The sequence below is a fragment of the Oncorhynchus masou genome, chromosome 5 (genome assembly GCF_036934945.1).
Source record: "Oncorhynchus masou masou isolate Uvic2021 chromosome 5, UVic_Omas_1.1, whole genome shotgun sequence".
Lineage (NCBI taxonomy): Eukaryota > Metazoa > Chordata > Actinopteri > Salmoniformes > Salmonidae > Oncorhynchus > Oncorhynchus masou.
In genome coordinates this window covers 828,657-882,059 of record NC_088216.1, presented here as the reverse complement: position 1 = coordinate 882,059, position 53,403 = coordinate 828,657, and the positions used below count along the sequence as shown (strand labels likewise).

The 53,403-nt window shown below is 44.5% G+C and overlaps 2 protein-coding genes across 2 annotated transcripts in view; both read right to left on the bottom strand.

Annotated features, from left to right (window-relative positions):
- Positions 1–6,867: 6,867 nt before the first annotated feature.
- On the bottom strand, positions 6,868–20,082 carry LOC135530517 (zinc finger protein OZF-like). Its single transcript, XM_064958827.1, has 2 exons — positions 19,434–20,082; positions 6,868–10,883 (listed from the first exon to the last, which is right to left on the bottom strand). The coding sequence occupies exons 1-2, from the start codon at positions 19,849–19,851 to the stop codon at positions 9,754–9,756; spliced, it is 1,548 nt and encodes a 515-aa protein (XP_064814899.1). The 5' UTR covers positions 19,852–20,082; the 3' UTR covers positions 6,868–9,753.
- A 24,948-nt stretch (positions 20,083–45,030) lies between these two features.
- The window catches only part of LOC135525607 (zinc finger protein 271-like), a 10,590-nt gene continuing 2,217 nt past the window's right edge, over positions 45,031–53,403 (bottom strand). The window contains exons 2-6 of the mRNA XM_064953329.1: positions 53,215–53,247; positions 53,087–53,125; positions 51,178–51,223; positions 48,999–49,973; positions 45,031–46,084 (exon numbers count right to left, since the gene is read on the bottom strand). Of these exons, the coding sequence (XP_064809401.1) occupies positions 45,111–46,084; positions 48,999–49,973; positions 51,178–51,223; positions 53,087–53,125; positions 53,215–53,247 (2,067 nt within the window). The 3' untranslated portion in view covers positions 45,031–45,110. The remainder of the gene's footprint in view (positions 46,085–48,998; positions 49,974–51,177; positions 51,224–53,086; positions 53,126–53,214; positions 53,248–53,403) is intronic.

Sequence of the window (53,403 nt, the reverse complement as noted above, 5' to 3'; positions counted from 1 at the left end):
AAGGCTGGTGGGAGAGAGAGGAGTGAGGGACTGGGACAGAGGGTATAAGGCTGGTGGGAGAGAGAGGAGCGAGGGACAGGGACAGAGGCTATAAGGCTGGTGGGAGAGAGAGAGAGGAGCGAGGGACTGGGACAGAGGGTATAAGGCTGGTGGGAGAGAGAGAGGAGCGAGGGACTGGGACAGAGGGTATAAGGCTGGTGGGAGAGAGAGGAGCGAGGGACTGGGACAGAGGGTATAAGGCTGGTGGGAGAGAGAGGAGTGAGGGACAGAGGGTATAAGGCTGGTGGGAGAGAGAGGAGTGAGGGACAGAGGGTATAAGGCTGGTGGGAGAGAGAGGAGTGAGGGACAGAGGGTATAAGGCTGGTGGGAGAGAGAGGAGTGAGGGACAGAGGGTATAAGGCTGGTGGGAGAGAGAGGAGCGAGGGACAGGGACAGAGGGTATAAGGCTGGTGGGAGAGAGAGGAGTGAGGGACGGGGACAGAGGGTATAAGGCTGGTGGGAGAGAGAGGAGTGAGGGACAGAGGGTATAAGGCTGGTGGGAGAGAGAGGAGTGAGGGACAGAGGCTATAAGGCTGGTGGGAGAGAGAGGAGTGAGGGACAGAGGGTATAAGGCTGGTGGGAGAGAGAGGTGCGAGGGACAGAGGGTATAAGGCTGTTGGGAGAGAAAGGAGCGAGGGACAGGGACAGAGGCTATAAGGCTGGTGGGAGAGAGAGAGAGGAGCGAGGGACAGGGACAGAGGCTATAAGGCTGGTGGGAGAGAGAGGAGCGAGGGACAGGGACAGAGGGTATAAGGCTGGTGGGAGAGAGAGGAGCGAGGGACAGGGACAGAGGCTATAAGGCTGGTGGGAGAGAGAGGAGCGAGGGACAGGGACAGAGGCTATAAGGCTGGTGGGAGAGAGAGGAGCGAGGGACAGGGACAGAGGCTATAAGGCTGGTGGGAGAGAGAGGAGCGAGGGACAGAGGGTATAAGGCTGGTGGGAGAGAGAGGAGCGAGGGATAGCGGGTATAAGGCTGGTGGGAGAGAAAGGAGCGAGGGACAGGGACAGAGGCTATAAGGCTGGTGGGAGAGAGAGGAGCGAGGGACAGGGACAGAGGCTATAAGGCTGGTGGGAGAGAGAGGAGCGAGGGACAGGGACAGAGGCTATAAGGCTGCTGGGAGAGAGAGGAGCGATGGATAGCGGGTATAAGGCTGGTGGGAGAGAAAGGAGCGAGGGACAGGGACAGAGGCTATAAGGCTGGTGGGAGAGAGAGGAGCGAGGGACAGGGACAGAGGCTATAAGGCTGGTGGGAGAGAGAGGAGCGAGGGACAGGGACAGAGGCTATAAGGCTGGTGGGAGAGAGAGAGGAGCGAGGGACTGGGACAGAGGGTATAAGGCTGGTGGGAGAGAGAGGAGCGAGGGACAGGGACAGAGGCTATAAGGCTGGTGGGAGAGAGAGGAGCGAGGGACAGCGGGTATAAGGCTGGTGGGAGAGAGAGGAGCGAGGGACAGAGGCTATAAGGCTGGTGGGAGAGAGAGGAGCGAGGGACAGGGACAGATGGTATAATGGTGCTCCTAGAAATAGAACTTGAGGTTTGCTCACAGCGTTTGATGACTCACCAGGTTCATGGTTTCTCTAGGCTGTGACTCACTCTGTCTCAGTCCCAACCTATGCGACTGCAGACGGGAAGAGGCTGCTTCTAACTGTCAGATGGAAGCCACTCCTCACTAAAAGGCACATGAAAGCCTCACTTAGAGTTTGCCAGACGGCACCGAAAAGACTCTCAGACCATGATAAAAAAGATTTGCTGGCATGATGAAACCAAGATTGAACTCTTTGCCCTGAATGCCAAGCGTCACATCTGGAGGAAACCTGGCACCATCCCTACGGTGAAGCATGGTGGTGGCAGCATCATGCTATGGGGATGTTTTTCAGCGGCAGGGACTGGGAGACTAGTCAGTATCGAGGGTAAGATGAATGGAGAAAAGTCCAGAGAGATCCTTGATGAAATCCTTCTCCAGAGCACTCCGGACATCAGACTTGTGCAAATGTTCACTTTTCATCAGAACAACGGCCCTAAGGACACAGCCAAGACAACGCAGTAGTGGCATCGGGACAAGTCTCTGAATATCCTTGAGTAGCCCAGCCAGAGCCCGGACTTGAACAGCAAATAGCTGTGCAGTGACACTCCCCATCCAACCTGACAGAGGTTGAGAGGATCTGCAGAGTAGAATGGGAGAAACTCCCCAAATACAGATGTGCCAAACTTGTAGTGTCATACCAAAGAAGGCTGTAATCTCTGCCAAAGTTGCTTCAACAAAGTACTGAGTAAAGGGTCTGAATAATTATGTAAATGTCATATTTCATTTATTTTTATAAATGAGCAAAAAAAAATTAAAAATCAGTTTTTGCTTTGTCATTATGGTGTATTGTGATGTCATTATGGGGTATTGTGATGTCATTATGGGGTATTGTGATGTCATTATGGTGTATTGTGATGTCATTATGGTGTATTGTGATGTCATTATGGGGTATTGTGATGTCATTACGGGGTATTTTGTGTAGATTGATGAGGATTATTCATATTTTTTAATCCAGATTAGATTTTAGAATGATTAGTTGATTAATAAGACCCATTTAGAATAATAACATAATAATATTTATGTATATATATATATATATTTATTATATTTATGATATTTCAAGAGGTCTGAATACTTTCCAAACGCACTGGACAAATGCTCAGTCTCTAACGGTGAATCTCTGAACTAGGGTTAACTCAATCATTTAATGCTAAGACATCAATATTAGCTCCTTGTTCCTCAGCCTCAATAATAGTTGCATAATGGTAAACCTAGACACTTCCATCTTATATCAAATCAAATAAATGTTTATTTGTCACATGAGCCGAATACAACAGGTGTAGACCTTACAGTGAAATGCTGAATACAACAGTGAAATGCTTACTTACAAGCCCTTAACCAACAATGTTAACGTGTTAAGAAGAGAAAAATAAATAAACAACAGCAGTAAAATAACAGTAGCGAGGCTATATACAGGGGGTACCGGTACAGAGTCAATGTGGAGGCTATATACAGGGGGTACCCGTACAGAGTCAATGTGGAGGCTATATACAGGGGGTACCGGTACAGAGTCAATGTGGAGGCTATATACAGGGGTACCGGTACAGAGTCAATGTGGAGGCTATATACAGGGGTACCGGTACAGAGTCAATGTGGAGGCTATATACAGGGGGTACCGGTACAGAGTCAATGTGGAGGCTATATACAGGGGGTACCGGTACAGAGTCAATGTGGAGGCTATATACAGGGGGTACCGGTACAGAGTCAATGTGGAGGCTATATACAGGGGTACCGGTACAGAGTCAATGTGGAGGCTATATACAGGGGGTGAACCATCACTGTGAACCATCAGATCCTCCTCTCCACCCTCTCCGAGTTGGGCAGCTCCGGCGCTGCCCACGCTTGGATTGCGTCCTACCTGACAGGTCGCTCCTACCAGGTGGCGTGGCGAGAATCTGTCGAGAATCTGTCTCCTCGCCACGCGCTCTCACCACTGGTGTCCCCCAGGGCTCTGTTCTAGGCCCTCTCCTATTCTCGCTATACACCAAGTCACTTGGCTCTGTCATAACCTCACATGGTCTCTCCTATCATTGCTATGCAGACGACACACAATTAATCTTCTCCTTTCCCCCTTCTGATGACCAGGTGGCGAATCGCATCTCTGCATGTCTGGCAGACATATCAGTGTGGATGACGGATCACCACCTCAAGCTGAACCTCGGCAAGACGGAGCTGCTCTTCCTCCCGGGGAAGGACTGCCCGTTCCATGACCTCGCCATCACGGTTGACAACTCCATTGTGTCCTCCTCCCAGAGCGCTAAGAACCTTGGCGTGATCCTGGACAACACCCTGTCGTTCTCAACTAACATCAAGGCGGTGGCCCGTTCCTGTAGGTTCATGCTCTACAACATCCGCAGAGTACGACCCTGCCTCACACAGGAAGCGGCGCAGGTCCTAATCCAGGCATTTGTCATCTCCCGTCTGGATTACTGCAACTCGCTGTTGGCTGGGCTCCCTGCCTGTGCCATTAAACCCCTACAACTCATCCAGAACGCCGCAGCCCGTCTGGTGTTCAACCTTCCCAAGTTCTCTCACGTCACCCCGCTCCTCCGCTCTCTCCACTGGCTTCCAGTTGAAGCTCGCATCCGCTACAAGACCATGGTGCTTGCCTACGGAGCTGTGAGGGGAACGGCACCGCAGTACCTCCAGGCTCTGATCAGGCCCTACACCCAAACAAGGGCACTGCGTTCATCCACCTCTGGCCTGCTCGCCTCCCTACCACTGAGGAAGTACAGTTCCCGCTCAGCCCAGTCAAAACTGTTCGCTGCTCTGGCCCCCCAATGGTGGAACAAACTCCCTCACGACGCCAGGACAGCGGAGTCAATCACCACCTTCCGGAGACACCTGAAACCCCACCTCTTCAAGGAATACCTAGGATAGGATAAAGTAATCCTTCTCACCCCCCTTAAATGATTTAGATGCACTATTGTAAAGTGGCTGTTCCACTGGATGTCAGAAGGTGAATTCACCAATTTGTAAGTCGCTCTGGATAAGAGCGTCTGCTAAATGACTTAAATGTAAATGTAATGTAAATGGTACCGGTACAGAGTCAATGTGGAGGTTATATACAGGGGGTACCGGTACAGAGTCAATGTGGAGGCTATATACAGGGGGTACCGGTACAGAGTCAATGTGGAGGCTATATACAGGGGGTACCGGTACAGAGTCAATGTGGAGGCTATATACAGGGGGTACCGGTACAGAGTCAATGTGGAGGCTATATACAGGGGGTACCGGTACAGAGTCAATGTGGAGGCTATATACAGTGGGTACCAGTACAGAGTCAATGTGGAGGCTATATACAGGGGGTACCAGTACAGAGTCAATGTGGAGGCTATATACAGGGGGTACCGGTACATAGTCAATGTGGAGGATATATGCAGGGAGTACCGGTACAGAGTCAATGTGTGGGGGCACCGGTTAGTTTAGGTAATTGAGGTAATATGTACATATAGGTAGAGTTATTAAAGTGACTATGCATAGACGATAACAACAGAGAGTAGCAGCAGCGTAAAGAGGGGTCTGGGTAGCCCTTGATTAGCTGTTCAGGAGTCTTATGGCTTGGGGGTAGAAGCTGTTTAGAAGCCTCTTGGACCTAGACTTGGTGCTCTGATACCGCTTGCCGTGAGGTAGCAGAGAGAACAGTCTATGACTGGGGTGGCTGGAGTCTTTAACAATTTTTGGGGTTTTCCTCTGACACCACCTGGTATAGAGGTTTTGGATGGCAGGAAGCTTGGCCCCAGTGATGTACTGGGCTGTACGTACTACCCTCTGTAGTGCCTTGCGTTCGGAGGCCGAGCAGTTGCCATACCAGGCAGTGATGCAACCAGTGAGGTTGCTCGCGATGGTGCAGCTGTAGAACCTTTTGAGGATCTGAGAACCCATGCCAAATCTTTTCAGTCTCCTGAGGGGGAATAGGTTTTGTTGTGCCCTCTACACGACTGTCTTGGTGTGCTTGGACCATGATAGTCTCTTGGTGATGTGGACACCAAGGAACTTGAAGCTCTGGTTGTGTGCTCGGCCCTCTTTTTCCTGTAGTCCACAATCATCTATTTTGTCTTGATCATGTTGAGGGAGAGGTTGTTGTCCTGGCACCACACGACCAGGTCTCTGATTTCCTCCCTCTAGTCTGTCTCCTCATTGTCGGTGATCAGGCCGACCACCGTTGTGTCATCTGCAAACTTGATGATGGTGTTGGGGTCTTGCCTGGCCGTGCAGTCCTGAGTGAACAGGGAGTACAGGAGGGGACTGAGCATGCACCCCTGAGGAGGTGTGGATGAGATGAGGATCAGCGTGGCGGATGTGTTGTTCACCACCTTTACCACCAGGGGGCGAGCCGTCAGGAAGTGCAATATCCAGTTGCAGAGGGAGGTGTTTAGTCCCAGGGTCCTTAGCTTAGTAAGAGCTTTGAGGGCACAATGGTGTTGAACACTGAGCTGTAGTCAATGAATAGCATTCTCACATAGGTGTTCCTTTTGTCCAGGTAGGAAAGGGCAGTGTTGAGTGCAATAGAGATTGCATCATCTGTGGATCTGTATGTAAATTGGGGAGTGGGTCTGGGGCAGTGGTTCCCTAACTTTTTTCTTTTTATAGTCCCGTACCCCTTCAAACATTTAACATTTAAGTAGACGCTTCTAGCCCCTTCTTATTAATGGTATCTGTTGCTGTTATGCATGTCTTACTACTTGAAAGTCGTCTTAATTCTCGCTCCAAAACAAAAGCTGCTTTGCCTGTTTGATGGTTCGTCAGTAATTCTCCCGTGGGGGTTGTTGGGGTTCCTTGTTCTGTAACGCCGGTTGAGTGATGGGTGTGGAGTCAGACGCAGAGAGCAAAAGTAAACGGGGGAAAAAACGCTTTAATGTCCTCTTTCAAAGTAACAGGTCCAAACATGGGTGAAGCCCAAAACAGGTGCAAACAAACCCAAAACCACTGTTACAAAAACCCGGACAGCGAAAACCCAAACGACAACGATACACCACTAACGTAACAAGAACAACAAGCACAAACACCAGCGGGCTAAACAAACTTAAATAACACCCATCCCAAAACCCCAACAAGGAACAGGTGAAAACAATTAGACAAAAACAAACGAAAAGGAAAAAGGGATCGGTGGCAGCTAGTAGACCGGCGACGACGAGCGCCGAGCTCCACCCAAACAGTAAGGGGAGCCACCTTCGGTGGTATTTGTGACATGTTCCTTGTCAATCATTGGCTTATTGGTGAAATCAGCAATCAGACAATATCTTCTTTAAGTAAAATGAATCAAACCTTTATTAATGCAAATGCAGACAGAAGTTGACAACGGAAACATAGCACATTTGTTTCAGAGTAAGTTCTGCAAAATAAAAACGGTTCAAGTTGTTTTTAATATGCTTGCAGTCAACCCCAAGTGATGTAACTGCCTACATCAACACCTTCTACTCATGAGACCAAGCCCATGCATATACAGTTATACAAACGTGCAGGATAGAACAATAGTTCCTGTGTTTTCTAAGGACTCAGCAGTAATTTTCCATTCCCGTGTGGCTTACAGTGGTATGTCTCACTAGTCTCTTATCTCTTTCACTCCCCAGTAGGGTTCTGTGTCTTTGAATCTCTTTTAGTCTTGAGGCGCTTTCTCAGACACCCTGTTTTGACTGGATCTCTCAGACCGTTTCTTATAAGAGGCAGATACTAGAAAAGAAACGTGGAACAGTATTTAAACCTTATAATTTGATCATTTCTAACAACCTACATAATGGTTGGATCTTTCCCACCATCTTTCCACCAACCTACATAATGGTTGGATCATTTCCACTAACCTACATAATGGTTGGATCATTTCCACCAACCTACATAATGGTTGGATCATTTCTACCAACCTACATAATTGTTGGATCATTTCCACTAACCTACATAATGGTTGGATCATTTCTACCAACCTACATAATGGTTGGATCATTTCCACAAACCTATATAATCGTTGGATCATTTCCACCAACCTAAACAATGGTTGGATAATTTCTACCACCTCCATAATGGTTGGATCTTTCCCACCAACCTACATAATGGTTGGATAATTTCCAAACTAAATGGTGACTCATCCGGTCGATGGGGATTTCGATATTAGACAACAATCTCAACATTTTCAACAAAAAATGTACTGGATTGGTTGAAAAGTGACAAACTTACAATGTACTATTTTTACACAATAATTTAATTAATACACAATAATTTAACCTTTATTTAACTAGGCATTTCAGTTGAGAAGAAATTCTTATTTACAATGACGGCCTATGAACCTGGGAACAGATTTTTATCTTGTCTGGGATTTGAACCAACCGTTCGGTTACTGGCCCAACGCTCTAACCACTAGGCTACCTGCTCGATCCAACCGTTCGGTTACTGGCCCAACGCGCTAACCACTAGGCTACCTGCTCGATCCAACCGTTCGGTTACTGGCCCAACGCTCTAACCACTAGGCTACCTGCTCGATCCAACCGTTTGGTTACTGGCCCAACGCTCTAACCACTAGGCTAGCTGCTCGATCCAACCGTTCGGTTACTGGCCCAACGCTCTAACCACTAGGCTACCTGCTCGATCCAACCGTTCGGTTACTGGCCCAACGCTCTAACCACTAGGCTACCTGCTCGATCCAACCGTTCGGTTACTGGCCCAACGCTCTAACCACTAGGCTACCTGCTCGATCCAACCGTTCGGTTACTGGCCCAACGCTCTAACCACTAGGCTACCTGCTCGATCCAACCGTTCGGTTACTGGCCCAACGCTCTAACCACTAGGCAACCTGCTCGATCCAACCGTTCGGTTACTGGCCCAACGCTCTAACCACTAGGCTACCTGCTCGATCCAACCGTTCGGTTACTGGCCCAACGCTCTAACCACTAGGCTACCTGCTCGATCCAACCGTTCGGTTACTGGCCCAACGCTCTAACCACTAGGCTACCTGCTCGATCCAACCGTTCGGTTACTGGCCCAACGCTCTAACCACTAGGCTACCTGCTCGATCCAAACTTTCGGTTACTGGCCCAACGCTCTATGATATGTGTCGCTCTTACACATATTTGTTAATTTGTTTTGATTGGTCGGTCATTGAGTTTATTTCTTTTGCAATATGTTCTAATCAAATCAAGCTTTATTTATATAGAACATTTCAGACATGGTTTCACAGTAAATAACTAATGGAAAACAATGAAAATAAAAACTAATATGAGGATTAAAAATTAAAGAATAACAATAAAAACTGAAAGACTAATGAGTATTCTAAGGAAAATACATTAAAATAGTAAGAACAGGATGTAATACCCAACCAGCAATATAAGCTAGTTTTACTACATTGTTTTATAAACATTTATACAAACTGTAAGTTGGTTGCAAACATTACATGAATTGAAAATGTTATGAAATATTCAATATCAAAACCAATTATACACCCCTTTGTTAATATGTATTGGCAAAACTTCACTTAATGGCGAGGCATGGAATAATAAAACATGTATATTTTGTCAGGCTGAATGTTTGAAATATGAGGTGATTTGAGTCATGCTTCTTCAGTAGTGGAAAAAAAGACAATTAGCAGAAGACAGTCATCTACATACAGTGATGCATTTAAATGTAGGAGTCCCCAAAACGAAGAGAAATGCAACACTTATTTGTCATCACTCATATCGACATGGAAATAAATTGCGCGAAGGGGGGGGGGGGGGTGACGTCCTGTTAAAACTAACAGATCAAAAACCACAAGGAATCTGGGAATAATGTGTACATCACCGGATACACAAAAATTAGTAGCAAACAACTACATTTTGATGTGTTGCATTTTTATTCAAGTGGATCACCAATAAGGTAAGTGTAAACGCAACACTATTTTTGTTAAATAGTAATCTTTCAATTCAGAACCTGGTTTTTTCCCCTGATGAGGCTATCAGGCTATATAATATCCATGTTCCACTGAAATCAATAGAACATCATTAAAATACTCATTATTATTTCATTGATATCATGTATGTCATATCTACATTATGACATCATTAGAATACTCCTACTACACTGTTAAAACAATCTACTGTAATCCTGTAATTTGATTTGATTTACATTGTGACATCATTTCATTGATATCATGGAACAACTCCTTCATGTATGAATTTTCTGATGTTTAATCAGAGATCTTTTATCAGAGTATCTCTTGTCACATTGTTCACAGCTATGAGATTTCTCGCCTGTGTGTGTTCTCCGGTGTCTTTTTAGAGAATCTGATCTGGAGAAACTCTTCCCGCAGTCAGAACAGTGGTACGGCTTCTCCCCTGTATGTGTTCTCTGGTGTGATATCAGGTTGTTTGACTGAGTAAAACTCTTCCCACATTGGTCACAGCTATAACATTTCGCTCCTGTATGGATTCTCTCATGTATTTTGAGGGTTACTAAAGAGGTACATCTCTTCCCACAATCAGAGCAGCTGTGATATTTCTCTCTTGTGTGTGTTCTCCGGTGTGCTATCAGGTTGCTCGACTGAGTAAAAGTCTTCCCACATTGATCACAGCTATAAGGCTTCTCTCCAGTGTGTCTTCGCTGGTGTGATTTTAAATGTCCTGACCAAAAAAATCTCCTCCCACAGTCAGAGCAGCAATAGCGTTTCTCTCCTGTATGGATTCTCTGGTGTACTTTTAGTGTATCTATTCTTGAGAAACTCTTACCGCAGTCAGAGCAGTGGTAAGGCTTCTCGCCTGTGTGTGTTCTCTGGTGTGATATCAGGTTGTTTGACTGAGTAAAACTCTTCCCACATTGGTCACAGCTATAAGGTTTTTCTCCCGTGTGTATTCTCTGGTGTGATTTTAAATGTCCTGACCAAGAAAAACTCTTCCCACAGTCAGAGCAGCAAAAAGGTTTCTCTCCTGTATGGATTCTTTGATGTATTTTAAGGGTTACTAAAGAGGTGCATCTCTTCCCACAATCAGAGCAGCTGTGACATTTCTCCCCAGTGTGTATTCTCAGGTGTAATACCAGTGTTTTTAAGTGAGCAAACCTCTTTCCACATTGATTACAGCGATATGTTCTCTCTCCTGTGTGAATTCTCTGGTGTACTTTTAGTGAATATGATCTTGAGTAACTCTTTCTAAAGTCAGAGCAGTGGTGAGATTTCTTCCCTGTGGGTCTCAGCTGGTGTTTCTTGAGGTGTTCTGATGTGGAGAGACTCTTCTCTGCCTCGTCAGCTTCATGGTGTTGTTGAGGCTCCCCAGAGGATCCACAATAGTCATGTCTCTCTCCTGTGTAAACAACAAAGTCAGACAGATGGTTAAAGGCCCACAACAGTAGAAATCCACTGTTTATTTTAGCTGAAAGCTGATGCCCAGGATGTTATACAACAATTGTCTGTAATGAATGTTTAAATGCTTTTAGAAACTTATTTGACAATTAATTTATCTTAAAAAGAAAGACATGTTTTGTATTATTGTTTCCACAGTAGTATTGTGGATGATTCCAGGCTATAAATAAATTATTGTTATTTATTTACCAAGAGAATGTATCTGTATTTGTAATTGTAAGCCTATGAGAACCCCAAAAGTGTTTTTATTTACAAGTAATAACCTGGTAAATCTAGACTGTTGAATGGTCCCAGATGGTGAACAGTTTATTTAGTAATAACCTGGTAAATCTAGACTGTTGAATGGTCCCAGATGGTGATCAGTTTATTTAGTAATAACCTGGTAAATCTAGACTGTTGAATGGTCCCAGATGGTGAACAGTTTATTTAGCAATAACCTGGTAAATCTAGACTGTTGAATGGTCCCAGATGGTGAACAGTTTATTTAGTAATAACCTGGTAAATCTAGACTGTTGAATGGTCCCAGATGGTGAACAGTTTATTTAGAAGTAATAACCTGGTAAATCTAGACTGTTGAATGGTCCCAGATGGTGAACAATTTATTTAGTAATAACCTGGTAAATCCAGACTGTTGAATGGTCCCAGATGGTGAACAGTTTATTTAGAAGTAATAACCTGGTAAATCTAGACTGTTGAATGGTCCCAGATGGTGAACAGTTTATTTAGAAGTAATAACCTGGTAAATCTAGACTGTTGAATGGTCCCAGATGGTGAACAATTTATTTAGTAATAACCTGGTAAATCCAGACTGTTGAATGGTCCCAGATGAACAGTTTATTTAGAAGTAATAACCTGGTAAATCTAGACTGTTGAATGGTCCCAGATGGTGAACAGTTTATTTAGAAGTAATAACCTGGTAAATCTAGACTGTTGAATGGTCCCAGATGGTGAACAATTTATTTAGTAATAACCTGGTAAATCCAGACTGTTGAATGGTCCCAGATGGTGAACAGTTTATTTAGAAGTAATAACCTGGTAAATCTAGACTGCTCAATGGTCCCTGATGGTATACAGTTTATTTAGTAATAACCTGGTAAATCTAGACTGTTGAATGGTCCCAGATGGTGAACAGTGTATTTAGTAATAACCTGGTAAATCTAGACTGCTGAACGGTCCCAGATGGTGAACAGTTTATTTAGTAATAACCTGGTAAATCTAGACTGTTGAATGGTTCCAGATGGTGAACAGTTTATTTAGTAATAACCTGGTAAATCTAGACTGTTGAATGGTTCCAGATGGTGAACAATTTATTTAGTAATAACCTGGTAAATCCAGACTGTTGAATGGTCCCAGATGGTGAACAGTTTATTTAGAAGTAATAACCTGGTAAATCTAGACTGCTCAATGGTCCCTGATGGTATACAGTTTATTTAGTAATAACCTGGTAAATCTAGACTGTTGAATGGTCCCAGATGGTGAACAGTGTATTTAGTAATAACCTGGTAAATCTAGACTGCTGAACGGTCCCAGATGGTGAACAGTTTATTTAGTAATAACCTGGTAAATCTAGACTGTTGAATGGTTCCAGATGGTGAACAGTTTATTTAGTAATAACCTGGTAAATCTAGACTGTTGAATGGTCCCAGATGGTGAACAGTTTATTTAGTAATAACCTGGTAAATCTAGACTGTTGAATGGTCCCAGATGGTGAACAGTTTATTTAGTAATAACCTGGTAAATCTAGACTGTTGAATGGTCCCAGATGGTGAATATCAGTCGTTTCTCCCAAGGTGGTCATTCTACTTGTTTATGACGTGACTCTGAGTCATCAGGTTTCCATGGGCTACATGGGGTGTTATGGTTGAGCAGACAAACAGAGAGGGGACAAAGTCTCTCCTATTTCAGTGGTTGATAATACAGGGGGCGATCCAGGATTGGTCCATTTTGGTTTTAAACTAATACTATACTGTATATGAGTCTTCATGTTAATAAAGAGGACAATGTGGGACATTGGGATCACATTTTTAAATGACTGGAAACTAAAGTAAAAACACATTTTCATGCAGTTCCACATGTGAACTTACAGGGACAGAAGACTTTATATACTGAATGCACAAAACATTATGAACACCTGCCCTTTCCATGACAGACTGACCAGGTGAATCCAGGTTAAAGATATGATCCTTATTGATGTCACTTGTTTAATCCAATGCAATCAGTGTAGATGAGGGGGAGACAGGTTAACCCCCTAGAATTGATGTCTGCACCCCCCTGAAAATGAATGAGCATAATACAACCCCCCCATAAAAATGTGTCTGTTTAAGCTGGGGTGAAAGAGCTGCAGCAATGTTTGTCAAACAGTGAGACATCTAACAATTGAAAGGCAAACAATTCACACATTGAAATGAGGAAACAATGAATGCGCACTAATTGGGGAAGAGAAAGCGATTGTGTCTCTGACCAGCTCACATTAAACGACCGCCAGTGTTGGCCGTCTGGATAGAGACATGCCTTGAACATCTTATACCGGATGGACACTACAAAACATCCAGTGCGTCTGGATATCAGGACAGAGATCACTCACCTCGGATTAGACAAAGAGCTTCTGGATATCAGGACAGAGATCACTCACCTCGGATTAGACAAAGAGCTTCTGGATATCAGGACAGCGATCACTCACCACGGATTAGACAAAGAGCTTCTGGATATCAGGACAGTGATCACTCACCTCAGATTAGACAAAGAGCTTCTGGATATCAGGACAGTGATCACTCACCTCAGATTAGACAAAGAGCTTCTGGATATCAGGACAGTGATCACTCACCTTGGATTAGACAAAGAGCTTCTGCGATCGCTCACCTCGGATTAGACAAAGAGCTTCTGGATATCAGGACAGAGATCACTCACCTCGGATTAGACAAAGAGCTTCTGGATATCAGGACAGCGATCACTCACCACGGATTAGACAAAGAGCTTCTGGATATCAGGACAGTGATCACTCACCTCAGATTAGACAAAGAGCTTCTGGATATCAGGACAGTGATCACTCACCTTGGATTAGACAAAGAGCTTCTGCGATCGCTCACCTCGGATTAGACAAAGAGCTTCTGGATATCAGGACAGTGATCGCTCACCTCGGATTAGACAAAGAGCTTCTGGATATCAGGACAGTGATCACTCACCTCGGATTAGACAAAGAGCTTCTGGATATCAGGATCTGCGATCTCTCACCACGGATTAGACAAAGAGCTTCTGGATATCAGGACAGCGATCACTCACCTCGGATTAGACAAAGAGCTTCTGGATATCAGGACAGAGATCACTCACCTCGGATTAAACAAAGAGCTTCTGGATATCAGGACAGCGATCACTCACCTCGGATTAGACAAAGAGCTTCTGGATATCAGGATCAGCGATCGCTCACCTCGGATTAGACAAAGAGCTTCTGGATATCAGGACAGTGATTGCTCACCTCAGATTTTTTTTTCAACGGGCAGGAAGCACAGGATGTACTTTAGACACCGGACAAGGCCAACATCCCCGTCATGGGCAAGAGAAAGAGACGCAGGTGTAGAGGGAGGATCCGCCGACAGGGAAACCTGCCCTTACCATCAACATCACTTGCCAACATTGGACAATCAATTAGACTACGATCACGAATATCCTCCCAACGGGACATCAAAAACTGTAATATCTTCTGTTTCACCGAATCTGCACACTCCGGTAAGATGAGGGGGGAGCGGTCTGTGAATATTTGTAAAAAACTGTTGGTACACGAAATATTAAGGAAGTCTCAAGATTTTTCTCGCCTGAAGTAGAGTATCTCATGATAAGCTGTAGACCACACGATTTGCCAAGAGAGTTTTCATAAACATTGTGTCTCTTTATTTACCACCACAGACAGACGCTGGCAGTAAGACCGCACTGAGTCAGCTGTATAAGGAAATAAGCAAACAGGAAACTGCTCACCGAGAGGTGGCGCTCATAGTGGCCGGGGACTATAATGCAGGGAAACTGAAATCAGCTTTACCTCATTTCTATCAGCATGTTCAATGCACAACCAGAGGGAGAAAATAAATTCTAGATCACATTTACTCCACACACAGAGACGCAAACATTTGGTAAATCTGACTATAATTCTATCAAGCAAAAATTAAAGCAGGAAGCACCAGTGACTCGGTCTATAAGTGGTCAAATGAAGCAGATGCTAAGTACAGGACTGTTATGCTAACGTAATCAAGACAAAGGAGATTGTGGACTACAGGAAAAGGAGTACCGAGGACGCCCCCATTCTCATCGACGGGGCTGTAGTAGTGTAGTACTGTAGTGGAGCAGGTTGAGAGCTTCAAGTTCCTTGGTGTCCACATCACCAACAAACTAGAATGGTCAAAACACATCAAGACAGTCGTGAGGATGGCACAACAAAACCTATTCCCCCTCAGGAAACTGATAATATTTGTCATGGGTCCCCAGATCCTCAAAAGGTTCTGCAGCTGCACCATCAAGAGCATCCTGACTGGTTGCATCACTGCCTGGTACGGCAACTGCTCGTCATCTGACCGTAAGGCACTGCAGAGGGTAGTGCGTTCGGCCCAGTACATCACTGGGGCTAAGCTGCCTGCCATCCACGACCTCTATACCAGGCGGTGTCAGAGGAAGACACTAAAAATGGTCAAAGACCCCAGCCACTCCAGTGATAGACTGTTCTCTCTACCACCGCATGGCAAGCGGTACTAGAGAACCAAGTCTAGGCTCTCAACAGATTTTACCCCCATGCCATAAGACTCCTGAACAGGTAATCAAATGGCTACCCGGACTATTTGCATTGTGACCCGCCACCCCCTCCCCCAACCCCTCTTTTACGGCGCTGCTACTCTCTGTTTATCGTCTATGCATAGTCACTTTAACTATACATTCATGTACATATTACCTCAATTAGCATGACTAGACGGTGCCCCCCGCACATTGACTCTGTACCAGTACCACCCTCGCTACTGTTATTTTCACTGTCATTTAACTGTTTTTTAAAATGTATTTCTTTACTTGTCTATTTTTTTAACTTAAGAATTGGTAAATATTTCTTCTTGAACTGCACTGTTGGTTAGGGCCTGTAAGTAGGCATTTCATTGTGGTGAATGTGACAAATAAACTGATTTGATTTACAACCACGCTCTCTAAAACAATGATGTGAAGATGCAATTACACAATGGTGTGAAGATGCAATTACACAATGGTGTGAAGATGCAATTACACAATGGTGTGAAGATGCAATTACACAATGGTGTGAAGATGCAATTACACAATGGTGTGAAGATGCAATTACACAATGGTGTGAAGATGCAATTACACAATGGTGGGATGATGCAATTACACAATGGTGTGAAGATGTAATTACACAATGATGTGATTAAACAATGGCGTGATGATGTAATTACACAATGGCGTGATGATGTAATTACACAATGGCGTGATGATGTAATTACACAATGGTGTAATGATGTAATTACACAATGGTGTAATGATGTAATTACACAATGGTGTGATGATGTAATTACACAATGGTGTGATGATGTAATTACACAATGGTGTGATGATGTAATTACACCATGGTGTGATGATGTAATTACACCATGGTGTGATGATGTAATTACACCATGGTGTGATGATGTAATTACACAATGGTGTGATGATGTAATTACACAATGGTGTGATGATGTAATTACACAATGGTGTGATGATGTAATTACACACTGGTGTGATGTTGTAATTACACACTGGTGTGATGTTGTAATTACACACTGATGTGATGTTGTAATTACACACTGATGTGATGTTGTAATTACACACTGATGTGATGTTGTAATTACACACTGATGTGATGATGTAATTACACACTGATGTGATGATGTAATTACACAATGATGTAATTACACAATGATGTAATTACACAATGATGTAATTACACAATGATGTGATTACACAATGATGTAATTACACAATGATGTGATGTTGTAATTACACACTGGTGTGATGTTGTAATTACACACTGGTGTGATGTTGTAATTACACACTGATGTGATGTTGTAATTACACACTGATGTGATGTTGTAATTACACACTGATGTGATGTTGTAATTACACAATGATGTAATTACACAATGATGTAATTACACAATGATGTAATTACACAATGGTGTGATGATGTAATTACACAATGGTGTGATGATGTAATTACACAATGGTGTGATGATGTAATTACACAATGGTGTGATGATGTAATTACACAATGGTGTGATGATGTAATTACACAATGGTGTGATGATGTAATTGCACAATGGTGTGATGATGTAATTGCACAATGGTGCGATGATGTAATTGCACAATGGTGTGATGATGTAATTACACAATGGTGTGATGATGTAATTACACAATGATGTGATGATGTAATTACACAATGATGTGATGATGTAATTACACAATGATGTGATGATGTAATTACACAATGATGTGATGGTAAAATTAAAAATTGTGTATTTACATCTTTATTTTACTAGGCACGTCAGTTAAGAACAAATTCTTATTTTCAATGACGGCCTAGGAACAGTGGGTTAACTGCCTGTTCAGGGGCAGAACGACAGATTTGTAACTTGTCAGCTCTGGGATTCGAACTTGCAACCTTTCGATTACAAGTCCAACGCTCTAACCACTCGGCTACCCTGCCGCCCAATGATGTGATGATGTAATTAGATTGTTACCTTAGCGAGAACAAGCAGTGTCTGAAAGCAGAAGCATAAACCTTTTCAGTCAGATATTCAACATCACACTACAGAGTTGAAATATCCAAACACTTTGAATTGAATAACATTGTAGATTATGTTGCTCGTGAACATCAAAGCTGTAACGATTTCACACTGGCTTTGGTTAAAAGGCACATATCAGTAGTCATCTCTCCTACTAGGGGGGTCTACACCATGTTATCATCTCCATGGCTTCTTCTCTGGTGAGCTCTCATTGGCTATTTCTGATCACCGTTCTCAAAACATGTCATTGCACATCTCACCACTAAAAATACATTGTAGATTATGTTCCGTTAAAATCCAACCTGTTCTAAAATAATCGGGACGTCTGGGACTGCTCAAAGACGTGATCAGTAGCCCTCAGATTGTGTCTCTGACCAGCTCACATTAAATGAGTGTCGGTGACAGCCGCACACCCTGAGTAGGCAACAACATTGGGATTTTGTCTCCGATCACAAAAACTTGTCAAAGACAGCTAAATCGGGGCCAAAATCATGTAGGGTACACACCCCTCCTTGGACTGTGCCATCCCCACAGCCTCCGCAATGGATTAGTCCACTGAAACGGTGCAGGACATGTGTCTTGTGCCATAAAAAAACATATATAATTTGCTCGACTAAAAAGATGTTGGTCGACCAACAGCCTATCGACCAGTCGACTAAATGGGGTCAGACATTATATCATTATGACATCATAATAGCCATTGATTCTTGAAGAATAGAACTTATAAATGCCTCAAATGATTCAACTGTATTTCCCCCATCAAAAACCAAAACATAAGCCTGTTAAACGCCCTTGTTCATGAACAAACACTGTATAGCCTCAAAATCTGGTTAAAAATTGAATTATGACCTCATGGATGGCCAGTCCTTGTATTCATGGTGTATTGAATTCAGGGTGAGGCCCTGAGCTGAACTCAAACCTGGGTCCAGCGACTGTCAAGTCAACACCTTATAACTGTTACGCCAAGATGTCTGAACTTCTTGATGAGGTCGCTAGGTGTTGGGTTAAGGTTTCTACAATATCGTTCTCTATGAATTTGAAAGTGGTTACACTTCTCCTTCCCCCATCCCTCAGCTGTTAACCAAGTCTCTGGGCAGCCATTTTGTTGCTGTTTAAATCCTAGTTTGACCCATTTTAAAAAGCCACACATCAATCAACCAATATGCAGTTTAAACAATAACAAAGCTGTAATTATACCACTGTTTTGGTAATAAGATGAGGGATGTGGCTGGAGAAATGTAACTACTCTCAAATTCAAAGACAGACCTATGGACGCAAGGACTGACCATCCATGATAACAACATTATAGTTTTAACCATGTTGAGGCTATACAGTGTTGATTTACATTGTTTCTAAACATTGGAGTAAAAAAATAAGCTTATTTTATGATGGGGTACAACAGTTGAACTAAGCTCATGAGGCATGTGTTATATTCTTCAAGAATCAATGGCTGTAAATAAATAATTTAAAAGTCCAAACATGGATGTAGAAACTACAGATTTCCCCTTTAACACCAAACATCAGTTCAACAACTGCAGAGTTCCCCTTTAACACCAAACATCAGTTCAACAACTGCAGAGTTCCCCTTTAACACCACACATCATATCAACAACTGCCGAGTTCCCCTTTAACACCAAACATCAGTTCAACAACTGCAGAGTTTGTGCCTCTGTTTTTAAGACAGTACTTACGAGTGTTAATCAGGGAATGGTTTCTCAAAACCATCTTACGGCTAAGTTCATCATTTGAACCATTGGATGCCTTAAGATGACTTTGGGAAACCGGGCCCAGATATCCAGTTTCATCCTCCTTTTTCGATGTGACAGTCATCTCCCCCTCCTCCTCTTTCACTCCAAAAACTGCATCCTCCTCTTCTTTTACTGTAACATCCTCCTCCTCTTTCACTCTGATCAGGTCTTCCTCGTCTTTCACTGAAACGTCTTTCTCTTCTTCTTTCACTGTAACTGCCCCACCCTCTACTTGTTTTTGTATTGTAACATCCTCCTCTTCCTTCTCCTCTTTGACGACAATGTTCAGCCCCAGAGTTTCTTTCTCCGTCCAGCAGACCGCCTCTTCTTCAGCTGGAGGAGAGTAGCTCAGTGAACTCATGGTCGCGGATGTTAGCTAGGCTAATGCTAACTTAACCAGCCAGCTAGCTGACTAATAACAACACCGTAAATATGAAATTAAATCGGATAACTAACTAGACGACAGTAAAGGGTTTAAAATACACTGGCTCTACAAACCCGTCTAAAGATCTTTATTGGTACGTCTCTGTTGTCTAGCAAGATATGGAGGTGTCTGACTAACTGTTGCTGCTGTTGAAATAAGAGTTCCGTCCACTACATTATACGTCACACCTGCAGCATCGCCTTAAAGTCGCAGACCGTCATCTGCTGACTGGGGTGGGCAAGATATCACAGTACACAATTGTTATGACTATAACTTTTGTTGTCACCTTCAATTCTTGAACATTTTCTAATGAAAAGTATATTTTAACACTCGGTCTGTCTGCTCAGGCAAAGTTGCCAAACTCCTAAACTTGGAACCAATCAGAAGTCCAGTACAGACCCCTTGTGATCGAGGCAGCCAATGACCTGCTTTTATCTGCGATGTAACTTCAGCCTCGAAACACAAATTGACATTTACAGTAGCGTTTCAGCAGGATGTTGTATCTTTACCTTATGTCATGCCTTATTGGAATGGATTTATTGATAATATCTGTTGGAAAAAAGTTTGGATGTTGCCACACACATACCTACTTGTTAACACAATTAAGGAAGTTTTCTTTAAAATTGTTCATAAATATTATCCTGCCAACCACTATATGAAGAAGTTGAAGGAAAACATCAACTCAAATTGCTCCTTTTGTAATGACCACCCATGAACAGTTTTGCATCTTTTTTTGGCATTGTATGCATTGTATTCATGTAAGAAAACTGTGGCAAGACATCAGTAGGTTTATAATTGAACACATTTATTGTGGAGAGATGTACTGTTTGGATTCTTTACATACAATAGAAATAAGCGGAATAATTTTTATGTAATTAATTTCATTATTCTTTTGGCCAAATTTCATATACACAAATATAAATGTACAAACAGAAAACCACATTTTCGTACCCTACAAAAAGAAATTGAACTGTATTTTAAGACGGTTAAATGCTCTACTAACAAAAAAGCTGTTAGAATTGTAAGTATATGCATGTCCCTTAAGGTCCTTGTGTAATTGTAATTTGATATTGTACCCCCTAGCCCCGCCCCCAGCCCCGCCCCTAGCTCGATTGTCTATGTATGCCTGTGTTCCCTCATGTGCTTTATGTATTGTTTTATTATTAATTAAAAAATAAAAATAAATAAAAAGACATTTACAGTAGCTGGCTCGGCTATTCAAACTGTAACATTGGCTAGCTTTACAATACATTGGATAAATGGTCCATGGAGTTACCTCTTCATACTATCAAGATAATTCTTATTGCAGCTGAATATTTTCAGTGCACTCTAAAACATATTATTATCTAATTTCAGCCTTTGGGAGCTAGATACGTCTGTTTCTCTTCATCAGACAGCAGCTCACGTCTTCACAAGAGGCTGAACTTATGTACATTTTACTCAACTGCGTTACCCACTCCAGTCAGCAGGTGGCGATGTGCGACTTTAAGGCGATGCTGCTGGTGTGACGTATAATTGAGTGGACGGCAGCAACAGTTAGTCAGACACATCGGTAGCTTGCAAAACAAAATATACGAACCAATAAAGCTCTTCAGACGGGTTAGTGGATATTAGCCACTGTGTCTTAAACCCCATTCTGTCGTCTAGTTAGTTATCCGATTTAATTTCATATTGTAATGACCTGACTAGATCATAAATGAGCAATTGTCCAGACAGAGGCTTGAGTTTGCGAATTGACGGTTTATTAAACCAACTTTACACAGGCTACTGTTTGGGCCGTAGCACACGCCAAAAAGATAACAGATAACCCACAAGCCAATCGTGACCTTCTCTTGGGAAGCCCAGACGTAAGAGAAAGAGAACAAAAAGCTGAACCTGGTCTTAACTTCCAATGCTCCACCCCCCCTCCACGCCACTCCGCCAACCACCCGGATGCCCGGCATCAGAACATTCCAGGCATTCCCGTGATTGGCAGATAGCAGGTTGATTGACATGTCGGACCCCGCGAACACCGGGTACTGGTCAGTACAACACAACCACCTCCTAGCCTAACACATAACACACAGCTGTCTGTGCGGGTCGCTACACAGCCCCCCCACCACAAAGTCCCTCGTCCCCGAGGGAACAAACAAAGTCTCTGAAGCGACCCGGAGGTCTCCTTTGCCTGCGTGTCCGTGATGGTCGCAGAGTGCCCCTCTGGGAATCAGGGGATGAAGGCATGGGGAACAAGGAAGCGGGAACGGGTAATACAGTCCGTGGTTCTGGGGAACCACGCGGTGACACAGGGGGGGAGACAGGGGGAGTGGGCTGTCTGGAGCCTTGTCTGCGGCACCTGAGGGTGGGTGCCTGGAGAATGTCATTGCCAGAGCGGGGAATTGTGGGGGTTCCTGGGGTTTGGGGAAAAGAGGCCCCTCTGTATGGGGCTAACCTGTCCCGGTGCAGTGCCACCTTTCTCCCCCTGGGAGGAAGCTGCACCCGGTACACAACCTCCCCTACCCTCTCCAGGACACTGCAGGGTCCCACCCAGTGACTGTCCAACTTGGGGCATCTGCCTTTTTTCCTTAGGGGGCTGTAGACCCAGACCAGCTCCCCAGCCACAAAGTGCCTTCCCCGGGTGTGCACGTCATAGTTCCTTTTCTGCCTCACACCTGCATTCACCAGCTGCTCTCTGGCGAAGGTGTGGGCTGTCTCCAGGCGGTCCTGGAGTCTCCGGGCATACTCCAGCCCCGGAGGAACATGAGGGCTATCCAGGGGCCGACCAAACGCCATCTCCGCAGGGGTGCGGATCTCTCTCCCCAGCATGAGGAGGGCAGGCGTGCAGGAGGTGGAGTCTTGGACAGCGGAGCGGCATGCCATGAGGACCATAGGCAGGTGCTTGTCCCAGTCCCGCTGGTGTTTGGAAGAGACGATGGCCAGCTGCTGTCCAAGCGTTTTGTTGAAGCGCTCCACAAGGCCATCACTTTGAGGATGGAGAGGAGTAGTGCGGGTCTTGTGCATGCCCAGCCTTTCACACATGGTGGCGAACACACGGGACTCAAAGTTTCTGCCTTGGTCGCTGTGGATGGACTCTGCAGCTCCAAACCTGCTGAACATCCCCGCTGTCAGGGCGTCGACGATGGTCTCTGCCTCCTGGTCAGGCAGAGCATAGGCCTCGGGCCATTTTGTGAAATAGTCCATGGCCGTGAGCACCCAGCGGTTTCCACTGTATGTGGTGGGGAACGGCCCAACTACATCCACTCCCACCCTCTCCATGGGAGCCCCCACTGGGAACTGTTGGAGCTGAGCATGAGAGCGGCCTGGGGGCCCTTTCTCGCTGTGCAGTTGTCACAGCGGCGACAAAAGTCCTCCACATCCCTCTTGTGCTGCCCCCAGTAGAAGCCCTGACGGAGACGGCGCAGTGTTTTTGTGACCCCAAAGTGTCCAGTCCCCACCCCCATGAGTACTCTGGAGCACAGCCTCCCGCAATGCTTTTGGGACCACCACCTGCCACCTCTCCTCTCCCGTAGCTGACTCCTTCCATGCCCGCTGTAGCACGCCATCAGCCAGCCGCAGTCTCTCAAACTTCGACCACAACCCTTTGGTCGCGAGTGAGAGCGCTGTCACCTCTTCCCATGGTGGCCTCACCTGCGCCTCTACCCACTGTAGCACTGGCTGTAGGTCTGTGTCCCGTCCCTGCTGCTGCCGCCATTCAGCCACGTCGACAGTCTGCAGCTCGCAGCAGACTGGCCCGCTCGCCCGACACACTGTGGCACAGACACCCTCCTCTGCCCGCAGCTCTCTCTCCCGTCCCTCTCTCCGTTCACAGTGGCGGCAGCCGTCTGCAGTACAGGGCCGACGGGACATGGCGTCGGCGTTGGAGTGGCGTGCCCCTGCCCTGTGCACCACCATGAAGTCATACGGCTGAAGCTCCTCCAACCAGCGTGCCACCTGCCCCTCTGGCTCTCTGAAAGACATGAGCCACTGGAGAGCAGAGTGGTCAGTCCTTACAGTAAAGGGCAGACCACCCAGGTAGTACTTGAAGTGTTTGACGGAAGCCACAACAGCCAAGAGCTCCCGCCGGGTGACACAGTAGCGGCGCTCATGTTTGTCAAATGTTTTGCTGAAGTACGCCACCACTCTCTCCCCTCTGGCCCCACCTGGGCCAGCACCCCACCCATGCCCACATTGCTCGCGTCTGTGTCCAGGATAAAGGGCAAGGTGAGGTCAGGGGGCGAGCACGGGGCCTCGATCAGTGCACGTTTGAGGGTGTTGAACGCCTCCTCACACTCCACTGTCCAAGTGAAAGCCTTGTCCTTCGGCAGCAGGCGGTTCAGTGGAGCAGCAACGCTTGAGAAGCCCCGTACAAACCTCCTGTAGTACGAGGCCAGGCCCAGGAAGCTCTTCAGCTGACGCTGGTCGGTGGGGGTGGGCCAGTCTCTGACAGCCCCTACCTTGTCCTCCATGGTGCTGATCCCCTCCTTCCCCACTCGGTGGCCCAAGAAGGACACCTCTCTCCTCATGAAGTGGCACTTCTCGGGGTGGAGCTTCAGACCTGCGGCAGCCACCCTCTCCAGCACACGCCGTAGCGCCCCCAGGGCTGACTGGAAGGAGCTGCCATGGGCCAGGATGTCATCGAGGTATACCAGACACTGCTGTCGGGGGATGCCATCCAGCACCCTGTCCATCAAACGCTCAAAAGTAGCTGGAGCGTTGCACAGGCCAAAGCACAGGACCTTGAACTGCCAGTGTCCTCTGTTAGTGGAGAACGCAGTTTTGGCTCTGGCCTCTGGGGAGAGGGGCACCTGCCAGTAGCCACTGCGGAGGTCTAGTGAGGAGAACCAGGAGGACCCCTAACCAGGTCCAGCGACTCATCGATACGTGGTATGGGGTACGAGTCCTTCCTGGTTACCTCATTCAGCCGCCTGTAGTCCGCACAGAACCTCAGCTTGCCCCGCTTCTTCGGAACCATGACGACTGGCGCCGCCCAGGGGCTGTCTGAGGGCTCAATGAAGTCTGCCCGCTGCATCTCCAACACAGCCTTGTCTGCCGCCTCCTGGCGTGCCAGCGGGATACGGCGGGGACGCATCTTGATGGGTCGAGCATCACCTGTGTCGATCTCATGCTGCACCAGATGAGTCTGACCCACCTCTTCCTCACTCAACGCAAAGCTGTCTCTGAATTCAAACAGCAACTGCCACAACCGTTCCTGCTGCTCGGGGTCAAGACCAACACAGTTCCTCCCCCATATCTCCCTCACTGCAGACAGTGTCCTCTCCTCTCCCATCTGGGGTAGCTGGGCTGGGGGGTTGCGGCCCGGGCTCACAGAGGGCTGTGTCATGGAGGTAGCTGGGGGAATGTAACACACCGCCGTAGGTGACAGGGGGACTGGGGAAAAGTCACACACAGCTGTGGGGGAGGGGGCGCAGCCATGAGTCTCTGCTGCTTTAACTGTTGGAGTAAAGGGTTTGTTGGGTTGAGTGAATGTGACATTAGGGGGAGCCATGGTGACTTCCGTCCCTCCCTGGAAGCTCAGTGTGCCCCTATTTAGGTCTAACTGGCAGCCTGTGCTCCTAAGAAAGTCCAACCCCAGGATACAAGGGTCCTGCACAGCCGCCACCCACACAGGATGACGCACAGTCCTGCCCCCTACTGTCAGAGTCATTATTCCCTTCCCTTTCATGGGTGCCAGCTCACCTGTGACTGTGCGGAGCTGCACAGTTGTAGGCTCACACTGAGTCCAACCTGGCACAATATCTGGCCTCACCAGGGTTACTGTGGACCCAGTGTCCACCAGGGCGGAGCAGGGCACCCCCTCCACAGTGACAGGGACATGACAAAAGTCCCCAACACAGGTCCGGCCCACCACAACAACAGGCTCCATCCGCTTGCCCTCGTCTGCTTCTGGGGGAAGTGGAGCCTTGCTTCCACGTCTGTGCCGGTGGGCTCCTCCTGAAGATGATGCTGGTTGGGATAGAAAGCCAGGGGTCCGCACTACCCGGTCTATGCGGACCCCGAGCCGTTTCCCTGAGCTCTGGGGGACATGGGGCAATCTCGGCGCAGATGGCCTGGCTGGCCACAACCCCAGCAGACCCTGGGACCAGGGCTTGTGCTTCGTGCCGCCTGTAGCGACACAGCCCGAATGAGTTTTGTCATTTCGGCCACCCAAGCAGGCTTTAACGGCTCCGGGCTGCTCTGCCCCCCAGCTCGCACAGAGGGTGTGTCTCCCTGCACCCCCACCAAAGCCCCAGCTGAAGCCCCAGCCCACACCAGCTCCCTCTCCAAAGCCATCTCCAAGGCTGTCTGCAATGACTCAGGATGAGCCAGCTGGGTCTGTATGCGCAGCTCCGTAGGAGAGAGCGCCTGTATGAACTGGTCCCGTGCTAGCTCGCTCTGCACGGAGGGGGGCATGTGAGCATATGCCCGCCGAGAGAGGCTCTCAATGTCATTAGCTAGCACCCGTAGAGGCTCTCCAGGCTGTCTGCGTCTATTACTCAGTTCGGAGCGCAGTAGCCCGGGCTGTACACACTGTCCATAGCGCCTCCTCAGTGCTCCCACTAAAGCACCATAATCATGCCTGTCCTCGGGGCTAATCAATATCAAACAGGCCAGAGCTTCATCCGTGAGGCATAAAGCCAACTGCAGTGCCCTTTCTTCATCCGACCACCCCCTAAAATGAGCTAACAGTTCAAACTGAGCATGAAAAGCTTCCCAATCCGCCTTACCGGAATACTTCGGGGTCTTAACAGATACGGACGCAGCCGGGAACTGGGCGCCGCCATGTTTGTTTACATCCTGAGCCCCAGATTCCTTGTCACGCCGCGTCGACGTCGCCACTTCGGTCCGCCCACCAGAATCCGCGCGAAATACAGACGACGACGAAGCACTCATGCCCGCTTCAGCCGCCATCGCTCTAACGTCCTCCCTCAAGCGGCCTCTGCGCTCCGACGCCCTGGCGATCTCCTCAGACAGAACCCCCGACGTCCATTCACACGCACCTCCTTGGCCATAATCGTCCCTTACCTCCACCTTCACTTTCGGATTCCCTCGACGCATTTTCAATCCCCGTTCTCACCTATGGTAGCTAGCCACATAAGTCAGCTAGCTAGCTGGCTAACTTGTATTACGTTTTTACTTCTGACACCAATGTAATGACCTGACTAGATCATAAATGAGCAATTGTCCAGACAGAGGCTTGAGTTTGCGAATTGACGGTTTATTAAACCAACTTTACACAGGCTACTGTTTGGGCCGTAGCACACGCCAAAAAGATAACAGATAACCCACAAGCCAATCGTGACCTTCTCTTGGGAAGCCCAGACGTAAGAGAAAGAGAACAAAAAGCTTAACCTGGTCTTAACTTCCAATGCTCCACCCCCCCTCCACGCCACTCCGCCAACCACCCGGATGCCCGGCATCAGAACATTCCAGGCATTCCCGTGATTGGCAGATAGCAGGTTGATTGACATGTCGGACCCCGCGAACACCGGGTACTGGTCAGTACAACACAACCACCTCCTAGCCTAACACATAACACACAGCTGTCTGTGCGGGTCGCTACAATATTTATGCTGTTGTTATTAGTCAGCTATAGTAGCGGGCTGGTTAAGTAGATAGCTAACATCTCCGACCATGAGTTCACTAATCTACTCACCTCCTGATAAAGAAGAGGCGGTCTGCTGGAAGGAGGAAGAGGGTCTCGTGAAAGAGGAAGAGGAGGCTGTTACAATACAAAAACAAGTAGATGGTGAGGCTGTTACCGTGAAAGAAGAAGAGAAAGACGTTTCAGTGAAAGACGAGAAAGATGCGTTCAGAGTGAAAGAGGAGGAGGATGTTACAGTAAAAGAGAGGATGCGTTTTTTGGAGTGAAAGAGGAGGAGGAGGAGATGACTGTTACATCGAAAAAGGAGGAAGAAGAAGAGGACACTGGATATCTGGGACCGGGTCCCCAAAGCCATCTTAAGGCATCCACTATTGATGATGAAGTTAGCCATGAAATGGTTTTGAAAATCCGTGCCCTGATTAACACTAGTAAGTACTGTCTTAAATACAGAGGCACAAACTCTGCGGTTGTTGAACTGATTGTGGTGTTAAAGGGGAAATTTGCAGTTGCTACATCCATATTTTGACTTTTCAATTATTTATTTATAGCCATTGATTCTTGAAGATTATAACACATGCCTCATGAGCTTAGTTTAACTATTGTACCCCATCAGAACCCCAAATAAGCTTTTTTTTACTATAATGTTTAGAAACAATGTAAATCAACACTGTATCGCCTCAACATGGTTGAACCGATAATGTTGATATCAGGAGTCAATGGCTATTATGATGTCATAATGATATGATTTCTGACCCCATTTAGTCGACTGGTCGATTGTTGGTCGACCAGCATCTTTTTAGTCGAGCAGTTGCAAATTATATACATTTTTATATATATATTTTAAGTGGACTAATCCATTGCTGAGGCTGTGGGGATGGCACAGTACAGGAAGGGGCCTGTACACTACATGATTTTGGCCCCGATTCAGCTGTCTTTGACAAGTTTTAGTGATCGGAGACAAAATCCCCATGTTGTTGCCTACTCAGGGTGTGCGGCTGTCACCGACACTCATTTAATGTGAGCTGGTCAGAGACACAATCTGAGGGCTACTGATCACGTCTTTGAGCAGTCCCAGACGTCCCGATATTTTCAAACAGTTTGGAATTTATCTGCACAAAATATGCAATGCTTTTTTAGTGGTGAGATGTGGAATGACAAGTTTGAGAACGGTGATCAGAAATAGCCAATGAGAGATCACCAGAGAAGAACCATGGAGATGATGACGTTGTGTAGACTACTACTACTAGTACTACTACTACTACTACTAGTACTACTACTACTACTATTAGTACTACTACTATTACTACTGCTACTAGTACTACTGCTACTCATACTACTACTACTAGTACTACTGCTACTAATACTAGTACTACTACTACAACGTATACTAATACTACTATTAGTACTACTGCTACTAATACTACTACTACTACTATTACTACTAATTTTACTACTAGTACTACTACTGTTACTAGTACTACTACTACTACTTATACTAATACTACTACTGTTACTAGTACTACTACTGTTACTAGTACTACTACTACTACTTATACTAATACTACTACTGTTACTAGTACTACTACTGTTACTAGTACTACTACTACTTATACTAATACTACTATTAGTACTACTGCTACTAATACTACTACTAATACTACTACTAGTACTACTACTGTTACTAGTAATACTACTACTACTTATACTAATACTACTATTGGTACTACTGCTACTAATACTACTACTAGTACTACTACTACTACTAATACTACTACTATTACTACTACTACTAATACTACTACTAGTACTACTACTGTTACTAGTACTACTAATACTAATACTACTAATACTACTAAAGCTACTACTAATACAGCTACTAATACTACTACTGTTACTACTACTACTAATACTACTACTACTAATACTACTACTACTACTACTACTACTACAGTATAAGAGATGACTACTACTAGTACTACTAATACTACTACTGTTACTACTACTACCACTGTTACTAATACTACTAATGCTACTACTAATACAGCTACTAATACTACTGCTAATACTAATACTAATACTACTAATGCTACTACTAATGCTACTACTAATGCTACTACTAATGCTACTACTAATGCTACTACTACTACTCCAGTAGAAGAGATGACTACTAGTATGTGTTTGTATTTGCCTTTAACCAAAGCCAGCGTGAAATCGTTACAGCTTTGATGCTCACGAGCATCAATGTTCATGAGCAATGTTATTCATGCTTGGTAGATATTATAATGTTATTCAATCCAAAGTGTTTGGTGGATATTTCATCTCTGTAGTGTGACGGTGAATATCTGACTGAAAAGGTTTATGCGTCTGCTTTCAGACACTGCTTGTTCTAGCTAAGTTAACAATCTAATTACATCATCGCGTCATTGTTTTAGAGAGACAGCGTGGTGGTAAATCAAAGTTTATTTGTCACGTATTCAAATACAACAGGTGTAGACCTTACAGTGAAATGCCTACTTACAGGCTCTAAACAACAGTGCAATTTTTAAGTAAGAAATAAACAAATAAAATGACAGTGAACAGTAGCGAGGCCAACAAACATGGACCTCCCGGTCGCGGCCGGCTGCGACAGCCTTGGCTCAAACCCAGAATCTCTGGCCTAAGGCACTGCATCACAGTGCTAGCTGTTCCACCAGAGATTTTGGGTTCGCAGCCACGACCGGGAGGTCCATGGGCGACGCACAATTGGCGCAGCGGGTTAGGGAGGGTTTGGCCGGCAGGGATATCCTTGTCTCATCAAGCACTAGCAACTCCTATGGCGGGCCGGGCACAGTGCACGCTGACCAGGTCGCCAGGTGTACGGTGTTTCCTCTGACACATTGGTGCGGCTGGCTTCCGGGTTGGATGTGCATTGTGTCAAGAAGCAGTGAGGTTGGGTTGTGTTTCGGAGGACGCATGGCTCTCGACCTTCGCCTCTCCCGAGTCTGTACGGGAGTTGCAGCGATGAGACAAGACTGTAACTACCAATTGGATATCGTGAAATTGGGGAGAAAAAAGGGGGTAAAAAAAATGTAATAACAAGAATAAATTGTGAGAAACAGCAGTGACCTTAGTGAGCCTTAGACCACTGCGCCACCTGGGAGGCCAGCATATGCTTAATTTGACTACTTTTTTAGACCGAGTCACTGGTGCTTCCTGCTTAAATTTTTGCTTGTAAGCAGGATAGAATTATGGTCAGATTTGTCAAATGGAGGGCGAGGTAGAGCTTTGTATGTGTCTCTGTGTGTGGAGTAAAGGTGATCTAGAATTGATTTCCCCTCATCTTACCAGAGTGGGCTGTTCTGTCTAGCCGGTGCAGTGTATATCCCACTAGCTGAATGTTTTCCATGTCGTTATTCAGCCACGATTCAGTGAAACATAAGATATTACAGTTTTTGATGTCCCGTTGGTTGGATATTCGTGATCGTAGTCTAATTTATTGTCCAATGTTGGCAAGTATTGTTGATGGTAAGGGCAGATTGGGGGGGGGGGGTAAAAGCAGAACTCAAAGCTGTAATTCTACACTATTTAATTGACTATTTACTTTAGTTTTTTGATCGCATGCGTTATGCGTTTGAAGTGTATGTAGTTGAATGCATTCTGTTATATGTGACAACCTGATGGTCATTGGGGCAAACATGTCTTTCTTTGTAAACTGAATTGAACTGCATATAATGTAATCATTCGGACACACAGCTGGTCAAAGTAGCTGCTGACATAGACACGTGGTATTTAAATATTTTTTTACCCAATTTCGTGGTAAAAAAAGTAAGTTATTCCGACTTGTAAGTCGCTTTGGACAAAAGCGTCTGCTAAATGGGATATATTATTATTATTATTATTATTATTCATGTATTATTATTATTTATTTTTTGTTGTTGAATTTTACTCCTTTTTCGTGGTGTCCAATTGTTTAGTAGCTACTATCTTGTCTCATCGCAACAACTCCCGTACGTGCTCGGGAGAGACGAAGGTTGAACGTCATGCGTCCTCCGATACACAACCCAACCAACTGCTTCTTAACACAGCGCTCATCCAACCCGGAAGCATGCCGCACCAATGTGTCGGAGGAAACACTGTGCACCTGGCAACCTTGGTTAGTGCACCTGGCAACCTTGGTTATATTACCTTGTCACTGTAGCTGTCATCCTCCATGTAGCTGTCATCCTCCATGTAGCTGTCATCCTGCATGTAGCTGTCATCCTCCATGTAGCTGTCATCCTCCATGTAGCTGTCATCCTCCATGTAGCTGTCATCCTGCATGTAGCTGTCATCCTCCATGTAGCTGTCATCCTGCATGTAGCTGTCATCCTCCATGTAGCTGTCATCCTCCATGTAGCTGTCATCCTGCATGTAGCTGTCATCCTCCATGTAGCTGTCATCCTCCATGTAGCTGTCATCCTGCATGTAGCTGTCATCCTGCATGTAGCTGTCATCCTCCATGTAGCTGTCATCCTCCATGTAGCTGTCATCCTCCATGTAGCTGTCATCCTCCATGTAGCTGTCATCCTTTATGTAGCTGTCATCCTTTATGTAGCTGTCATCCTCCATGTAGCTGTCATCCTCCATGTAGCTGTCATCCTGCATGTAGCTGTCATCCTGCATGTAGCTGTCATCCTTTATGTAGCTGTCATCCTTTATGTAGCTGTCATCCTTTATGTAGCTGTCATCCTCCATGTAGCTGTCATCCTTTATGTAGCTGTCATCCTCCATGTAGCTGTCATCCTCCATGTAGCTGTCATCCTCCATGTAGCTGTCATCCATGTATGTAGCTGTCATCCTCCATGTAGCTGTCATCCTCCATGTAGCTGTCATACTGTATGTAGCTGTCATCCTCCATGTAGCTGTCATCCTGCATGTAGCTGTCATCCTCCATGTAGCTGTCATCCTCCATGTAGCTGTCATCCTCCATGTAGCTGTCATCCTTTATGTAGCTGTCATCCTTTATGTAGCTGTCATCCTCCATGTAGCTGTCATCCTTTATGTAGCTGTCATTCTCCATGTAGCTGTCATCCTGCATGTAGCTGTCATCCTCCATGTAGCTGTCATCCTGCATGTAGCTGTCATCCTCCATGTAGCTGTCATCCTCCATGTAGCTGTCATCCTTTATGTAGCTGTCATCCTCCATGTAGCTGTCATCCTGCATGTAGCTGTCATCCTCCATGTAGCTGTCATCCTCCATGTAGCTGTCATCTTCCATGTAGCTGTCATCCTTTATGTAGCTGTCATCCTGCATGTAGCTGTCATCCTCCATGTAGCTGTCATCCTGCATGTAGCTGTCATCCTCCATGTAGCTGTCATCTTCCATGTAGCTGTCATCCATGTATGTAGCTGTCATCCTCCATGTAGCTGTCATACTGTATGTAGCTGTCATCCTCCATTTAGCTGTCATACTGTATGTAGCTGTCATCCTCCATGTAGCTGTCATCCTCCATGTAGCTGTCATACTGTATGTAGCTGTCATACTGTATGTAGCTGTCATCCTCCATGGAGCTGTCATACTGTATGTAGCTGTCATCCTCCATGTAGCTGTCATCCTCCATGTAGCTGTCACCCTCCATGTAGCTGTCATCCTGTATGTAGCTGTCATCCTCCATGTAGCTGTCATACTGTATGTAGCTGTCATCCTCCATGTAGCTGTCATACTGTATGTAGCTGTCATCCTCCATGTAGCTGTCATACTGTATGTAGCTGTCATCCTCCATGTAGCTGTCATCCTCCATGTAGCTATCATCCATGTATGTAGCTGTCATCCTCCATGTAGCTGTCATCCTCCATGTAGCTGTCATCCTCCATGTAGCTGTCATCCTCCATGTAGCTGTCAGAATGTATGTAGCTGTCATCCTCCATGTAGCTGTCATACTGTATGTAGCTGTCATCCTCCATGTAGCTGTCATCCTGCATGTAGCTGTTATCCTGCATGTAGCTGTCATCCTCCATGTAGCTGTCATCCTCCATGTAGCTGTCATCCTCCATGTAGCTGTCATCCTCCATGTAGCTGTCATCCTTCATGTAGCTGTTATCCTCCATGTAGCTGTCATCCATGTATGTAGCTGTCATCCATGTATGTAGCTGTCATCCATGTATGTAGCTGTCATCCATGTATGTAGCTGTCATCCTCCATGTAGCTGTCATCCTTTATGTAGCTGTCATCCATGTATTTTGCGTAATCATGAGTTTCTCTTTTCCATTTTAATCACTAATTTCATTTCAGTTTTACTCTAAAACTTGACCAACACTCATTTCATTATTTTGTCACATCGTATCAATTATTGATATTGATGTGGGCATGTTGTAATGTGCAATTAATTTAATCAATGTAATCTAAATTTGTGATATGTCTTCATGCATGCATGCATTTATTTATTTTATTTATTCATTCAACTTATTTCTGTGTCACTGCAAAAGCCGTCGCCCTGCAGCTCCCCCCATCGCTCCCTCGGTCTCCAACTGACCAAGTCCCGACCCCGGTACCTGCCCCGGTTCCTGCCCTACTGGGGCGGAGCCAAGAGGAGGATTTGCCCCGGCAGTCCTTCCTGCCCCCAAGGCCCGCCTCAGAAAGTGCTGAGGTAAATTCATCCACTGTACTGACACCACACAGTTAAGATAGTAAACAGTGTGCCATTCTGAGGAGTTGTCTTGTCTCCTGCGTCCTCTCTCCCTGTCCGTTTCTCTGAAACATCACCATCCCTCCTCCCCCGTCACTCTCTCCTCTCACTCAGCTGCTGCTTCCAGAGAGTTGGCGTTCATCTCTCACCAAGGAGCAGCAGCGGTGGATCGGACGCACGCTGTTCACCAGGAACAGCTTTGGGAGGTCGACACTCGCCACTGACCTGGTCACGTGGTGGACGCCTCCCCAACCGCGGCCGATCTACAATCATCCGCCCGCATCCCCCGACCCCTTCTTCGCATGTCAGCTGTTCCTTTGGATGCCCGTGCGTATATGGGCATACAGGCTGGCATGCCCCCAGTCTGGGTGCAGAGGCACACTCTGCGAGGCTGGGCTCTACAAGACCATCCGGAGGGTCTTGGACATCAACCGCTGGTATCTCATGGTCACTGAGTACCTGGAATGCGGTCGGTGTAAGAAGAAGGTCGCTGGGTGGTCACGGGACCTTGTCAGTCAGCTGGACGCTCGGCATTGCTGCCAGTTTCCAGCAATATTGACATACAAGTAAGTTCACAAGAATTTTGTTCATTAGTAATGAAGTCAAATTAATGCATGTCATTCATATGATTTATCTCTCTCTTTCTCTCTCCTCTAGGCTGTCCTGTGACCTGCGGGTTGTGAGGAGGCTGAGGTCGCGCCCTTTGGGGAACAGTGTGTCACAGACCTACAGAAAGTTGTGTGAAAGTCACAGCGAGTCCTGGTAGCGGAGTTGTATACGGTACCTCGGGGAGTGCGAGCAGTTTCTGGCCTTGGGCATTGGGCAGCAGTTCACCGATCCGCCGGAGATGCCCCCGGTGCCCTCACCCGTCTTGCTGCTGACGGTCTACAGCCGTGACGTGCTGTCGCGGCTGGACCAGGTGAAGGCCAGGGTCACCTCCATCTTCGGGTCCATCTTAAAGATGGACTCTACCAAGAAGGTGAGTTAGAGATAAGTCATATCAGATATTTTTTATATCTATCTTTAAATAATGTCTTGACCTTTCTGTGTTTGTCTGTCTGTCTCCAGGTGACTAAAAAGCTTGCAGACACAGCCGCCTGGGTTACCAACGTCGGTAACGAGCATGGGCAGGTCCTCGTCAGTGTCCTCACTGCCGGTGAGGGCGAGGGCCTGCTCCCCATGGCGGCTGGTCTCATGGAACGGTACCGGCTGGCCGAGGTGGCGCCCCCCCAGCTCACCGGGGGGAGCACGGGATGGTCGGCCTCAGCGAGGCGGATCGGCAGGAAGGAGATGGCGCTTCACTGTCGGCGTCGTACGCGTGGAGCTGCGGCGACCGAAGTCCTTCTCCTTGACCTCCTCGAGACCTTCAACGGCGAGAGGTCAGGGGTCGACACCCTGGGCATCCCGTTGCTAGACTCCATCCGCATCCAGGCAATCTGGAAAGAGCAGAGGCGCCACCTCCACTGCATACAGGACCCACCCGGTGTACAGCTGTACACCGAGACCGGCAAAATCACCAAGGGCGGCGTGCTGTTGCCGGTTTATCGCTGCGCATGGGGCTCCACATCCTTGGAGTCATTCCACCTCCACCTCAACCGGTTCCTCCCAGGTAATTGTCATTGTGGAGCTTAAAGTAATGCTTAATGTTTAATGTTAACAGCAACAGCTCTCCCACCCTAATCGTGCATTGTTCTCTCAGGTACCGGGGCAAATGCAATGCATTTCCAGGCATTCCTGTTGGATGGACTGGTGAGGTGGAACGAGGACCATGCGCAAGCAGCAGTGGAGGGAAAGAACAGGCAGCCCCTGCTCTGTTACAGTGGCCACCTGCAGCACATCCTTAACCTCAGCAGCCAAAGGGTGCTTGGCAAGAAACAGGTTCAGGACGACTCCAAGCCTAGCAAGTACACGGGTAAGTCAAGGAAGAGAATGAACATTTACATCAATAATTCCATTCCATTAACACTTCTCTACTCTGCTTTTGAATGCACTCTGATTTTTTAGTTGCTTTTAATAGGGGAACTCCTCGGAGTGGAGTACCTGTACTCGCAGACTGGCAGAGTGCTGCAGGATGTCAGCGCGAACCCTGACCTTCCGGAAGAGGCAGCCGCCGTCGAGCAGCTCGACGAGGAGGACGAGGGCTTTCAGGAGGAGGATGTGGACCCGACAGTCCACATCCCTCATGTCCCTCCTATGAGCGGCCCGTCCTCCAGCTCAGCGGCACCTCTGTCAGGGGAACCCGTTGAAGCACCCGGGTCATCCAGTCTCACCGCCCCTGAAAACGAAACCGCTCCTGAGGCCCCGGATCGACACGGTTCTCCTCACCCTGACCACTCCTCTGATTCAGAGGTGATTATAATTGACCTTTTTGCGTTGTTAAAAAGAAAAATGTTATTGCAACCTCTGAAATAAGGAATTGAGACAAACTCAAGACAAGTTTTGGGTGTTTAATACGGCAGGAAGGAGATTGCCCTTCACTGTCGGCGCCGTACGGTGTTTAATAATAATAAATAAACGGATCAGCCATCAGCTGAGTGCAAACACTTAGAAAGCTCACAGCACGTCTTACACTCTTCCCTTGTAGATGTCACCTTCCCAGCTTTACATTCTATGACCCCAACGTCTTTCCCCTGTGGAATGTCCTTGGTCCTCTCTTTGTTTAGCGAACCATCTTCTGGACCCTGGTCTCTGATCCTTGGCAATTTCCTCTTATCTGATTGGGTCATGGTTTCTAAATTAGCATACACACAGTTTTCATGGCCTAAACTCCATTAATACTCACAGTAATCATTCACTAAACAGGATAACAAAACAAACTACAGTTTAACTTGACACACGGTACATTTAACAGATTCCATCAGTTACACAATATAAATTAACATTCCTTTTGTAGAAGAATCTTATGTGTTACCTCTAAATGTGTGTGACATCGTCCTCATCGATTCTTCCATGTCTCTTTATCTTCAGGGGGAGACGAAAGGCCCTGATAGACTGCCTGGCTACCAGCATGTCTGTCAGCTTGCCAGGGCCTTGGTGGGGGTGAGGAACCGTCAGGGGCTGTCGGACCGCAGGGTAGACGGTCTGGTGGCGCTGTGGCTGGCGCTGCCAGACTTAGACAAGCGGCGCTTGATCGACCCGGCCCGACACCAGGAGAGGATCGTTCAGGGGCGGTTCAAGGCAAAGAAGGGGAAGTCGTCCATTGTCCTAGGAAAAGACACTCTCCAATGGTATGTCGTTAGTGATCATGTCCTGACTATTATATTGCCTGCCTCTACATTACATTAAATGAAGGTCAGGCGATGGCTATCATTATTTTTTTTAATGTTCTCTACTTATTTATCTCCTCTGTTTCAGTTGCCTTGTCGGACTCAACTCGGGCCCTGCAAATTGGCCGGGCACCTGCCGTTTGGTGGAGGCCATTTGCAGTCAGCTCTGCCAAATCCATCCCAACGCCACGCAGTCTGCCGGCGTCAAGAAGAGCAGGTGGGCGCTCATTCTGGCAGACGACGTGGCCATCAGGGAGGCTGAACAGCCCAGACCAACCTTCAGCTCTCTGAGCTGAATCAAAGGACCATCAGTCAGTGGTAAGACATTAACTTATGGACGACTTGTTGGAAGACTTGTTACGTAAAGCCTTGTGACTAATGACAATCTGAGTGACAGCTTTGTGTTTGTTTTCTCTCCCTGTTTCAGGTTCTCCCGGCGTCAGAGGGAGAGGGAGAGGATGGTGCTGCAGCAGGGATTGGGGCTTGCTGCTGCCCCCAGCGTCACCGCCAAGCCCATCCCTGCAGCCAAGCCCCGCCCCTCCCTGCAGCCCCGCCCCTCCCTGCAGCCCAGCCCCTCCCTCCACTACCAGCGGGAGGGAATCCAGGCACTCTTCCCTTTCCCTACGCCGCCCCCACCAGTCCCACGCCAGACCACCCAGCAAGGAAGGCCCACCTGGAGCAACAATCCCCCGCACTTCCCGGCCCCTCCCAAGCCCTGCAAACCCAAGGACCACAGACGGGCTCCTCTTCACCTCCTCCGGTGCCAAGGACAACGGCGTGGAGGAGGAAGAGGATGGCGGAGGACAAAGAGGAGGGGACATCTGGGAAGAGAAGGCAACGCGAGCTGTACGTCTGCTCCAAATGTGGGTTGCCGAAGCAACGGGAGACGGGGCACAGCCGTTTCGGCGGCGTGGGGTTCTGCTCTGTTGCTGCGGGGGGTAAGACCGTGGCCCAGTGGCTGGAGGAAATGAAGGACACTAAGGGGGTAAGACCGTGGCCCAGTGGCTGGAGGAAATGAAGGACGCTAAGGGGGTAAGACCGTGGCCCAGTGGCTGGAGGAAATGAAGGACGCTAAGGGGTAAGACCGTGGCCCAGTGGCTGGAGGAAATGAAGGACGCTAAGGGGGTAAGACCGTGGCCCAGTGGCTGGAGGAAATGAAGGACGCTAAGGGGGTAAGACCGTGGCCCAGTGGCTGGAGGAAATGAAGGACGCTAAGGGGGGTAAGACCGTGGCCCAGTGGCTGGAGGAAATGAAGGACGCTAAGGGGTAAGACCGTGGCCCAGTGGCTGGAGGAAATGAAGGAAGCTAAGGGGTAAGACCGTGGCCCAGTGGCTGGAGGAAATGAAGGACGCTAAGGGGGTAAGACCGTGGCCCAGTGGCTGGAGGAAATGAAGGATGCTAAGGGGGTAAGACCGTGGCCCAGTGGCTGGAGGAAATGAAGGACACTAAGGGGGAGAGGTGAAGGACACTAAGGGGGAGAGGTGAAGGACACTAAGGGGGTAAGACCGTGGCCCAGTGGCTGGAGGAAATGAAGGACACTAAGGGGAGAGGTGAAGGACACTAAGGGGGAGAGGTGAAGGACACTAAGGGGGAGAGGTGAAGGACACTAAGGGGGAGAGGTGAAGGACACTAAGGGGGGAGGTGAAGGACACTAAGGGGGGAGGTGAAGGACACTAAGGGGGAGAGGTGAAGGACACTAAGGGGGAGAGGTGAAGGACACTAAGGGGGAGGTGAAGGACACTAAGGGGGGAGAGGTGAAGGACACTAAGGGGGAGAGGTGAAAGAGGTGAAGGACACTAAGGGGGAGAGGTGAAGGACACTAAGGGGGAGAGGTGAAGGACACTAAGGGGGAGAGGTGAAGACACTAAGGGGGAGAGGTGAAGGACACTAAGGGGGAGAGGTGAAGGACACTAAGGGGGAGAGGTGAAGGACACTAAGGGGAGAGGTGAAGGACACTAAGGGGAGAGGTGAAGGACACTGAGCCACTGGCTGTGATGGTCGGATGTTTTTATTGTAAATAGTTCCCTGTTCCCCTCTACCTGGACCGAGACCTTGAACGCGGTGTAGAGGCTTGTGTGTGTTGAGAACCCTCAGAGCTATATTGTCTGTAGTTTACAAGACCTACTGGTAGGGTAACCCATGGTAGGTCTGAGGCGAAACACCAGACTAACGTCGGTCTGTTCCCAAGCAACATGCACATTTTATGAGTACTCTGTCGTAAACGGCCGCGACCGGGAGGTCCGTGGGGCGACGCACAATTGGCCTAGCGTCGTCCGGATTAGGGAGGGTTTGGCCAGTAGGATTGTCTCATCGCGCACCAGCGACTCCTGTGGCAGGCCGGGCGCATCATTAGTCATTTAGGTCAACATTGGATCATTCAGAGATCCTCACTGAACTTCTGGAGAGAGTTTGCTGCACTGAAAGTAAAGGGGCTGAATAATTTTGCACGCCCAATTTTTCAGTTTTTGATTTGTTAAAAAAGTTTGAAATATCCAATAAATGTCATTCCACTTCATGATTGTGTCCCACTTGTTGTTGATTCTTCACAAAAAAATACAGTTTTATATCTTTATGTTTGAAGCCTGAAATGTGGCAAAAGGTCGCAAAGTTCAAGGGGGCCGAATACTTTTGCAAGGCACTGTATATATCACCTCTGATTCAATATTCTACCCTATCACCGACCTAGACAGGAGATATATCATATCACCTCTGATTCAATATTCTACGCTATCACCGATCTAGACAGGACATACAGTGGGGCAAAAAAAGTATTTAGTCAGCCAGCAATTGTACAAGTTCTCCCACTTAAAAAGATGAGAGGCCTGTAATTTTCATCATAGGAACACTTCAACTGTGACAGACAAAATGAGAAAAAAAATTACAGAAAATCACATTGTAGGATTTTTAATGAATTTATTTGCAAATTATGGTGGAAAATAGGTATTTGGTCAATAACAAAAGTTTCTCTACTTTGTTATATACCCTTTGTTGGCAATTACAGAGGTCAAATGTTTTCTGTAAGTCTTCACAAGGTTTTCACACACACTTCCATGCAGATCTCCTCTAGAGCAGTGATATTTTGGGGCTGTTGCTGGGCAACACTGACTTTCAACTCCATCCAAAGATTTTCTATGGGGTTGAGATCTGGAGACTGGCCAGGCCACTCCAGGACCTTGAAATGCTTCTTACGAAGCCACTCCTTTGTTGCCCGGGCGGTGTGTTTGGGATCATTGTCATGCTGAAAGACCCAGCCACGTTTCATCTTCAATGCCCTTGCTGATGGAAGGAGGTTTTCACTCAAAATCTCACAATACATGGCCCCATTCATTCTTTCCTTTACACGGATCAGTCGTCCTGGTCCCTTTGCAGAAAAACAGCCCCAAAGCATGATGTTTCCACCCCCATGCATCACAGTAGGTATGGTGTCCTTTGGATGCAACTCAGAATTCTTTGTCCTCCAAACACGACGAGTTGAGTTTTTCCCAAAAGTTATATTTTGGTTTCATCTGACCATATGACATTCTCCCAATCTTCTTCTGGATCATCCAAATGCTCTCTAGCAAACTTCAGACGGGCCTGGACATGTACTGGCTTAAGCAGGGGGACACGTCTGGCACTGCAGGATTTGAGTCCCTGGTGGCGTCGTGTGTTACTGATGGTAGGCTTTGTTACTTTGGTCCCAGCTCTCTGCAGGTCATTCACTAGGTCCCCCCGTGTGGTTCTGGGATTTTTGCTCACCGTTCTTGTGATCATTTTGACCCCACGGGGTGATATCTTGCGTGGTGCCCCAGATCGAGGAAGATTATCAGTGGTCTTGTATGTCTTCCATTTCTTAATAATTGCTCCCACAATTGATTTCTTCAAACCAAGCTGCTTACCTATTGCAGATTCAGTCTTCCCAGCCTGGTGCAGGTCTACAATTTTGTTTCTGGTGTCCTTTGACAGCTCTTTGGTCTTGGCCATAGTGGAGTTTGGAGTGTGACTGTTTGAGGTTGTGGACAGGTGTCTTTTATACTGATAACAAGTTCAAACAGGTGCCATTAATACAGGTAACGAGTGGAGGACAGAGGAGCCTCTTAAAGAAGAAGTTACAGGTCTGTGAGAGCCAGAAATCTTGCTTGTTTGTAGGTGACCAAATACTTATTTTCCACCATAATTTGAAAAGAATTCATTAAAAATCCTACAATGTGATTTTCTGGATTTTTTTCCCCCCTCATTTTGTCTGTCATAGTTGAAGTGTACCTATGATGAAAATTACAGGCCTTACAGAACTTGCACAATTGGTGGCTGACTAAATACTTTTTTGCCCCACTGTATATCATATCACCTCTGATTCAGATGCTAGAACATTAAGACAGAAAAGGTTAATTAAAAAAGGCAATATTCTCCCTACCAGCCTTCTGTGTGAATATTCTAGTGGTGGTTTCTGAGGGTCGGAAGTTCTGTTTGACCCCAACCATGACCAGAACCATCATTAGGGTTAGTAGTATGGTTAGTTATTTAAGGTTAGGGTTAGGCATTAGGGTTAACAGTGTGGTAAAGGTTAGGGTTATTTAAGGTAAGGTCCGGGACAAGGTAGGCATTAGGGTTAGCAGTTAGCCATAAGGGTTAGCAGTTAGCCATTGGGGTTAGCAGTTAGCCATTGGGGTTAGCAGTGTGGTTAAGGTGATAGATTTTATGACTGTGTTACTAAGTTGAACCTCTTGAGGAGAAAGGAATCTGAAAGTAATCAGATTACATTGAGTTTGGGGAATCCAACAGTTATGTTACTGATGACACTTTTAGACAGGTAACTAGTAACTAACAGATTACATTCAGAAAGTAACCTACCTAACCCTGGATACAGTATAAAGGTCTCTCCATGGTTGGGAGATGGACATTTAAGATGATCAACTCTCTCTTTATATTACTGACTTGTTGACTGATTGATCCATTCATCCTTCCATCCCTCCTCAGCCTCCCTCTCCTCTGGATCTCAGTCAGAGTGCAGTTGAGGGACTGGTTAGGAAGAACACTTCTACAGCCAGAGAGGTGAGAGGTCACACAATTCTCCTGTGTTATCTAGTGTCCTATGTGAACATAAGTATGCTCCCTCTAATTCTTCCATTTCTCTCTCTCTTTCGGAGGACCTGAGCCCTAGGACTGTATGTTGGGACCACCTGGCCTGATGACTCCTGGCTGTCCGCAGACCACCTGGTCGTGCTGCTGATCCAGTTTCATCCAGTTTCCTGCGGCTATGGAACACTGACCTGTTCACCGGACGTGCTGTTTGGTCCATTTGTTTGTTTCAGATTTCAGTAGTTGAATCCTTTGACATATTGTACAAAATGTACTGGATTGGTTGAAATGTGATAATAAACTTACATAACATGCACAATTTTGACATAGTGGAAGTTCTACTGAGCTTATACTGTCTTTCATAGTAAGATACACCAAGATGTATTTGTTCATTGGTTTTGCAAAAGTCTGTTGATTGGTCAGTCATTGGGTTCATTGTTTTACAATATGTTCAAATCAAACTTTATTCATATAGAACATTTCAGACATGGATTCAACACAATGCGCTTCACAGGAAAATTATAAAGCAATGAAGATAAAAACTGAAATAGTTACTACACAACAAACAAAGAATAACAAAACAATGAAAGACGAATGATGATTCTAAGAAAGACCATTGATTAAAATAGTAAGAATAGGATGTAATGACTCCTGGCACAAACTATAAGCTTGATTTTACGACATTGTTAGTAAACAATATAATTATACAAAAATAAATTGTAAGTTAGTTACATAAATAATTATGATTACTAAATGTTACATTACATTTTTTGTATTATGAAATATCAAAACCGAATGTACATCCCTTTGGTAATATGTTTTGGCAATAATTAATAAAGACAATTAGCAATTGAATGTTGTCAAGAAATACTGTGTGTGTAGGAGTGATGTATGATTGTTAATAAATACTAGGAGTGATGTATTATTGTTAATAAATACTAGGAGTGATGTATTATTGATAATCAATACTAGGAGTGATGTATTATTGATAATCAATACTAGGAGTGATGTATTATTGATAATCAATACTAGGAGTGTAAATACTAGGAGTGATGTATGATTGATAATAAATACTAGGAGTGTAAATACTAGGAGTGATGTATTATTGATAATCAATATGGTGTGTGTAAATACTAGGAGTGATGTATTATTGATAATCAATACGGTGTGTGTAAATACTAGGAGTGATGTATGATTGATAATCAATACTAGGAGTGATGTATTATTGATAATAAATACTGTGTGTGTAAATACAAGGAGTGATGTATGATTGATAATAAATACTAGGAGTGATGTATTATTGATAATAAATACTAGGAGTGATGTATTATTGATAATAAATACTAGGAGTGATGTATGATTGTTAGTAAATACTAGGAGTGATGTATTATTGATAATAAATACTAGGAGTGATGTATGATTGTTAATAAATACTAGGAGTGATGTATGATTGTTAATAAATACTGTGTGTGTAAATACTAGGAGTGATGTATGATTGATAATCAATACTAGGAGTGATGTATTATTGATAATAAATACTGTGTGTGTAAATACTAGGAGTGATGTATGATTGATAATAAATACTAGGAGTGATGTATTATTGATAATAAATACTAGGAGTGATGTATGATTGATAATAAATACTGTGTGTGTAAATACTAGGAGTGATGTATTATTGATAATAAATACTAGGAGTGATGTATGATTGATAATCAATACTAGGAGTGATGTATTATTGATAATAAATACTAGGAGTGTAAATACTAGGAGTGATGTATGATTGATAATCAAATTGTTCATAAACCTCAAGAATGTTAAAATTAGGTTGATCCAGTGGAGTCGTTGAAACGATATGAAAAATACATTTTTCTCAACGTTCAACCAAACCGAACGTAGATTGACGTCGGGCATTGTCTTCTTTTCAATGACACTAGGTGGGTAGGTGCCCCATGTCAAAACAGTTTTAACGTTTTATCAACAAAAACATATTACTTGTAATTTTTTAAACACCTTATTAACTGCACAAACACCAAAAACACTTGTTTTGTCAATTAACAATAAATCACTGATATAGATCAGGGGGAAATCAGATTGTTTCTTGCTGTTGAAACTAACGCAACTAAAAATGGAAATGGGAGATATCTTTTACCTCACTGGTTAGACGACAACCTGCAGAAGACAGTCAGCTACATGTTGGAGTGATGCATTTACATTTAGTGGTCCCTAAAACGAAGAGAAATGCAACACATATTCGTCATCACTCATATTGATATCACTTGGAAATAAATTGCACGAGAGGGGGGAGAAGAGGTTGCACGTCCTGTTAAAACTAACAGCTCAAAAACCACACGGAATCTGGGAATAATGTGTACATCACTGGTTAGAGGACAATTTGTAGACAGCTAGCTACATTTTGAATTGTTGCATTTTCATTCAAGTGGGTCGCTAATGCAACACTTTTGTTTTGTTAAATCACATAAATAGGACTCTTTCAGAACCTGGATTTTTCCCCTGCTGAGGATAATATCCATATCATGCTGACATCAATAGAACAGGGGACAAACGTTTAGGGTTCTACATTGTGACATCATTAGAATTCTCCTACTACAATGTTAAAACATTCTACATTGTGACATAATTTCATTGATATCATGAAACAACTCCTTCATGTATTTTCTGATGTTTAATCAGAGCTCTTTTACCAGAGTATCTCTTCCCACATTGATCACAGATAGAAGGCTTCTCTCCTGTGTGTGTTCTCTGGTGTATAGTCAGATGGCTAGATGTAACAAAACTCTTTGCACATTGATCACAGCTGTAAGGTTTCTCTCCTGTGTGTATTCTCTGGTGTGATTGTAATGTATATAATTTTGAAAAGGTCTTCCCACAGTCAGAGCAGCTATAAGGTTTCTCTCCAGTGTGAATTCTCTGGTGTGATTGCAATGTAGATGATTTTGAAAAGGTCTTCCCACAGTCAGAGCAGCTATAAGGTTTATCTCCAGTGTGAATTCTCTGGTGTGTTTTCAGGCTGCTTGTATCATTAAAACTCTTCCCACACTGATCACAATTATAAGGTTTTTCTCCAGTGTGAATTCTCTGGTGTGTTTTCAGGCTGTTCGTGTTATTACAACTCTTCCCACATTGAAAACAGCTATAAGGTTTCTCTCCAGTGTGAATTCTCTGGTGCACTTTCAGTGAATCTGATCTTGAGTAACTCTTTCCACAGTCAAAGCAGTGGTGAGGTTTCTCTCCTGTGTGTGTTCTCTGGTGTGTAGTCAGATGGCTAGACGAAGAAAAACTCTTCCCACATTGATCACAGCTGTAAGGTTTCTCTCCTGTGTGGATTCTCAAATGTTTTTTAAGGTCTGCTGAAGAGGTGAATCTCTTCCCACAGTCAGAGCAGCAGTGAGAATTCTCTCCTGTGTGAATTCTCAGGTGAAGTTGTAGTGAATCTGATCTTGAGTAACTCTTCCCACAGTCAGAGCAGCGGTGAAGTTTCTTCCCTGTGGGTTTCCGCTGGTGTTTATTGAGATGTTCTGATGTGGAGAGACTCTTCTCTGCCTCGTCAGCTTTGTGATGTTGTTGAGGCTCCCCAGAGGATCTACGATAGTCCCGTATCTCTCCTGTGTGAACGACAAAGTCAGACAGATGATTAAAGGCTCACAACAGTAGAAGTCAACTGTTTCTTTTAGCAAAAAAATTGTGATGCCCATGATGTTGAACAACAATTTACGTTCTTAATGAATGTTTGAAAGCTTTTATGAACTTATTTGACAATTGGCTTAAAACCTGATGGGGCTACGGGTTCCCAACTAGGAACATCCCCCCCCCCTTCAGCCCACAACGGTGGTGCAGGGAAAGCAAAAATATTCTTAAAAATATTTAACCTCCATACATTAACAAGTCCAATAGCTTAAATGAAAGATAAACACCTTGTTCATCTACCCAGCATGTCAGAATTTTAAAATGTTTTACAGCGAAAACATAGCACATATTTATGTTAAACCACCACTAGGGAAACATACAATATGTAGCCACATGGCTATGCAAATTAGCACAATCACAAACGCAGGATTAAAAGAAAAATAATTCACTAACCTTTTGAAAATCTTCATCAGATGACAGTAATAGCACATGTTACACAGTACATTTATATTTTTTTTCAATAATATGCAATTTATATTCATAAATATATCTTTATGTTTGAAGCCTGAAATGTGGCAAAAGGTCGCAAAGTTCAAGGGGGCCAAATACTTTCGCAAGGCACTGTATATCACCTCTGAATCAATATTCTACCCTATCACCGACCTAGACAGGACATATATCATATCACCTCTGATTCAATATTCTACCCTATCACCGATCTAGACAGGACATATATATCACCTCTGATTCAATATTCTACCCTATCACCGACCTAGACAGGACATACAGTGGGGCAAAAAAAGTATTTAGTCAGCCACCAATTGTGCAAGTTCTCCCACTTAAAAAGATGAGAGAGGCCTGTAATTTTCATCATAGGTACACTTAAACTATGACAGACAAAATGAGAAAAAAATACAGAAAATCACATTGTAGGATTTTTAATGAATTTATTTGCAAATTATGGTGGAAAATAACTATTTGGTCACCGACAAACAAGCAAGATTTCTGGCTCTCACAGACCTGTAACTTCTTCAAACTTCAAATCAAATCAAACTGTATTTATACAGAACATTTCAGACATGGATTCAACGCAATGCGCTTCACAGGAAAAGAATAAAGCAATGAAAATAAAAACTGAAATATTTACTACACAACAAACAAAGAATAACAAAACAATGAAAGACGAATGATCATTCTAAGAAAGACCATTGATTAAAATAGTAAGAATAGGATGTAATGACTCCTGGCACAAACTATAAGCTTGATTATACGACATTGTTAGTAAACAATATAATTATACAAAAATAAATTGTAAGTTAGTTACATAAATAATTATGATTACTAAATGTTACATTACATTTTTTGTATTATGAAATATCAAAACCGAATGTACATCCCTTTGGTAATATGTTTTGGCAATAATTAATAAAGACAATTAGCAATTGAATGTTGTCAAGAAATACTGTGTGTGTAAATACTAGGAGTGATGTATGATTGTTAATAAATACTAGGAGTGATGTATGATTGATAATAAATACTAGGAGTGATGTATGATTGATAATCAATACTGTGTGTGTAAATACTAGGAGTGATGTGTATTGATAATCAATACTAGGAGTGATGTATTATTGATAATCAATACTAGGAGTGATGTATTATTGATAATCAATACTAGGAGTGATGTATTATTGATAATCAATACTAGGAGTGTAAATACTAGGAGTGATGTATGATTGATAATAAATACTAGGAGTGTAAATACTAGGAGTGATGTATTATTGATAATCAATATGGTGTGTGTAAATACTAGGAGTGATGTATTATTGATAATCAATACTAGGAGTGATGTATTATTGATAATCAATACTGTGTGTGTAAATACTAGGAGTGATGTATGATTGATAATAAATACTAGGAGTGTAAATACTAGGAGTGATGTATTATTGATAATCAAATTGTTCATAAACCTCAAGAACGTTAAAATTAGGTTGATCCAGTGGAGTCATTGAAACGATATGAAAAATACATTTTTTCTCAACGTTCAACCAAAACCGAACGTAGATTGGACGTCGGGCATTGTCTTCTTTTCAATGACACTAGGTGGGTAGGTGCCCCATGTCAAAACAGTTTTAACGTTTTATCAACAAAAACATATTACTTGTAATTTTTTAAACACCTTATTAACTGCACAAACACCAAAAACACTTGTTTTGTCAATTAACAATAAATCACTGATATAGATCAGGGGGAAATCAGATTGTTTCTTGCTGTTGAAACTAACGCAACTAAAAATGGAAATGGGAGATATCTTTTACCTCACTGGTTAGACGACAACCTGCAGAAGACAGTCAGCTACATGTTGGAGTGATGCATTTACATTTAGTGGTCCCTAAAACGAAGAGAAATGCAACACATATTCGTCATCACTCATATTGATATCACTTGGAAATAAATTGCACGAGAGGGGGGAGAAGAGGTTGCACGTCCTGTTAAAACTAACAGCTCAAAAACCACACGGAATCTGGGAATAATGTGTACATAACTGGTTAGAGGACAATTTGTAGACAGCTAGCTACATTTTGAATTGTTGCATTTTCATTCAAGTGGGTCGCTAATGCAACACTTTTGTTTTGTTAAATCACATAAATAGGACTCTTTCAGAACCTGGATTTTTCCCCTGCTGAGGATAATATCCATATCATGCTGAAATCAATAGAACAGGGGACAAACGTTTAGGGTTCTACATTGTGACATCATTAGAATTCTCCTACTACAATGTTAAAACATTCTACATTGTGACATAATTTCATTGATATCATGAAACAACTCCTTCATGTATTTTCTGATGTTTAAAACATTTTACCATTGTATCATAATTCCCACATTGATCACTTGATACAACTTCTCTCCTGTGTATTTTCTGATGTATAGTCAGATGGCTAGATGTAACAAAACTCTTTGCACATTGATCACAGCTGTAAGGTTTCTCTCCTGTGTGTATTCTCTGGTGTGATTGTAATGTATATAATTTTGAAAAGGTCTTCCCACAGTCAGAGCAGCTATAAGGTTTCTCTCCAGTGTGAATTCTCTGGTGTGATTGCAATGTAGATGATTTTGAAAAGGTCTTCACACAGTCAGAGCAGCTATAAGGTTTATCTCCAGTGTGCATTCTCTGGTGTGTTTTCAGGCTGCTTGTATCATTAAAACTCTTCCCACACTGATCACAGTTATAAGGTTTTTCTCCAGTGTGAATTCTCTGGTGTGTTTTCAGGCTGTTCGTGTTATTACAACTCTTCCCACATTGAAAACAGCTATAAGGTTTCTCTCCAGTGTGAATTCTCTGGTGCACTTTCAGTGAATCTGATCTTGAGTAACTCTTTCCACAGTCAAAGCAGTGGTGAGGTTTCTCTCCTGTGTGTGTTCTCTGGTGTGTAGTCAGATGGCTAGAGGAAGAAAAACTCTTCCCACATTGATCACAGTTATAGGGTTTCTCTGCGGTGTGTGTTCTCTGGTGTGTTTTCATATTACTTGTACGTGTAAAACTCTTCCCACATTGATCACAGCTGTAAGGTTTCTCTCCTGTGTGGATTCTCAAATGTTTTTTAAGGTCTGCTGAAGAGGTGAATCTCTTCCCACAGTCAGAGCAGCAGTGAGAATTCTCTCCTGTGTGAATTCTCAGGTGAAGTTGTAGTGAATCTGATCTTGAGTAACTCTTCCCACAGTCAGAGCAGCGGTGAAGTTTCTTCCCTGTGGGTTTCCGCTGGTGTTTATTGAGATGTTCTGATGTGGAGAGACTCTTCTCTGCCTCGTCAGCTTCGTGAAGTTGTTGAGGGTCCCCAGAGGATCTACGATAGTCCCGTATCTCTCCTGTGTGAACGACAAAGTCAGACAGATGATTAAAGGCTCACAACAGTAGAAGTCAACTGTTTCTTTTAGCAAAAAAATTGTTATGCCCATGATGTTGAACAACAATTTACGTTCTTAATGAATGTTTGAAAGCTTTTATGAACTTATTTGACAATTGGCTTAATATGAGTCAGTGATCAACAACAGTCGTATTTAGTCTTATTTTTTCACTTTGTAGTAAAATTGATGATTCTAGGCTAGAATATAGGCACCTTTCTGTGTTTGCTAAAATTGCCGCACAAGGGGCGATGTGCACGCAATTTGCTTGCAGAAAGTCGTCCCTGCCAATACAGAAACCTAGTTAAGGATGAAGTAAATCTGCATGGAGCAACATTTTTTTGCCATCGTCTCAAATCAACTGATTTATACTTAAAAAAAAAAAACACTTCAACTTCAACCTGTAAAATGCTCTTTGGCTAGCTTTGCTACTAGCTTGTCAAGGAGCGTTAGCATTCATAAGTTATTACAGTTGCTGAAACCCTAAGCAGACTTTTAGTCAACAATATAGGCCCCTCCTGCCTGCAAGTTATGAATATAATGATATAATAAGCTCTGCGTGGAGCAAAAAGGTGAGTGAAGATTTTATACTGAACAGAAACTATAAACTGTAAATGCAACATGCAACAATTGATATAATAAGCTCTGCGTGGAGCTGTTGGGGAATAATCAGAATTAGTAGGTAACATAGGTAAGATGTTTTATATTCATCATATGTTTGTAAGTTACTTCTCATCAGAATGTGTTTGTATAATACTGTGGCAGGGTTGCAGTATCTGTTCTCTGTCAAGACTAAGTTATTTGGGCCGGGAGAGGGAGAGGTCAAGCGTGTATCTCTTGGCTCCACAATGTCTGTGTGCCAGTCAGTGTGTCTCTGTGATCTTGTCAAGATAGGATGGATTTGATATATGCCTGTTGATATGGAGGATTTGTTTATGGTTCTGAGTTTGAGAAAAGAACATAGTTCAGGAGACAAAGCTGAACGATAAATTATGCCGATGCTGTCTGGCTATGTGTGTCTTGGCGGCTTATGGTAGAGAAATTAGATTCAATTATCTGGCAACAGCACAGGTGGACATTCCTGTAGTCAGCATGCCAATTGTATGCTCCTTCAAAACTTCAGACATATTTTTGTGTGGCCATTTATTATCCCCAGCACAAGGTGCACCTGTGTAAGGATCATGTTGTTTAATCAGCTTTTTGATAAGCCACACCTGGATGGATTATCTTTGCAAAGGAGAAATGCTCACGAACAGGGAAGTAAACTAGGAAATTCAGTTAAGAACAACTTCAGAACAGTGGGTTAACCGTATTCAGGGGCAGAACAACAGATTTCTACCTTGTTCGCTCAGGGATTCATTCTAGCAACCTTTCGGTTACTGGCCCAATGCTCTAACCACAAGGCTACCTGCCGTTTATGAGTGCATTTAACACTACTTTCTGATTATAATTGTAAGGCTCGTTTAAATGTCCTGCTTTAATCTAATGTTTGCGTCACGTCGCAAATCAACAGCCTGTCAATGAGTGTTAGTGCAGATGAAAGGGGAGGAGACAGGTTAAAAGATATTATCCTTATTGATGTTATTTGTTAAATCCAGTCCAATCAGATGAAGGGGAGGAGACAGGTTAACCGCCTAGAGCTGAAAACGAATTAGCATAATACAAAACCCACCATTTACAAGTAGGCAGGGGCGGGCGGCAGGCGGCAGGCGGGCGGCATTGTAAATAAGAAAGTTCTTAACTGACTTTTAAATAAATATATAAAGAAATCTGTCTGTTTAAACTGCGGTGAAAAGTGATAGAGAGACATCAGGGTTTGTCAGACCATGAGACATCTGAAAATCAGTCTTTTCACAAAAACATCTGAACAGTTTTAGCGACACAACAATATGATCCCTCTGTAGAAAGGTACGTCTCTCACCAACACGTACATGTGGACACACAGAAGCCCGACAAGACTGGTCTGAAGGTAAAGGTTAAATAAAACACATAAAACATCTGAACAGTTTTTAGCGACACAACAATATGATCCCTCTGTAGAAAGGTACGTCTCTCACCAACACGTACATGTGGACACACAGAAGCCCGACAAGATCTGAAGGTAAAAGGTTAAATAAAAACATAAAACATCTGAACAGTTTTTAGCTACACAACAATATGATCCCTCTGTTTCTAGTACATGTGGACACACACAACAAGATCTGAAGGTAAAGGTTAAATAAAACACATAAAACATCTCTGCTACACAATAATATGAGAAAGGTAAGTCTCTCACCAACACGTACATGTGGACACACAGAAGCCCAACAAGATCTGAAGGTAAAGGTTAAATAAAACACATAAAACATCTGAACAGTTTTTAGCTACACAATAATAATCCTCAATATCACCAACACGTACATGTGGACACACAGAAGCCCAACAAGATCTGTTAAATAAAACACATAAAACATCTGAACAGTTTTTAGCTACACAATAATATGAAGTCTCTCACCAACACGTACATGTGGACACACAGAAGCCCAACAAGATCTGAAGGTAAAGGTTAAATAAAACACATAAAACATCTGAACAGTTTTTAGCTACACAATAATATGATCCCTCTGTAGAAAGGTACGTCTCTCTCACCAACACGTACATGTGGACACACAGAAGCCCAACAAGATCTGAAGGTAAAAGGTTAAATTAAAAATAAAGCTACACATAAAACATCATGTGGACACACAGAAGCCCAACAAGATCTGAAGGTAAAGTTTTTAAACAGCTACACAACAATATGATCCCTCTCTGTAGAAAGGTAAGTCTCTCACCAACACGTACATGTGGACACACAGAAGCCCAACAAGATCTGAAGGTAAAGGTTAAATAAAACACATAAAACATCTGAACAGTTTTTAGCTACACAACAATATGATCCCTCTGTAGAAGGTACGTCTCTCACACCAACAGCGTACATGTGGACACACAGAAGCCCAACAAGATCTGAAGGTAAAAAAGGTTAAATAAAACACATAAAACATCTGAACAGTTTTTAGCGACACAATAATATGATCCCTCTGTAGAAAGGTACGTCTCACCAACACGTACATGTGGATTTTACAGAAGCCCAACAAGATCTGAAGGTAAAAGGTTAAATAAAACACATAAAACATCTGTTTTAGCTACACAATAATATGATCCCTCTGTAGAAAGGTACGTCTCTCACCAACACGTACTGGTCACAGAAGCCCAACAAGATCTGAAGGTAAAGAGTTAAATAAAACACATAAAACATCTGAACAGTTTTTAGCTACACAACAATATGATCCCTCTGTAGAAAGGTAAGTCTCTCACCAACACGTACATGTGGACACACAGAAGCCCAACAAGACTGGTCTGAAGGTAAAAGGTTAAA

Bases quoted from the DNA above. Each gene is read 5' to 3' on its own strand.
- LOC135530517 (XM_064958827.1), bottom strand. From the start codon at position 19,851: ATGAGTTCACTGAGCTACTCTCCTCCAGCTGAAGAAGAGGCGGTCTGC. The intron at 10,884-19,433 runs GTAAGTACTGTC...TTGTTTACACAG, and splicing joins CCATTCCCTGATTAACACTC to GAGAGAGACATGACTATTGT.